This window comes from Cicer arietinum, chromosome 3 (genome assembly GCF_000331145.2).
Source record: "Cicer arietinum cultivar CDC Frontier isolate Library 1 chromosome 3, Cicar.CDCFrontier_v2.0, whole genome shotgun sequence".
Taxonomy (NCBI): domain Eukaryota; kingdom Viridiplantae; phylum Streptophyta; class Magnoliopsida; order Fabales; family Fabaceae; genus Cicer; species Cicer arietinum.
The window spans coordinates 61,045,957-61,107,422 of NC_021162.2; the positions used below are offsets into that span (position 1 = coordinate 61,045,957).

Sequence of the window (61,466 nt, forward strand, 5' to 3'; positions counted from 1 at the left end):
TTTTGTTTTTGAGAGCTTTTAAAACCAATTCCAGCCTTGTCAAATATTCCAGATTGGGACCCCATTATCTTTTGAAATGTTTCTGTAGATTTGACAAAGTTGGAAATATCATTTTTTAGTTCCATAACCTCAGTTTTCAAAATTTCCTTTTCTGTATCCTCGTCAGGAGGATGCGTTTCAAGAATTTTTTGTTTCTCAGAATTTTGAAAGTGAGATTGCTGCAACTCTTGAATGATTTTAACATATTCATCATTCTTTTTCTGTAGCTCTTCATTTTGTTTCTTTATCTCAACAAGTTGGGTTTTTTGAAACATGCATTTTTGAGATAAAGTGTATGAGTCATTTAAAAGGCTATCAAATTCAACTTCTAATTTTTCACAATTTGGACATAGATCAGAAATACTTACCTTGTCATTTTCTGATTTTGCCATGAGACATAGGTTGGCCTCTTCTTCCTTTTCTTGCTCTGAGGATTACTCATCACTATCATCCCAAGTGATCATCATGGATTTGTTTTTGTATGGGAATTTTCTAGAGTTCCTTTTGTTGAGAGGACACTCAGTTTTATAGTGTCCCATCTTGTTGCATCCATAACAAGTTATTTGACTCTTGTCAATTTTTTCTTTTTGAGGAGGTCCTCTATTCTGTCCTCTTCTGTTTAGCATCCTCTGGATTTTTCTGGAAATCAGAACGAGGTCATCCTCATCCTCAGACAGAGGATACTCTGCGCTTTCCTTTGTTATGACATCTTCATTCTTCTTGGAGCTTTCTGTTTGGCTGGTTTTTAGAGCAATCATTCTTCCCTTTTTGTTTGGTTTATCAGCCAATAACAATGGTTCATGAGCTCTTAGAGTTCCAACCAAATCTTCTAATTTCATGTTGGTCAAATCTCTTGCTTCTGTAATGGCAGTTACCCTTGGTCTCCATTCTTTTGGTAGACTCCTTAGAATTTTTCTTATCCTTTCTTGAACGGAGTATACCTTTCCAAGAGATCTCAAGTTATTCAATATGATGGTTAACCTTGAGAACATTTCATCAATGGTTTCATCCTCCTTCATTTCGAATAGTTCGAAATCCCTTACTCCCATATCTATCCTTGCTTCTTTTACATGACTTGATCCTTCATGATGAATTCTTAGAGTATCCCATAGCTCTTTAGCGTTTTTGCATTCTTCAACTCTGTCATACTCTTCCCTGCACAAAGCACACGTTAGAAATAAATGAGCTTTAGAGTTTAGGAGTACCTTTGCATTTTCATCAGCCGTCCATTGTGCTTGAGGTTTCTCATCGGAGGTTGCATCTGCGTTGTTGGTCCTGATGACATGATCTCCATTTTCCACCACAGAGCACATGTTGTTGTCTTGTGATATGAGAAATAGCCTCATCTTGCCTTTCCAATGATAGTAATCTGTACCATCCAAGTAGGGAGGTCGGCTGGATGATCCTCCTTCAGGAATGTACTTAGCTTTTGACATATTTCTTTTTGGATCTTTTTCTCTTACACTGTTAGGTGTATTTTTTAGAGAACCTTGCTCTGATGCCAATTGTTGTATCTAAATATCACTAGAAGGGGGGGTTGAATAGGGATTTTGCTGTTAAAAACAATTTTTAAGTGTTTTAAAAACTATCCTCTTGTAGAGGATGGCTAGCTCGAGGATGGGGTTTTTAAATCGTTAGATCTAAGCTGAGCAAAAAAGATAGGAGCAGAATATGAGGGACAGACACACAATTTTATACTGGTTCACCCAAAGATGGCTACGTCCAGTCCTCACACCCTTGTGAGATTTCACTAACTTTCAAAACAGATCAATCCTCAACCCGAGGATGATTACAACTGTGTATTATCAAGCTTCACCAAGCTTACAATCAATTTCCAAATATTTCCAAGCTTCACTCACTAGGAAATTACAAAGTAGAATGAGAGTGATTGATACTTAATACTTTCTCAAAAGATATACAAAGATATAGTGTAGGATCAAAGAAAGTAATAAGGGAGGATGTGATTTGCTTCTTGAAAGCTTTAAGATGCTTGATCTTTTTATGCAAGTGTGTTGTGTGTCTTCCAATGGAGAGCTTGTATGCATTTTATAGAGATCCAAGCCTTTGATGACCGTTGGAGCTCATTTTCAAAGGATCCAAGGTTTTCATCAAAATTACAGAACTGCCACTCAGCTTGTTAGGCTTAGGCAGAACCCATCCTCTTGCAGCATAGCTTTGATCTTGACATGTCCTTGCTTTTTCTCTTTAATCAAAGTGCAAGGCTGTTTCTGAGCTGCATTTTTCGAAGTCTTTAAGGTCTAGGTTGGCTTCATCTTTTGAGGTGATGTGGACAAGAGAGAAAAAGCCACTTTATGACATAGGACTGTCATACTCAGTCCGAGGATCAGATCTGGCAGCAACATGTGATCTTCCATTTTTGGCTTGTTTCAAGTTGCCTTTTGCTAACTTGACTTCCTTATGAATTAAAACGTGCAAGCCCATTAAATGGTCAGATTTTGACCTTTGCACATGCTTGATAGGTTGCTTTCACTTTTGCTAGCCTTTCCTTTACATACTAGATCTAGCCATATTCACCTTTTTCTTTTGACCTTTTGACTCTTACTTTTGAATGCTTTGTTTATTCATGTTTGACATTGTTATACATTTGAATAAACACAATTATTCTGGTGAGAAATCAGATTGTCCAGATCTGGAGTTTTTCAACTTGCAGCAATTTCCATCCTCTCGCTTGCAGCAATTTCCATCCTCGCGAGGGTTTTCCATCCTCAGGCCAAAACCACTTTTTCCTTCTTTTTGCCTTAATGATTAATAACCTATTATCTTAAATGAATACACTCAAGAGCACATGTTAGTTATTAACCACAATCATAATCTCTTAAGTAATTTTGTTATCATTAAAATCATTTGAGAGATTTTGTCTCAACAATTATATTCATATCTTCAAAACTATAGGAATAAAAAATAATAGTCTGAATTTGATTGTTGTCAGCAATAAATTTTATTTAGACTTTACTTAACTCTTAATCGAACTCTAAATTATTATGATTCATTATCCTCAAAAATCATAAAGTCAAAACAAAATAAAAATTATTTAAAAAAAAAATATAGTAATCTTTAAAATATATTAAATATATGATTTTTGACATTATTTTTTTATTGCATCTAAATTATATTTTATTAACTTTTCAAAAGAAAAGTTTTATATTTCAAATAAAATAAAAATACTTTGTGCAATAAAAAGTTAACAGTTTTCATATGATAGTTTAGATAAAAATCCATTTATAAAATAAAGTATATAAACTCTTTAAATGCAAAAGACAAATAAAAAATAAAAAATGAGGTGTAGTAGATAGGTTCAAATAGCATGGATATTTTTTTTACTATTTTTAAAAAAATGGCATTTAATAATGTCAAATATATTAATAAATGTATACATTTTTTATATTTATATATTATTTCGTAAAAACTATATATAAGATTCTCTTCCCACAATAATTTTAATCTTCATATAACAAAGATTATCTCTTTCAAAACAAAGATTAATTAAAGATATAATGTCTATATTTACTCAAAAAATTATTTTGTTATATGTGTTAACATTACTATTGTTACACAATGTCCTTGGAGTGCATGTAGATGTTGCAAACAATTTGGATAGCAACAAGGACTTAACCCTTCATTGCAAATCAGGAGATAATGATCTTGGAGCTCAACTTCTCCATCATGGTGCTAGTTTTGGTTGGAATTTTGGAATTAGTGTTATTGGCCACACACAATTCTATTGTTCCTTTCAATGGGATGGTGGATTTCATTGGTTTGATATATACATAGCAAGTAGAGATTATAATGTGTGTAATCCCTGTCATTGGTTTGTAAAGGAAACAGGACCATGTAGGATTCTATCTCCAAGTGCTTCTCTTTGCTATCCTTGGAATAAGTAACTAATAATAATAATCTTCACATGTATTTCTTTTATCTTAATAAATGTTGTATGGTTTTGAGAACCTAATGTATTAAGAACCTAAATGTTTATTTTGTTAACTATTGAAACTTGTGTTTTTCTTTTCTTGCTCTTTTGGTTTGCTTCTAACTCCTAAAACACATTTCTTTGATAAATGTCTGAGTTTTGATGTATGTTGGCTTAAAATGCAATTGCTAAAACATTAATCCTGAATTATTGATACATAGCTACATTGATATCTAGGGATGATAACATAATCCGCACATGTGGATACCGACTCGAAACTGTCTTGATTTAGACGGAAAAACCCGTTTTAATTAGGTGCGAGTGCGAATTTTTCCCAGAATTAAAATTCGGGTGCGGGGAGAGATATGGATGTGTTGATATCCACCCTACACTCGAATCCGTTCCGCTAGTAATAATATTGTAATTTTTAAATTTTATATACATGTGCATATTGAATATATAATATTTTTTAAATATTAAAAGTTAAAATCTCATTTGTATAAAAATATTTTATAATCTTATTATTGTCTAATAATAATTATTTTATTATATTAATTATAATAGACATGATTTTTAAATTTATAATTTTATATATATGAATGAGTGTAGGTGTGAGCGGGTAAACTCAAAACCCGTTGCGGACGGAGATAGGGGATCTAAATTTCACACCCGCTAAAAACGGAGACAAGTGCGAATTTCTCTGGTTAGTCAGATGCGGGAGTGGGGAAGGAAAAATCCGCCCCCACTCTGTCACGTTTCCATTGATATGGTAATTTGTATTGAAAACATGGGCAACCCACCGAGATAATTTCATGGGAATAATCTATGTTACGATTTATAATTTGACGTGTTCGGTTACATAGGTTTGCGATTTACTTGTGTTGTAGCAACAATAGGATTTAATAGTAAATCACATTAAGTGTATTAATCTAGTGTATCAAAGTACTATTCTTAAATGAAATATAAACAAAAAAGTAGTAATAGAAAAATTGGTGTATTTAATGTTGGATCTTTTGTTGGGAGTATGTTGCAAATCTTGATCAAGAAGATGATAAAATTGTTGATGATGAATGTTGCACAAATAAATTTCAAAACGTGTATATCATACTAAGTTTTAGATTCGATTCGCGCCCACCAATCTATATATTTATATTTTTGACAGAATTTTGATTCATGTAACATTAATTTTGTCTTGTTTTTTCTACCTCTGAAGTATCTCTAATATCAATTGGTAAAACAAAACAACTATTGAGAAATATTATAACATTTAGTAAATTAACAGATGCATTGATTTGAATTAAATCCAAACAACTATTTGATCAAATGATTAAGTTATTTAGTTTTACTACATTAATATAGCTATTAAATAATTTCAAATATATTTTGGAAATTCCTCTCGTATTTAATAGTTGATACACATTGAAATTTTCATGATCCATATAAATTATTAGTTTTTCATGACAATGTATGAAATTGTATTGTATCCTTTTATGCTTGCTAAATGAATAATAATAACTTTGGATTCATCACTTGTTTGTCTGTTTTATCCATGTGTACATACAGGCTATTCTGATCTGATTGTCATAGTGGAGCACTGCTGCTTACCAAGCATCTAAGATGAAGCTGGAACTTAGAAGCTTATCCATGTTTTGCATGTTGCTTTCCAAGTGTTTATTCTCACACTTAGTCTAATTTATACAGTTTAGGCATTTGATATGTCCTCTGTAATCTGTAGATAGTAGATACTGTTGAGCTTCAATGACATGCTGCGTTTAGATATTGATTTATATGATCCCTATTCTACTTGGATTGAAAAATGGTAAAACATTTGATTTCTAAGTTAAAAAAAAGACCTAAATCTTGATTATCTTAATTATGAAATATATAAAGCTGACAATAAAGTTTCAAAATAGACTTGTGTTGCTCATAAACAATGATACTTACTAACCCTCAAAGCATTTTCTTTACTGATCTAGGAATTGAGGATAGGATATTTTCTTATTTTCTTTACTTACATTTAGATAGTTGTTATGCATATTGTAAAAAATGTGATTTTTGTTGTGTTTCTTGTGTCTCTAATGAGATCACACACCTTCATATTTATAATGATGCTGCAATAATTACATTAAATGCCTAAGAAATTGTATTGACTAGGACTACTATCAATTAGCCTAGGATGTTGCACAATCAAGGAATAATTAAAACATACACTGAATTTTAACACCCCTCTTCAAGCTAAAGCTTACTATGCTTTAAGCTTGTTACATCAAAACATTTTATCACAAAAAAAAAAAAAAATGAAACTAAGTTTGACTATTGTTGGACTAGTTGAAAAGAGAAGACACCATTAATGATTCATGTGTGAAAGATTCACCATTGAATTGATCATCGGTGGGAATAAAATGTGCCACTAATATGATTCATATGTGGGATTACAGTCACCACCGGGTTGATCGTTGGTGGAAATAAAATGATTGTCTGAGCAAATGGTATCAGAGCAGCTTATGATTCTGTGACCCGTCTTTGTGCTTCACTACCACTGCCGGCAGCTGCAAATGCCGCCGGCAGCACCACCTTTTTCAGTCTTTCAATTTTTTGGCTTCATACCGTCATTTGTCACCATCAACTCCGGCTGCCTTTCTAGCAACCAGCCATGACGCTACAACTGGCGGACTACTATCAATTAGCCTAGGATGTTGAACAATCAAAGAATAATTAAAACATACACTGAATTTTAACACATATAAAATCAAAGCTTATGATTATTAAAATATGTTTAGCACTTCAACTAATTTTTTTGGGCTTAGGCCCTGTTGAGGTTCAAAAAATATAAGCTTTGAAAATCAAGGTTTAAGATGGTATAAGATTGTCCATAATATGGATTAAATCCCAAATTGTCCAATATTTGGGGATCCAAGTTGAATTTAGGAAATTGAATTGCTACACACTTAGCACAAATATGTCAATACACCCATTTTAGAAAATGCTGAGAAAAGTGTGCACTTTTTAGTGACATAATTTTCAACCCTTGTTGATGCTTCCCTTCTATTAATAGCCTTTTCAAAATGGTAGGCACATGATGGTTGTCAAGGTCATAGACTCATGATTCCCAATAATCATTTAGGTTTACACTTTACACCAATGACTAATTAATTTCCCCATTCATTTGGTCATATCCAAATGATACTACTACACAAAGCACTAACTTTTTAGTTTTACTTTTATATTTTTGCATTATATCTTTGGTAGCACAATCTTTCATTCATTGACAAAAATGGTATACCAAACTTTTTCTATACATTCTGTCTTATGTCTATTTGTTTGATCCATTATGCATATATTAAGTAAACCAAATTTTTTGTGACAATAAATTACATCTTTTGTTCAAATCATAGACATGATGTCTAACTCCAAATCTCATGTTAACATTCCCATTTTAGACATTTCTCAAACTTTAGAGCCATCTTGTTTATCTTCTCTTTCTAAAGCAAGCAAAGTTTGGGGATTTTTCCACATAATCAACCATGGAATCTCCAAAGATCTTTGTAGCCAGCTTCATTCAATATCAAAACATCTCTTCAGCCTCCCTTCTGACACTAAACTTAGACTTGGTCCTTTTTCATCTTTGAAATCTTACACACCTCATTTCATTGCATCTCCATTCTTTGAGAGCCTAAGAGTTAATGGACCAAACTTTTATGTTTCTGCTAAAAGTTCTGCAGATATCCTCTTTGACAAACAGGATTCAAAATTCAGGTAAAAACATAATAAGCACATTGTTATCTCTTTAACCTTTCACTTTTACCTATTTGATATCTTTTCCTATGTCTGATAATCAAAACTAATCGTATTTGTGACTTTAGAAACAGTTATGATGAAAGTAAATTATTTTCAAAATATTTACACGGCCGGTATATATCAATTAAATCCTTTATTTAATGGAACACAAGTTTATTTATTTTATACTTTTTATGTTTTGAATTTGATTAGTGAGATACTACAAGAATATGGCAATAAGATGGAGGATTTATCTAAGAAAATTCTAAAGCTTGTGTTGATGAGTTTAGGATATGGTATTGAGAAGAAGTTTTATGATTCTGAGTTCAACAAGTGTCATGGTTACTTAAGGATAAACAATTACTCTTCACATGAAACAATGGAAGATCAAGTTGAAGGGCTTGGAATGCACACTGACATGAGTTGTATAACAATTTTGTATCAAGATGAAATTGGAGGGCTTCAAGTGAGAACAAATGAAGGAGATTGGATAAATATTTTTCCATCTGAGGGAACACTAGTTGTGAACATAGGTGATATGCTTCAAGCTTGGAGCAATGACAAGTTAAGATCCTCAGAACATAGAGTTGTTTTGAAGCAACCTGTCAATAGGTTTTCACTGGCCTTCTTTTGGTGCTTTGAGGATGAAAAAGTGATTTTGGCACCTGATGAAGTTGTTGAAGAAGGAAATAAGAGGAAGTATAAGCCATTTGTGTGTTTGGACTATTTGAAATTTAGAGAGAATAATGAAAGAGGAAGATTTGAAAAAGTTGGTTTCACAGTTAGAGATTTTGCTGGGATTAATGATTATTTCAATTAAGATTTGAGTTCAGATTCTTTAGAATGTTTCGTCTTTAATCAAAATTCGTTAATCATTTGAGTTCAATAAACAAATTGCATAACATTTATTTATATAATAATTTCAAATATTAAAAGCATAGCTAGAGCTGCAACAGGTATTGTATGGTTGGTAAGATAGTTAAATAGCAATAGCAAACCTTATTTAATAGTTTGATTAATTTATAATTCTTTCCACTTTCATCCAACAAACCTAAGTGCTATTTATTATTGCATTTTGGACTAATGCACACCTATGTGGTCTTGCTAATTTTTGTTTGTGCCAAATAAAAAACAAACCATTGCTTTTCAGACAGAGACAAATTTATAAAAGGATAGATAAGGAAAGACACACAAAAGTTTTTTTATTCTACTACATATTAATAGGAAATACAATGATTCAATGAACTCATTGTTCCTACCTTCTAAGAACAAAAAATAAAAAATTAAGTGTTTTCCATGGATGTTTCATTTTATCTCATTCTCCCTTTTCTTCAAAAATATTTAAAGCATTGAGCTATAAATGATGTAAAAAGAAAATTGCATTATCAAATTGACATGTTATTGTGTTTATACATGCAACATTATTGAATCAGTATCCTTTTATAAATCAAAATATCTCTTCTCTACAATTGATTAATATTCCGAAATACTGATATCAATCTAAAGTGTGACATTTCACACTACTCAAATCTAAAATATAAGGAAAAATAAGTTAAAAAATATTGATATATTTATTGTGTTTTTTCCAATGTTAGATTAAATACATCAATATTCTTTGACCAGTTTTGGTTTATATATTAGAGAGTTTAGAATATGTTTTTTCATACGCATTCTCTAGGAACCAAACTTCGACAAAATGGTTAAAGATTTAAATATCTACCACTTGTATTCCATTAAGTTGGTTGTATTTTTATCATTATTTTTTTTTCTAATGTGGGTTGTATTGTATTTGTTTTAATTTGTCAACAACTCATTAACTTTCTATTTTTTGCCTTTTGTTTTTAATCGTTCGGATTCCGGGAAAATGAGACTAGTAATTTGAAGTTCGGTTAAGAGATACATAAAATCTGATCAAAAATTGTATCAGTCAATATTCGAACTCAATGGTATAAAAAAAGTTACGCTCGAAATGTATGTATAGTATATATAGGTATCAATTTCACAAGTCCACTAATTATTATCCTTATCCTATATGTTGGAGGAACCAGAAAATTTCATAGTTAAAAAGGTCTTACTAAAGAAAGCCCCAAAGTTAAAAAATCCCTAAAATTATGTAGGCTAAGTGGATCCATACACTTATTTTTTCAAATTCATCTTTCGATTATGATTTTTTTTTTTAAATTGATTTTTTTCAAAAAAAAAATTCAAAAACTTTTCTAGAAAAACGATTCAAATGATTTAAAAAAATTCTCTAAATTTTTTGAAAAAAAATATTGATATTTTTTATGAAAAAAATAAAAAGAAAAATATTTTTCAAAACTAATAGATCACTTAGGACCAAAAAAAAAATAATTCATCGAATCTTAAAAAATTATCTCAATAACAGACCTAATGCCAAGGGGTTTAATATAAGGCTTTTTAAGATGGATTTTAGACTTTAGTACATAGTTGAGAGCTCTAGTAGTGTACCATTAAATGGTACTTGGCAAGTTACTCCACATGGCTAGTGGTTTCCTCACAATTTTGTCATTATGCACTTGTATTGAATAATGCTCATTTGACCTTTGATTTTGTCTCTTCACCTCTAAATATACCATCAGAAATTAAAATTTGATAGAGTATTTTACGTTACCGAAAGTTAAAATACGATAAATAAAATAAAATAAAATAAAAACATAAAAAAATGGGGTTGAATGAGTATTTATCTTTTATCTATAAAGCACATGAAAAGATAATTTTATTTATTTGTATCATATACTACTTCATAGTCAAAATTTTAGAAAACTTTAAAAGAATTTTGTAACTTTGGATTAATTTAAAACATTCAAAATGCAACTTTTTTAATAATTTAAAAAAAATTAAAAATATGAATGAATGTGAAACTTCTTAAATGTAATTTTTCTAAAAGTTTTAAAAAAATTCAAAACTTTAGATGAATGTAAAACTTCCGAAATGCAGTTTTTCTAAAAGTTTTATAAAAATTTAAAACTTTGGATGAATGTAGAACTTTTAAAATATAATTTTTTAAAAAGTTTTAAAAAATTCAAAACTTTAGTTGAATGTGAAGCTTTCGAAATGCAATTTTTCAAAAAATTTAAAAAAAATACCGAAACTTTGAATAAATATAAAACTTCCAAAATGCAATTTTTCCAAATTTTTTTTTTGTGAATTTGGATGACCCCAACTCTTAAAATGTAAACTTTTCTAGAATTCTTTTTAAAAAATTGAAAATTTGAATTTATCAAAATGTTAATAATTTCAGAAAAATTTGAATATCAAATAACTGGAAATAAAAAAAGATAAAATGATATTTTCATGTACGTTTAAGGTGAGACATAATGGTGAAGGGGTGTGTAATTTCTAACTTCCAAACTTTATACAAATCAAGCCCACATTTTTTTGGACTTACACTATAATGCTAACATTGGGTTTCACTTGGATCAATTGTATAGGGTAGAATGAAGTGGAATGAAATGAAATATGGTAGTTAATTTTTCTTCTTCTATAAAATATTTTATTAGAAGTAATTTTATTCGAGACACATCAGACGTTAAATACAAATATTTTTTTTAGCAGAGATTTGAATCTTAATTCAGCATATTGAAAGAGTCTAACCTCTTTTGCTAGACTCAACTTCATAGATGATATTGTATATTATGATGTCATTTAACTTTATTCTATCTAATATGACCCATCCAAACATTTCAATTACTTGCACAAGAAAACAGAAACCATATAGTCTTAATTGTGATGGTCATCAATAATCAAACCATTTAACTTTATTCTATCTAATATGACCCATCCAAACATTTCAATTACTTGCACAAGAAAACAGAAACCATATAGTCTTAATTGTGATGGTCATCAATAATCAAACAACCAAGAAATAAATCAAATACTAGTGTGACATACTATATTGTGAGAAATGAGTTGGACCTTGCACGTTTTCGCACCTTCAAGGGAATTTTCATTTTCAGAATAAAGAATAGCATATCATATGCTGCACAAACACTAAATTATTACAGATAATTCAGCTCACTAAATAAAGAAGAAGAAACTAAACTCTAACAGAGATTAATTATCCACAAATTAATTAATATTTTCCCCATCAATTTTAATATTTTTAGCATGTGTGCCTTTCAATGTCAAGTAGGATCCTGAAACTTAGTTTTAAGCTTATTTAGTTTTTTTTTTAATCTTAAAATAAAATATTACATGACAGCTAAAATCGTTTGTGAAATAATTTGCTTCACATGCATGTGCAAAACAACATTTTTTTAATAATATATCGTTAATAGAAAGACAAAGAGAATTTTTACCACAAAAAACCAAAGAGAATTATGGAAATTAAATGTCATTAAAATTTAAAATAAACAAATAACACCATTAAAAACTAACAATTTGACTAAAGTAAAATTTATTATTTTTTTATAAATAAATATTAGTAATTAATTATATTAGTATTTTTTTTTTTGCTTAATTGCAATTTTAGTCCCCTATTTTAACTGAATCACGAAAGTATTTCCTCATTTTATTTCTCCCCAATTTTGATCTCTAAACAAAATTTTGGTCCAAAATTTGACAAAATGTCATTTTTTTAAGTCATACTACACTATTTATGATCATAGATTTTAACTACAATGCACTGCGAGATCTTAAAGTATGGTGTGCCTTAAATAAACGTAAAAGAAATAAAAAATTTCATCAAATTTTTTATCAAAATTATGTTTGTAAATTAAAACAAGAGAAGAAATAAAATGAGAGTATTACTTTCGCGATTCAATTAAAATTAAAATAGAACTACCAAAACTATAATTAATTTTTTTGTCCCTTCTTTTCATTGGTTGCCTCTTCGTGATAAAATATAGTGCAAATTAACTTTTCACTTTCTACCATTTCAAATTCAAAACTTCTTTTTTTTAAGGCAATAGACTATGGAAAGACATTATAGAAGGAAGAAAAAACGTATTTAATTGCAGAACTTCAAATTCAAAACTAAGTTCAAAAGACATGTATAAACATATTAACTATATACACCTACTTCTGTAATGTATACACCTACTAGATCTGTTTTTGCTGCTGCTTTATTTTTGGGGGGCCCTTATTACGCAGAATTTTATATTCCGTCCCAAAATAATTATAGTATGTAATCATTTTATTCAGATTAAAAAAACATAATTAAAAAAAAAAAACAATAATTTTATTAAACTATATTTATATGTTTATAATATTAAATAGATGTAGAATTAGTAAAAAGAAATTAAAATTAAAAGCGATAATTTTTTTTTTTGTAAATTACGACAAGTGGAGTATTATTTACTCATAACTTGATCTAAATTAAAGTACTTTAAAATGCGTGATTATTTTAATTTTTAAGTTTTTAATTTTGCACTGTAATTATAATAATTTTCCTAAGTTTTTTTAAGTGCAATTCAGATGATTAAAACTAGTGGACATTTAATTTGTTCGGACACGCTGTTTGGAGGTACACTAGTGTTTGTAAGTTTATTTCAAACAAAAATAATAAAATTCCCTGAATCAAAATTCTATTATTTACACAACATTCATTAAACAAATATGAGTAGTATCTCTACGTACACAAAGTCTAAACATTCTCACATGACTATTTTCAACCAATGCACACCTTGCATGCCTTGTTCTACACTTTTTTCCAATCCCCTTCCCTTTTGTCCTTTAAATCTACTTATAAACCAATCACTAATATTTGACACTGACACGTCAACACCAATAATAATTTAAGATAATAAATTAGTTAAACGTAATTAAAGTGTCGTTGTCGTGTCAGTGTCTCTCACAGGCAAGTGCCTTGGTGTCGGTGCTTAAGATAAATCTAGATAATAATTTGTCCATTTCTACAACTTGGTCACCGATATATATTAAATTGTTTGGTTTTGTTCAAACAACTTTCTTTCTTTTGCATGGAAATTCTTCAGTGAAGAAGGTAAAGTTGGGAGGGAACTGTTTCAAACGTTGTTATAACTGGTTAATGTTTAAACTTCAAATTCAAATAAAAAAAGGTAACATTAGAAAAAGAATGTTTGGGACCGTTGCTGCTTTTTTTTTTCTCCAACCGTTTGTTTTGAAGTTTTAAATTTCAGTTTGGTTTCAATTTCAACATCAGAAAGTTGTCCAAAATTGCTTTTTTCTTTTTAGTTCACAACCCTTTACTGCATTTTTCATTGAATTATTGGACTCTCAATAGAAGCAGCATTGTTTTCAAGAGCTTTTGCTTTTTTATTTCCTACAGAACAAGAACATTCAAATTTTTTTTGCTTTTTCTTTTTAATCTCCTTTTTTTTTTTTACCCTTTTGTTTTCTATATCTATAGTTTGATTTCGATGAAAATTACTATAGTTTAAGCTGAGTTTTTAATTTCATGTCATGCTTTATATCATATAGTATGTGCCAAAGTGATTACAGTTTATACAAACTACTGAAATTAATTTAGAGTTCACAAACAAACACAATCTGTGACTCAACCCTTCATTTTTATATATATTTGCAGGTTTTAAAGAAGTTCATTGATCACATATTATTGAACTAAGATGAATAAATCATCCAACTTTGGTGAAAATTCTGATATGGATCATTCAGTGAGTGATACTCCTGCTTTTTCTCCATTGAGTGGTGATTCTTTTGGATACTGCAGAGTTTGGACAAGCTCAGATGCATCAAATTCAAATTTCTCAGACACTTTAGATGATAGCAGCTATGCTAGTGAACCTTCGCCTTCACCGTCTCAGTGGAGGGATGTTAAACCTGGTCTTTCCAAGCTAGGAATGAAGCTGCGCAAGAACTCGGTCCATACTAAACTTGATGATAATGATCTCTTGGATACAGGTTTGTTTGTTTAGTTACTTGAGATTTGAGAACATTTTCTCCTCTTAGAATATAGGTTGGTTTGGATAGTTAATTGTGTAATCTTCCTCTTAGAATGTGTACAATTCCTAAGAAGCCTGGATACATAGTACAATAAGATACTATACAAAAATGAGACAAAGATTTTGATACATGTATCAGTGTCAGATACATGTCGAACACTGATACGTCTCCAATTTTAATGTATCTGACCTCATAGGCTATCTAGACAATAGGGCAACCTAATGCACGAGGCTTCCACCAAATGACAGTCTTATCCGTGCTAGCGGAAAGACTAATTCCAATATTTGAACATGTGACTCCATATCAAAATTCTATGTAGACAATAACTTAATTATGTTGACATCAGGTGAACTTGAAATGATGAAGGAAAGATTTGCAAAGCTTCTGCTAGGAGAAGACATGTCTGGTGGAGGGAAAGGTGTTTCCACAGCAGTTACAATCTCAAATGCCATTACCAATCTCTATGGTAATAATTCTTTTATGATTTAACATTATCAATAGCATAGTCTGATAAAAAAAAAAAAACAAGAAGGCTATTTGATTGCCAAATTATTTGTACTTGAACATATTTGGATTGGGAATTTCTGCAGCAACAGTATTTGGACAAAGCTTAAAATTGGAACCATTGAAGCTTGAGAAGAAAACCATGTGGAAAAGGGAAATGAAGGTTCTTTTATCGGTGTGTGATTACATACAAGAATTTGCACCAACTGCACAATATTTAGAAGACGGCACAATTGTTGAGGCGAGTTTTGTTTCCCAAATGATAACTATTACTTAAAGGATTTTACTGATATGCATTATAAAGATTTTTTACAATATCAATCACTCATAAGCATTGGATTACCAAAAAGATTTTACTTTGATCATATCAACCTTAAAAGCCATACAAATAGCTATTTATGATTGATTGATAGTGAAAAATATTTTACACAAATAGTTCGTCATTGTCATCTCTAATATATGATGTACTCTTTCAGATGATGAAAAGCAGGCCAAGGTCAGATATCTATGTCAACCTCCCTGCACTGCAGAAGCTTGACACAATGCTTATAGTAAGACAAACCTCAACTGCTTCTTGCATGTAAGAACTCAGTTTTTCATCAAATTCTTGTAACTGACAAACGTGAACTTTTTTTCTGCAGGAAATATTAGATTCTTTTGAGGATACTGAATTCTGGTATGCAGAGAACATATCAGCAAGTTCACCTCGCTTACGCGCAGCCTCGTTTCGAAAGATTGTTCCAAGGAAAGATGAGAAATGGTGGTTGCCTGTTCCTTGTGTTCTCCCTGGTGGCCTCTCTGAGAAGTCAAGGAAACACCTTATAGAGAAAAGGGATTGTGCTAATCAAATTCATAAAGCAGCAATGGCCATTAATAGCAATATTCTTGATGAAATAGATATTCCAGAAACATACATAGAAGATCTTCCAAAGGTTAGTCCTCATTGTTGATTGATACCTATTGTTGAAGATCATTTCTTTTTTTCAGAAATTCTTGGTCTGAAAGTTTCTTTTGAAATCTCAGAATAAGTCTGCATTTTTTTTCCAGCTGAAATTCTATTGCCAAGTGATTGAGGATTCCTATAAATGTGACCCTATAAGGCAAATGTCTTGGAATTTATCATCAAATTTCATAAGCCTTTTATGGAAGCCAATAATAGCAGCTGAGTCTTGTAGAAAACGCGATGATATAATTTCTTATAAGGTACTAGTAGCATGAAACTTAAATGAAATGCATTAATCTTATGTTTATTTCCTTGAAATTAGTTATAAAAATTCAAGACTGTTAAGTTAATGCAGAAGAACTGTTTTCATGCTACTAGTATATAATGCTTTCATTCACATTTGTTTATCAAAATGCATGAAATTTAATCTTACTCTGCTTTTTTCAAACATTAATTTCTTCAGAGTGGAAGAGGAAGTCTAGGGGACACAATTTACCACTACATGTATACTGCAGACAAGTTCTCACCTGATCAACTTCTTGACTGTCTCAAAATAAGCTCTGAACATGAAGCACTTGATCTAGCAGACAGGGTTGAATCATCAATGTACACATGGAGACGTAAAGCTTGTCTTAGCCACTCAAAGTCATCATGGAAAGAAGTAAAAGATCTCATGGATGACACTGATTGGAAGGACAAAAACTACATCTTAGCTGATAGAGCTGAGGCTTTGTTGTTTTGCCTCAAGCAAAGATATCCTGAACTTTCGCAAACTTCTTTGGATACATGCAAGATCCAATACAACCGGGTAAGTTAAGCCTTGAACTCATATCTTATGGGAAGCTTTGAGAAATAATAGCACAAGACTAAGTTTATTTATCCAGATAGATATCGAGTCTTGATTGTGAGCGGATATTTTGAGATTCACATCAAATAAAGATATGGTCAAAATAATCCTTATAAGGCTTGAGCAATTCTCAACTCTTAGCTAGCTTTTAGGATTGAGTTAGCATAGTTTAAGGCTGGTATCCATTCATTGTAAAGAAAATAAGATGGAATTAAACTAAGATATTTATATTTAGCACATGAACTAAGAATGACAACGATCTTTTTTGCAGGATGTGGGGAAAGCAGTACTAGAAAGCTATTCGAGAGTTTTAGAAGGCCTAGCCTTCAACATTGTTGCTTGGATTGAAGATGTTCTTTATGTAGATAATTCAATGAGAAATCGAGAAGTCTAGAAACCACAACTGGATTTCACTACTCCATTATAACAATGTTTCTCATCCATTCAACAATCATTTGTAAACCATAGATTTGAGAGGATGCAGACAGTTAGTAGATGATGTGTGATAAGATATTCACTTGCATCTGTTGAAGTTTATTTGTCAACATTATATAGAAGACAGTTTCAACATTCAGTTGAAGTTTATATATCTTTTTCCACTAGATGTCCAAAAACTGTATTTTGATAAGTTCACATTCACTTTTTGAAATATCTCATACAAAAACAGCTAAGTTTATTAGGTTTAACATTCCTTTGATTTGACATATTACGATAAATTTAATTCAGGTTTCATTTGGATGAACAAGCAAAGATACTAAACCTAATCACATCACGAAAAGCGATATATAATTGAATGATTGTATAAGCTAACATGACTCTTTGTGAAGTTTTGTATGGACTTGCTAGTAAATAATTTTGTTGCTTTTCATGCAGATTCTCCGTATGAAAGCCTACATAATTTTGATAATGTGAATATACAAAAAATTTGAAAAAATTGGTTAAGTGCCTTCTTGTGTGCATGTGGCCTCCTAAATAGAGCTCACACAGAAAGACATGAATGAGAAGAAAAAAACAGCTACAAATCACTTGAGATACTTCACTCAAAATAAAATTGGAAAAGTGTAACAAATCATCCTATATATATACAACAAACCCCTTAACCTGTGCAAGAAAGTGCACAAGTCTAGATTGAGAGGGGGTGGTGATCAACAGGTTAGAAGTTAACAAGGCCGAGACCAACACAGGATGAACTAGTGAAATCATCTTCACTTTTCTTCACCAAAGAATCCATCCCTTGCACTTTTTTCTCAAAATGATGTACCTTCAAGTTCAACACAAGAAAGGCAAGCACAAAATGGCAACTTTTCGCCAATCATGCATCAAAAATAGATAATGAAACAACAAATACACCTGCTGAAGGTTTTGCTTTGAATACTCCAAAACCAATCAAAAATCTTGTTATCAACTATCTTCATCCACAGCACCAACGTAAGTAAGGTCTGTCCTTCTCACCCTTACAGCCCCTTTAAGCCAACTGGCTGCTCGAATATTAACACGGTCGCCATTTCCAACATTACTTGCAGAAGGGCAAGATCCGGCACCGTCCTCTAAAAGCGTCCAGGGGTCAACTTCAAAATCATCATCCTGTTGTTTTGACTTCCCTGATGCTGCAGTTCTTGATAGTGGAACTGGGCTCCTCTGAGGAATAGCTACACTACTGTAGTTAAACCCAGAATTCGTAATGTTGGGTTGAAGAGATACAAGAGAAGAATTTGGAACAAATGGTGGCTGGCAAGAGAAAGAGCACCGTGTAGAGGGAGGGAGTAGAGGCATTGCAGCTTGGATACGCCACCGGATAGAGTCTGGCAGTTGCATGTTGTCCAAGTGATTCTGCATTAGAGAATAAACAATCAGAAAATAGAAAAAAGCCAAATAGCCTGCATGCTTCCATCTAATCATCGTCCCTAGAGATAATATACCAAGATCGAAATTCCCAGATCGCCAAATATGTTAAACAGAAATGATGGGAAAAAAAAAAAGAACTTAGCAGTTGCAAAGTTTTGGTAATAGTGTCAGATCAAAAAGAAGAAAAAAAAAAGCCATACACCACATTTAACGCTTTAAGTTTTGAAGAAACTCTTCTCGTACTTCCAACTTATCTATTAGAAAAGAGAGTTAGATTTCACATATACTAAAACAAAGTTAGATTTCACTTACTGAAACAACGTTCTGGTTGAATTATAGTAACGGAACTTTTAAGCTGTCAACGACTACCCAAAAATGTAAATGGAAAATAAAAAGAACTGCACATTTTATAAGTGAAACCCAAAATTCTACCAATACTTAAAAAAATTATCTTTTCATTGAATCTTTGCTCCAACCAGTTTTCTGTGGTAACTACAATTAGTGTTAAATCAAATGTCAAAAGGATAAAATGTTGGATGAAAGATCAACCCTAGTAGCTAAGTAGGATCAATCCCAGAAACTAGAAGCTATGCATTCATAGGCTGGAAGATCAAACCTGCAAAGTCTCCAACAACTCGCGATCAACTCCAGACAAATCTCTTGTCGGTTCATTAGTTGTTGTCTTTGAAACAGGTTTCAACCTAAGCCAGCTTGGAGGACTACTACTCAACAAACCATGCAACATCAACAACAATCGTTCAAAAAGTCCCTCAACAGAAGAATCTACAAAAGCAGCATAAGCAACTTTAGAAGGTGACTCCGCATCCTTTTTTGACAGAGAAGAGTGTGTGGCATTAACCAAAATGTTTGCATCCTCAAGCACAATTCTACTGCCAAGTAATCGAAGAGTTACAGAGGCAAGTGTGCGTCTCATGTTCCGCACCGAGGGCTCCCTGAAAAAGTTAGTAGATTTTTAGCACCAAAGTTTACTCATAAAATAGTTCATATTAAAAAAATAATGAATTATTATCATCAACGCATGCTTCAAGAAAATCACATACTATTTATCCAAATAAAAAATACTACCTCTGGTTCCATGTATAAGAGAAAGTTGAATCAAAAAAATTCTTGTATTATCTAGTTAAAATTTTACACCAAATACATCTATTTTTGTTGATCTAACTTTCTCTTATATATAGAACGGGAGGTAGTATAACTTTTTAGAAGTGAATAAAACTAGAAAAATATGATTTTCTGATTACAATGAAAAGAGCAGTGATTCAGACTTTATAGTAGTCTTATCCTGTACCCTGTGAAGTAGTTATGCTGACGTGGCAGCATGTAAAGGCTAGACTAAAGCTAATAAAGCACGTGCTGTAAACACTCCACTCAGCACTGCTTGTGCAATGTAGAAAGGTAGAAAATTAAACAAACTAATTTGAAAACTACATATGTCTCTCACTAACTTTAATGCAACCACAATCCAGGAATAAAATATTACTGACATGGCCGAGCAAGACCAATTGAAGAATAGAAAAATTGTCTTAATTACCCATCTGTGCAAAGAATGGGAAGGAATCTCATGAGTAACTGGATACGCAATGACATTGAGGCTCGTAAAGCTGCAGGAGAAGGCGGAGAAGAATCTGTTGAAGATGTAGGTCGCCTGGCTAATCCAAGGCTGCCACCTTTTATAGTTTTGCGGCTATTTCCTTTATTTGTCTGACCTTCGGTCACAGGCATACTTGCTGCTGGGTTACCTGGACCGCAAGTAACTACAGCTATTTGTTGCTCAATATAACTTAATTGTTTGATCAAACCACTTGCAAATGAATAGCGAGATTCATTGGAGCTTTGATCTATGCATGGAAGAATTAATTCAAGAAAAGCCCTCTCCGTCCCATGCTGCTGCTTAATGGTTGAGCCTTCAGAGTCAAACACTTGAGAGAACCCTTTTATGGACCTTTTCACATTCACTCCCTCTTCAACAACTTCTCCTTCTTCAAGAGACAGAGAATCAACTTTCCTTTTACCTCCTTTTATAGTTAACGGATCAGTAGATGGGCTGCACCAACCCCAGGGCTCCAAAGAATGGGGCTTAACAGAAAATCCTTTGGTCTCCGCAATGTTAATTAGTCGTTGCCTAATGGTCTTACGACCAAAGAGGACATCTTCACCTCCAAGGAACCATTTAGCCTGCAACAACATAGAATCCTCAAGCGACTTCCCAAAAAGATGAACCAACTCCGAGAAAAGGGGTGCAGCATCTGGTCTAACAAGTAACCTTGTGAACAGTATTTGAATAAAATTGTTCTCATTCTCAGAAGCAGCAGCCTTCTCAGAACTCGGTAAAGACAACTGTATAGCATCAGCTAAGGACACGTTGTGTGTCTGCAGTTTTTCAATGAGGGCCAGCTCGTTTAAAAGCAGCCTGAGTTCAACCCATTGCCAGTGGAATTTGGCAGGTTGCAGAGCCTCTAAAACATCTACAAGCTGATCCTGAAGCTTAGACTCACTGTCAGTAAAATGAATTTTAGATTCACCGTGCCCAGAAATGCAGCTTCCACCGTCCTTTGTATAAATAGACTGTGGCATCTTACAATCAACCATGGCATTTAAAAAAAGCCTAGCACAAAGCGGAACAAACGCCGTGGAATTTAAACGCATATCAGAGCCATTCAACTCTAGCAAGTTTGCGAACTCTAAATCACTTGTATCTGCAGCTATAAGATCATAAAGACCCTGCGAATCTCTTAAACATACATCACGAAAAGGCAAATGCTTCATTGCATCATTTATGGCCATTGTTAGAGTCTGATAAAGCTGATTTGTGTCTTCACGATTTGCTACATTGGCGCTCGTAATGAAGGGCCGCCAAATAACAAAGGAAAATATTGAATAGGCAGGCGGGAATACCAATCTTTGAGGAAGTGTACGCTGCATTCTTGAAAAGGCTACAATTGATGGTTCACTCAAGAGATCCACCACTAAGCCTTCACATATGGTTCTGCAGTTTCCAACAAGCAATCTAAACCAATGGAGATGCACTTCAACTGAACTGTCCACCTTAATAGCCCCAGTTGATCGTGCATTTCCATTTGAATTGGATCTTGAGTTTCTTACAAACTGAACTACATCCAGACCCTCCTTTAACCTGAGAATGGTTACCATTCTCTCCAGGCTAGTAACACCATATATAATTGCACCAACAATAAGTGCAGAAACGGAAGAAGCAATTTTCGTTGTTCTGGCGAGCACGATTTTACTAGAACTATTTACAACATCATTTGACATAGTTGCACTAGTATCATCGGTTTCAGGTGACATTTGAAACTGACTTCGAGATGCTTTACTTGGAGCAAAAACCCCAGCAAGAGCATTTGAAGCTTCTATTGCAAGAGCAATATCAAATACACAGCTCTGGCGCTCTCCCAAGGCTTCCTTAAGCAGACACAAACATGTTATATGCATTCGAAGAATGCATTTAGCATAGTTCAATGAACTTGTTGCCAGTGAGATATTTGGATGATTATTGCCAGCGGAAAAATCAGGCAATTTTGCTAAAGATGGACCAACACTGCCAACAATGGCAGAAACAGCAGAAGTGACCAAAGAGGGATCTCCTTCTTGAGCAGCACCACCGGTCTGCCTAATGCAATCTATCAGACCTATAACTATATGTTGAGCAATTTGATATCCATTATCCCATTTTTCTAAAGAGAAACCTTTTGGTGAACCAGCAGCAAAGAGCTTTCTGTCCTTTCCAAAAAGATAGTGAAACGCGTCTTCCACATTACGTTGTACAACATCTCTCATGCCTGAAGCTACCCTGGATGGTAACCGGCCACCGCTTATCTTTTGACGGAAATAATCATCCGGGTCTTCAATTCCTGCAGGAACGCCAAGGGGAAGCCCAAACTCTCCATCAACTAATCGTCCTCCAGACTCAAATTCAGAAGCAAGTCTCTTATCACATGTAGTTTTGAAATTTTTCTCCCACTCAATGACACTGACCACATTGCTATATTTTTTCAACAAATAACGGGCAAAAGCTAGGGCTCCTGAACCTGAAACTCGTCCATTAGAGGCAATAATAGCTGCAGCCCGATCCATTACAGACGACAGAGCTTCAGGAATAAGATCTGCTGAAGCAAGAATGTTCTCATACCTGCATCAAATCAAATTACAATGTTAAACAGATTAAACAATCAATATCTCATCCCAAAAAAATCCATTAAAAAATACTGTTAAACTTAAGCAAAAAATGGAAAGTAAAGAATACGCAAAGACTTGTTCGGTGATGAAAGATTATAAAAAGAAATAAGAAAGGGATAACTTGGGAGCTCATTCAAACTCATGGCAAACTTAATGTCAAACCTGCACTTCATTATGAAACTACAAACTAGCAACCAGCCCTTATAACATGATAGAATGATTTATGCTATCAACCATTTAGACAAAGAAATTCTAATTGTGCAAGCCTGAATTGTTTTAAAATAAATAAATTTGAACGATGGTGCTTTCATTTAGTTACGATAAAAAACAAAAGGAGCATATGAAGCACTGAGATACAACATTTTCCAAGTACTTTTTTTGAAACAAAATAATAATAATTGAAGTGTAACTGTATTTCACATATTCAAATGGCGCAAATTTATTAAAAAAGCAGCAAATACTGATGGATTGGAAAGGAAAGTCGGAGGAAGAGCACATAAACTGATCAAATAAACAACATGGAGAATTTTGTCTGCAACTACCAATAAAACTACATAACCAAAGTTGAGTACAAACCTTCTCAGCGATGATAGCAGAAAGGCCTCTCCAACATTACAAACTTGGTTATCCACATTCCTTGCTAGCATTAAAACGTTTCTTCCACTATGAATTGTAGAATTTGAGCTACTGCAAACCTTTGGTAGCAACCACAGGAGAAATTTGATGGCTGGTACTAAATCGTCTGAGACATCCATCAGATAAAGTATAGCAGAAAGTTCATCCTCCTCAAGTTTCCACCGTATTGAACTTCTATCATCCATAGTGGTTACAGGCCTGCCAAACTGGCCAACTTTACCGATACTTTTTTCAGAGTCGCCAATAAACTGCCTAATTACAGTCATCAGCCAAACTGTTATTTCCTTTTTCTCAACAAAGCGAAGGCGTTTCAGTGCTCTTCCTAGTGAAACAATATCCTGATATTGACTAGTTCGGATTCCATCAACCGACTTCGCCGTATCCCCATCCATAGCAGTTCTATGGTGAGGGCAGCTTACCTTAATATCACACACGTGACTTGTTGATGCCCCTTGGCTACCCTCAATTCTAGAAGCAGCCAGTTGAGCAAGACTTTGGGTTTTCCGTACAGTCTTATGCCGACTCTTGGTAACTTGCTTAGTTGTCTTAAGTGGTTGATCAACTTTGAGAGGCTCCAAGGATTTTAGCCCCTTCTTCACCCACCATGTATCTTCGACGTCCAATGAACTTCTTTCCTCACTCAATTTTTGTTTCTTTGCTCTTCTACATTCTTCACACCCAGGTGTAGCCTCCATGAGATCAATTTTGCTGTAACACCTAACAAGTCTTTTGACACTACCTTGAGATTCCCCCAGTTCGGTAGTATTTGGATTAGGTAAACTTTTTGGTAGTTGTAACAATACTGAAATGGCTGTCTTCAGGTTTTCAACACAAGTGTTATCCTTCTCAACTTTATCAGATATTTTATTTGAAGGAACAGTTTTCTGTTGATCAATTGATACCGTAGAAAATCCATCTTTTGCTGAAGATGTACAATGTTTTTTATTGACAGTGGAATTATTGGCCCTACTACTACCATTGATGTGGTTCTCGCTAAAGGAACCACGAAGTATGAGGCGTCGCTCATTCAAGTAAACATGTAAGGCTTCAATAAGTAGTGGTCCTTCAATAATCTCTGATTCTTCCAAAGCATGACGAACGAAGTTCCCACTAAGCTGCTTCAATATTTGACAATGTCTCTTTTGTCTCTCTAGCTCAACCATATTTACACTTGTATCCATGATCCCACTCACTATCAGCTGGCGTACATAAGCCAAAGGGTAAAAGATGCCAGCCAGAATTAGTTCCACTATAAAGAGATGCAAGCATTTGAAGCCTACTCCTTTATGCACTACATGCTGATCAATCCAACAAACTATGATATCGTGTAGAGGACCCGGGCTTTCAAATATAACTGAAGAACAGATACTCTGGTTCATACTTTTTGAGCTAGATTTTATTTTGGATGCATTATTCCAATTAATGTGCTGACTTGAACATTTTGCTGAATAGTCAACTCCATGATGAGTGTTTTCATTCCTTTGCCTTGATGAAATATGCATATTCCTCAGCTTCATCTTTAAAAGTCTAACTGCTATATGCACTTGGGAAAGATCTTTCTTACCCGTGAACTTTATATCACAAGGAGGAGCAGTCCGAAAATCCCTAAAATCGGATGTTGCCCATTCACAAAGGAAAAATACTGAATAAACAAGTGATGAATTTACATTCACAAACCACTTCAGTGATAACCTTAAGCAAGGGCTAATTTTTGCAACCCAACCTTCGGATGAACGTCCATCATATAGGTCTTCAAAGAGAAAGGTGTATGCTCCACGTATATCACCAAGTACAAGAGATTTATCCAAGGCTTGTGCAGCTTTAGCCAGGCAGTGACCTGGATAGCCTGGGCTTACAGCCTTTGTGAGATTTTCTGCATGTTTTTGAATGCACGAAATAACACGACCAAATGCAAGTGATTCGTATTTTGCATCAAGGCCTTTACTTCTAAATGTACACACAACATCTTCTGAACTATTTTTTATCTTTTCTGCAGCTTCAATTGCTTTTGGTACAAAATTACCATCATTAATTGTATGTGAAACTACAGAGAACGGCAAAGGAAAGCAATCCAAAGTAACAAAAGTTTCTGGAACTGCAAATATTAAATACTGGAGCATCTCAATCAGAGCAGCAGCCGTATATGCCCTCCTGGAATTATCTACTAGATCCGATCCACCTGGAGCAGGATCACGAATGATACTAAGTGCTACTCCAGCAAGAGTACGTACATATGTTTGAGATAGAACAACAATTTCTAAGAAGCCATATACAATAGGCAAAAACAGCTGCCAAATTTCAAGCAATTGCTTTTCCTGAAAGAAGCAGAAGAGTGAAAAATCAAAACCTGAAGTCTGAATGATCGGATTAAACAAAATACATTAAATGATCAGTTTAATTTTTATGAGCACATAAAACTTGTTTTATGCAATTACCTGTAGTTGATGAAAAATCCAGTCAATGACAAGAGAAGGAAGAAGCAGTCCTTCAGTGTGATGCCACTGCAGAAGCCGAACAACATACCACCATCTAAAATGTAAAGATGGTTCTTCACCATCAGAAACAGGTAATAATTGGCTACTTCTGTGCTTAAGTGACGTAGCATAAGACATTTGAGGTGATTGATCTCGATTATGAGGAGTAGATTGAGAAGTATTTTTTGAGAAAAAATCATCCAGAAGAGTTTGCATGTATTCAATAATATCTTTGGTCCAAAGCTCGGAACAAGAAAGTTGTGTTTTGTCATTAGTCCCAGAAGGAACACTGGCAGAACCAGGACGAACCTGCAAGTTCGATAATAATTTACCTCCAAATATTGATAAGGAATGCCTTTAGGTAAATTATGCAACACTTTGAATCCTTACCAAATTGAGGTAAGTAACCTTTACAAACCAGGTTGCCCTCAGCAAAGGAACATTATTCCTAATAAGAACATCTAAAACTGATTTCCTTCTACATTGAGGAACAAGATCATCCAAAGAACATAATCGCCTGTGCTGTTGAGATAAGCCCTATACAAACAACTTAAGGTTAGAAAAATAATAGTGGCAGAAATAAAAAGGCATTGTTGAGTAAGTAAGATTTTAGAAAGTATTTAAGAGTTTAACATGAATACCAACCTAAACGACAAAATGTCTATGCAGTTTGTTATAGGAACTTATAAAACAATGCCTTCTATATATGGCTATAGCCTATAAAGGATCATTAAGCATATAAACACTATGCTGTATACATCCAAATTTGCTGTATAAACATCAGGACTCTAATTCCATGTACACTGGCACTCCCTCGAGATCCGGCAGTTTGGACCAATTGTTAGGAACCCAAGAATTGGATTCCTAAGAAAGAACACTTTTATTAATGTCAAAATATGTTTATGTTTAATATCCCTCAAGTATAGAGATTCAGTTGAATAGGAATGCTAGTAGGGATTTAGTTATATATGAGTCTTAATAGGGATTTAGTTATATATGAGCACTAATAGAATGTGGTTGTTTAGTAATCTAGTATATATATATATATATCAAATGTATTGTCAACATATTTTCATATTTTCAATTCAATAAAATATATTTTTGCTCTAATTCTTGAGATAGTATCAGAGCTCTCGGTCTTTGGGAGTCTCACTTCCGCATAAACCTACCACCTTCGTTGCGGTTTCTTTTTTCTTGAAACCTTAACCACTTTCATTGTGGCTCTTTTTGCTGCCTTCATTGCAGTAACTTGATATTTCTTTGTGGCATGTTCGCTGCCATAGTTCAATATTCATGTCATTATTGTTCACGTCCATTTGACCACATTCTACACCTCCTTTCAGCATCGTTTTCAACCAGATTGTAGATCGGTTGTTTCTCGTTTCGTTTTGAGGGTTCACTTTCTGATCATAGCACTTTTGTTTGTGGGTCATTTGAAGCTTACACAGTTTTTGCTCAGACTTTTCTATTGCGGCATTATAGCACATTTAAAGTTTGTGGATATATTTTGGACGTTTGAAGTTTGTTTTGTTTGATAGATCAATCTTTCGTCTATAATATCGTTTGTTTGTTGATTTTACGGATATGGCAATTAAAGAAAGCAAAAGTAAATTGGCCCGACTCAATGAAGATGAAGTAGAGAAGATTATATCACTTCTTAGTAAGTTGGAGAAATCGACGGGTATTAGTTATCTGGTATATACAAGTACATTTCCTCTTGGTAAGTTTCAATTTTCTTTTGGACTTAATGCTTCAGATACAACCTATAATCAATATTGGTAATGGATTCTGGATCCACTAACCACATGACACCCTTACCTACACACTTCCACTTATTCACTTTGCCCTAGCAACAATAAAATATTCCTAGTATATGGTACCCTTCTAACTGCAACAGGTCAAGGAGATGTCCAAATAAACTCATCTATAACTCTAATAAATGTCCTTCATATTCCTAAATTGTCGACTAGTTTAATTTCCATACAAAAACTAACACAAGACCTATCATGTAATGTTTTTTATAAATAATCTTTTGTCTTTCATGACAAGAATTCAGAGAGGACAAATGGTAATGATAGAGAATGGAATGGTCAATATTACTTGGGTAATCAAAATATTTCTCCAAAATCTACTTAGCAATACCAACTCTTTATTTTCTAAATCAATAAAGACCAACAGGGACAAGGTCATTTTGTACCACTGTCTCCTGGCATTTAGAGTCATAAAACAGTTGTTTCCTCCCCTCTTCAAAAATTTAGAGGTAGAAAGTCTTCACTGTGAGGTGTGTAAGCTTGCGAAATCAAGCGTGTACCTTTTTCAGTTAGTAACTAAATGAGTACTTTTTCATTCTGTTTAGTTCATACTGATGTATGCGGTCCCTCTAATGTTCCAAATATATTAGGAGTCTATTGGTTTGTAACCTTTATTGATGACTATACTTGGGTTTACTTGCTAAAACAAAAATCTAAAGCCAGTCATGTGTTTGTACAATTCTTCTCCATGATAAAAAACCAATTCGGAGTGAGTATTAAGAGGATTAGGTCTAATAATGCTAAGAATTACTTTAATGATGGACTTAATTATTTATGTCTAAAGGAGGGCATTATTCATGAGTCCTCATGTGTTAAAACACCCCAACAAAATGGGATTGCTGAGAGGAAAAATGGACACTTATTAGATCAAACTCGAGCAATGTTATTTCAAAATAAAGTTCCCAAGAAATTTTGGGGAAAGACAGTTTTAATTGCATCGTATCTCATAAACCAATTATCTTATAGTGTCCTTGCCTTCAAAACTCACATGGAGGCCATGTCCTCGTTCTACCCTAATGTGATCACCACTAGTAATCTTACTCTCAAAATATTTGGATGTGCATTGTTTGTGCATATCCATAGTGATAGTAGAGGGAAACTTGATACTATAGCCTTAAAATGTGTACTTTTCCACCCAAAAGGGCTACAAATGTTATCATCCACCATCACAAAAAGTTTGTCTCCCGAGATGTCACCTTCCATGAACAAGAAAGTTTCTTTGGTCAAACTCATCTTTAAAGGGAGAATACAAGTAAGAAAGATGAGTCTCTTCTATTTCTTGAGTTGACTCTTGAACCATAAATTGAGACTAAAATTGATTTTGAAAAGGATGGAAATGAAGGAAATGACAACGTTGAGACTGAAATTGATTCTGAGGAAGATGGAAATGATGACACTAATGTAAGATATGGGAAGAATCTAGTATATACAAGAAGAACAAAGGTCAGTCGTGAATCTATTCACATTCATGACTCCAATCTGACCTTACATGAGGTAACTTCCCTTGACGCTTCAAACTCTAGTGATCCAATTTATGAATCTTCCTATGCACAGGAATTAGAATCCAACACACCACCAACTTATGATGACCTTCATATCCCAATTGCCCTTGGAAACCATATTCTGGCAGACAATGCTTTAGATAGAGAGGTAGGTATAGTGGTAGTGTTCAGGTTTGTGAGAAAGGCTTTATGGGTAGGTGAACAATTTTCACCACCCATAAAGCCTTTCTCACAAACCTGAACACTACCACTATACCTACCTCTCTATCTAAAGCATTGTCTGACAGAATATGGAAACAAGACATGGCCTTGGAAATGGAAGCACTAGACAAGAATGGTACTTGGGATGTGGTCCCTCTACCAAATGGAAAGAAACCTAGAGGATGCAAGTGGGTATACATTGTAAAGTACAAAGTTGATGGGTCTATCAAGAGGTACAAGGCAAGGTAGGTAGCTAAAGGATTTACTTAAACGTATGGAGTGGATTACTTGGAAACATTTGCTCCAATCGCAAAAATGAATACCACTAGGGTGATATTATCTCTAGCAGCTAATTATAGTTGGAACTTGCACCAATTTGATGTAAAAAATATCTTCCTCCATGGAGATCTAGAAGAAGATACTTATATGGACTTATCCCCAAGATGCGATGAGCATATTGCTGCCAACATTGATTGTAAGCTAAAAAATGTTCTATATGGGTTTAAACAATCGCCACGAGCGTGGTTTCAGAGGTTTGCCAGAGTCATGGTGAGTCTAGGCTTCAAATAAAAGCCAAGGAGATCATACCCTCTTTATGAAACACTCTGAGTCAGGGGGAGTAACAGTGTTATAAGTATATGTGGACGACATTATAGTGACCAGCGATGATGAAAAGGAGCAACAATTGTTAGGACAACACCTAGCCAAGGAATTTGAGAAATTGAAGTATTTCTTGGGAATTGAAGTGGCTCACTCTAAGAAAGAGATTTTCATATCCCAACAAAAATACATCACAGATCTTCTACAAGAAACGGGCAAGATAGCATGCAAGCCAGCGAGTACACCAATCGATCCAAATTTAAAGTTGGAAAATGCATAAGACATTGTAGTTGACAAGGAAAGGTACCAAAGGTTAGTTGGAAGACTCATATATTTGTCACATACTAAACATGATGTTGCCTTCGTTGTAAGTCTAGTTAGTGAATTCATGCACCAACCAAAAGAGGTATGCTTGCAAGCTGCACTCAGAATCGTGCAATATTTGAAAGGAACTCCAGGAAGAGGAATTTTGTTCAGATGAAATGGAAATGTAGGTCTTGAAGCATATATTGATGATGACTATGCAGGGTCAATTGTAGATAAAGATCAACCACAGGATATTGCACTTTCCTATGTGGAAATTTTGTAACTTGGAAGAGTAAGAATCAAAATGTGGTATTCAGATCCAACGCTAAAGCATAATTAAGGGCAACAGCATAATGGATACGTGAGTTACTATGGTTGAAAATCATTTTGGAGGACCTGAAGATAAAGTGGGATGAAACAATGAAACTCTATTGTGATAGTAATTTGCTACTAGCATAGCACATAATCCAGTGTAGCATGACAGAACCAAGCATATTGAAGTCAACAGAAATTACATCAAAGAAAAACTCATGGTAGCAACCTTGCACAACTTCTAACTAAAGAATTAAACCGCAGCAACTTTGAAAGAATTGTATCCTAGCTAGGAATGGAGAACACCTATTCACTAGCTTAAGGAGGAGTGTCAAAATCTATTTCTGTTTTATTGTTAAAAATATATCTCAAGTATAGGGATTCAGTTGTATAGGAGTAATAGTAGGGATTAATTTATATATGAGTACTAATAGGGATTTGGTTGTATAGTAATTTAGTGTAAATATATATATCTGATGTACTGTCAACATATTTTCAATTCAATAAAATATATTTTTACCCTAATTCTTGAGAGTTAACAAGAGTAAACTGAATATTGTAGTGTTATACTATTCATTTATACTAATAATTAGATCTAATTTCAGTACCACTGGTACAAGCCAAGCTAACTAACAATGAACCGATCATCCTTATATTCTAACATCCTAATATTCTAACAGAAACGAATAATAAGGAAGTTGCAAAAAGAAAAAAGCAGAATTAATACCTCAATCCATTTCTTCCGGAAGTCTTCAGGACACGGCCTTTGTTCAGGGAAAACACCGGGCTTAGAAAGTTGTGATCCTGATAGGGCCACTCCATACACTTGACCAGCCTGTCAAAGTAAATAATGGAAATAAAACATATAAATTTTGACATATCTTAGAGGCAGGAATAATGGTCAACAAGCATAATAAGAATAACCCGTCATCACCTTCCGCTTCTGAACGCGTGATTCATTGATGGCCCTAAGTCGTTTTCTAATGGCCTGGAGAGAAGATGAAAGACAGAGTTAACCTACAAAGACATGCCTTCAATACAAAAACAAATGTGGAGAATTTGCAGTGAATTCATTGCATAGTTATGGAAACAACAGAGCAGAAATCTCTCACAAAGACAAGTGAGTCACCTCTTTGCAATTAAGGACAATTGTCTTGTTAAAATGAGGAATCTGGGTCAGCAATATTTCCCTGGCTTCCTGAAGATAGATAATTAAGTAAAGCCATGTTATAAACAGCAAACAATCAGCTCTTAAGAAGTCATCAAGGAAAACCAATCAAGAATATACAAATGCCTAGACCACAATTTTTCAACCATCATGAATCAAGGTTGTCAAACACAAGAACAGACCAGACCACCTAGCATCACAATTCAAAATTTATGGACAAATTCACAAATTTTAATATGCCCTGAACATATTGGGACCAATAAAAAATTACAAAGAATGGGGAGCTGAATATCAAAACTTCAAATCTTAAAGACCAAAAATCAATAATTGGATAACTGTTGTATTGCTACTTTACATCATCTATAGTGATATACACACAACTAAAATTTAATGATGTACCTCAAGCCCCTCAACTGTGTCCCTATATCCAGATTGCAAATATTCTCTGGTGAGAGTCTCCTCAGGGCAATTTGGTGTTTGAGGGTTAAAGTCTGGGGGCCCAAGCCTGAGATTAGATAGAGTTATCTATAAAAATTTATATAACTACATAATAAGGAAACATGACAAAATTAAATACTGCCAAGTTCAAATTTTTACTACCTTGATAATGTAGAATAACAGGAAGTAAAAGAAAATGCCAGCAAAAAATGGCATCCAACCAGTGTATCAGCCAATCTTTATTATATTAACAGTATACAACTATACACGCAAATTTACCCCAGAAAAAATTAGGATGGTTGTTGTTCGTGAACTAGCAAAAGTTTACATGAACTACCTAGAGTTCAGGGGCTCTTTATCACACTTCAACTTGTATGAGTTTAATGATGGTTGTCGCCTGAAATCACAAAACCATTGTGTTGAAAGTGATTAACAGCATCAGATAACTGATTAAGCATAACACCGAGTGCCGAATTAAACAAACCCTTCAAAATTGAAATAGATATTGCAAATTCTCTATGTTACATTAAAGCACTGTTTCAGATGCTAAGTAGACATAAAATGAGACCACAACTTTTACTAATTGATGGTTGACTCGAAATATAACCTCCCTGTTCGTGATATAAAAACTTCACAAACCTATCTTAAAGCATCGGGGTTTGGGCCTTAAATAATTTAGGAGTGTAACTAGCAATTAAAAAATATTTATATCTTCCATAATTAAAAAATTGTTTTTTTAATAAAAAAAAGCAAACACCCCACCCCCAATAACGGCCTTCATCCTTCATGTTGACAGACTTCCCAAACTATGATACTTTGGTTTAACTTCATCCTTCATGTTTGACACACAATTCCCAAACAATGATACTTTGGTTTTAACATATCATTACCAAAAGTGTGTAATTATTAGAAATAAAAGGTTTTGCTTATTTAAATGATAGAAAAAATAGAAATTGGACAACACACATACATACATACACACACACACACACACACACAAACTCTTGCAAATTTGCTAATTGCTACTATTCTCTGATTTTATTTTATACAGATTATTGCTCCTAAATTTTAAGTTCAAACACTATTTAAGTACACTTGAGTACACTTGAACCAATATTTATATACATGTGAGATATAAAATAAATAGGAATGTAATCCTATCATTAATCCTAATTGATACTAACAGATCTTAGTATAATATATCAATATCTCGGCACTTTCGATTTTAAAACGAACTATAGATGCTTCAGTTATGAGCTCAGATAGCAAGCATCTTTTTCTGATAAAACAGTGAGCAGTTATTTAACTTATGTATGACAGTAACTTCATGTTCCAACCTCGATACTTTTTAAAGCCAAGTTCATAGATTCAGATAGATCCCTATGATATAAGATACTCAACTCATCAAGAAATATTTGCAAAATTCTGTATAATGAAATAATTGGATTTCAGGTAGGAAAATCCCACATGTGCTACCATTTTCTTCAAGTATCAATCAGCATATCTGGGAGGATAAATATTTGAACTATTCCTACAAATTGTATTTGAACAATCTCGAGTAAAAAATTATAGTACAGAAGATCAAAATAGGATCTATACTTAACCATTACTATAGAATGAACATAATTAAAGGAATATACAATGTTCCATTCTGTAATAGATAAAACTAAAACTATAATATTCTGACTACTCGAGATAAATGCACCAGCTCTGAAGTAGTTTTCAAGTTTCGGAATGACATCAAGAAAAGAAAATCAAACGCTGTTGCAACAGACACGTGAGAAGCTGTTTCACAGTCACGACAATTCAGAATAGGCAGTACATTAGTCACACATGGAACAGTCACAATCAAAATTGTAATAAGATTATAACAGGATAATGTCGGTACTAGAGAAAATCTTACCTTGAACTTACAGGAAAGTTAGTTGGCAAGGAAGATGAATCAATTCTCCCACTGTCCCTAGCCGATGGCCCACTTATTGTACTGTTATTCACTGCACTAGTGCAGCTGCCAGCATGATACCTTCGCATTTCCTCCGACTATAACCAGCATACTGCCCTCAGCATCAAGCCACTACAAGTAGCTGCTATAGCTGAACTGCTTCATTGAAAATATCCTCTGCCATTTTCAACCAAAGCAATTAAGACAAAAGTCAAACGAAAAACTGTAGCAAAGGGATTAAAAACGGCACATAAATTAAGTAATAATTACAGCAAATGACCTTACACATTAAATCTATGCCTCATTGAACCTCTTTCAGCTTCTAAAGGATATCACTGAAATCCCAATGCCCCAAAAACTAAATACCTTGATCTTTAGACCCAATTTTTTGACCCAAATGTGTAACTCGGAGAAGTGCTATTCCGATCTGTACCACAAAAATGAATAACAAACTTAAAGGAGAATAATAAAAATATCCATGAAACACACCCTAAGAAGAACCGTTGACAACCGCCAAATTTGCCTCAGAAGAGTGCGACTCAGATGTAATGCCCGTTTTCAAAAAATAAAATAGAAATTTACTCTAGTCTGAATATTGTACTTGAAATACAACTATACAAGGAATACAAAATATTCTGAAATCTACAAACTCTTGCCCAGGCTGAATCCACTTTCCAACATAATAATTACCGGAACAATGGAAATATTCATGCCAAACCATGTAATAGTCTTTTTAAAAAAGACAGTTCAAACATACCACTGAAGTTATAGAAACTTTAAATACAAAGACATCTATCTCCCCCTGTCAACTAACACAAACATGGGAGCTCATTTTAAAATTGGAAACATTCCAATTGAAATTTTAAAATTGGAACCAACTATAACAGAGTTTAACCATTGCAATTGGAAGCATTCCAATCAAATTAAAATTAAAATGTAACTACACATGACATGAAGTTCAACAGCAACCCAAAAAAAAAAAAAAAGGCAGCTCCACCTATATGAAGTGCCAATTAAAAGATTTGTGGCAATCGTTTTACAGTTACTAGAATCATAACTTCAATTCTTCAATCCATATCCTATCCTGTCCTATAATAATAACAATACTAATACATTATAATAGAAATGCCCTTATATTTTTTCCTTAACTTATTTTCCCTACTTAAGCTAAACATGGCAGCAAAATGAAAGGGGCGAAAATTGAATAAACAACCCACCGGCTGAATCGTTCAAAGATCTCAACTTTATCATCAAATCCAAGCAATTTCATAAACCTACAAAATCAAATCTAATGCAAAAAAAAAAAAAAAAAAAGCTTCAGAATTCGAAGCTCTAGGGGCAATACAAATCTAGGGTTTTTTCGTGTATAAAATTAAGATCACTGTGATGTTGTTCCCCCAGCTTCGGAAATTCACGCGTGAGATAATTGCATAGTTGATAATTGGGGGCATTCAAGCGCAAACAAAGTTAGGGTTTTTGATTTACAATTCCGCAGAATAGAACAAAAGGAGTTTCGTTAAAATAAATAAATAAATAATGGGAAATTTAGCGGATAATGAAGATTTAGAAAGGAAAGTTTGAAGGGTATGCGTAGAAATAAAAATTGGCAACTTTGCCGGAAAGAGAGGGAAAGTGTGGCAAAAGCCCTATTTTTATAATTTTTATTATGTGTTAGGGGATTTTTATTTATTGATTTTTATATTTTTATAATTTTTATTAATAAATAAATAATTGATGGTCTTTAATGTTATTCTTTTAATTATCTATATTTATTTTATAAATAAGATTTATCTTATTTTGTAAAAATGTATATGACAAGAAAATAATAATAAAGTTTTAATTTTTATTTTGTTTTTTTTATTTCTAATATATTATTAACATGAACCTTTCAACGATTTGAGTTAGTATTGATTTTTTGCATGAAAATTAGTACTAGTTTTGATTTTTATTACTTTGATTATTTGATCATATAAGAGTTAAATGGCTTATTTTCAACAAATGAGTTCTTAATCACGAATAGCACATATTGTGCTTTTGTTAACCACATGCTACCTAGAATGATCACAAGTTACAATTCCTGCGCTTTTTAATTTTATAAAATAGAAATTACATCAAGCATCATAAGCTCTTTATTTTTCAGTAGTTTTCTTATATATCTCTAGAACTCTAAGAATCATCTATACTAGTTTTAAACTATTATTATGTAAATGATTTTTTTTTTATAATCTCATGATAGTGTGACATTATTTTTTGAGTTTAATTTGATTACTTTTGTTTAACCTGTTGGAAAAATATGACTTCTTTTGATTAAAAATAAGAGAATTAATATCAAATCCAACGTGTTCAATTTTAATTCCTATATTAACTATGCAAGATTCATACACAAAGTACACAGCGGAAATATTAGATCGCATACAAGATGAACATGAAAAGTAAAGAGATAAGGGATAGAGAGATGGCACCAAGATTTTATACTGGTTCAGTCGTCTATCAGACGACCTACGTCCAGTCTCGAAATAAAACGATTTCGGCATTTTTTCAATAGAATCTTAGAGTGTTTTACAGATGTTCCAGCGCTCCCAGCCTATCAATCTTAAAATTCTCTCTCTATTCTATTCGACGACCACTGTATCCCAGAGTTCCTCTACAAACTAGATCACAGTAAAACTTCTTCTTGATGAGTCCTCTCAACAACGAAGATAGCTACCAGTTTTCAAACTGGATTTTCCAAACTTTCAGTTACAAAGAATTGTATTTTACAAAGAACTAAATAAGTATCATGAATTTGACTCAATCACTATATTGGTTCTCACGCAAAAGGTATTTGGGCAATGAATGTTTGTGTGATTGTAAAACTTTTCTCTCAAGGTTGTTCAAAGGATGTGAAAAGTTTTCCAAAGTTGTGTCAAAGATTTTCAAAAGTTGTGAAAGTTCTTTTTCAAAAGTGATTGAATCAGCTTATATATATTTCAAAGAAAACACCAGGACAATCGATTTCCTAATCGATTTTATAAAGCTTTAATCGATTGCCTAATCGATTTTCGCAAGTCTTGTTTTTCTTGAATCTTGAACATATAAGCATGAATCGATTTGCCAATCGATTCTTTTAATACATCAATCAGAACTGAAACTATGATTTTCTCCAAATCGATTGAGTAATCGATTATAGATGTTTTGTTCCAACAACGAGATCAAAACAATCGATTTCTCAGTCGATTTCACAATCACAATCATAATCGATTTGGCAATGAGCTGAAACCTTTCTGTAACTTAAAAATGAGCTTCAATCGATTCGTCAATCGATTGTGCTGATCACAGTGAATCAGACTTTTGCATCAATCGATTTTCCAATCGGTTGTGTCTGATCAAAGTGTCTCAGGCATAAACATCAATCGATTTGCCAATCGATTGTGCTTGTTACAGAACCTCGGCTATTTTGACAAAATCTATTTGCCAATCGATTTAATCAAAGTTGTTCTGATGAATGATTAATTTGCAATCGATTGCCTAATCGATTACTTCAAACTTGGAGTTTAAGAAAACTAAATCAATTGATGTCCCAATCGATTTGTCACATCACATAACTTATTTCTGATTTTTAAAACTTGGTCACAATCGATTTGTCAATCGATTGTTTCCATAACTGGTTGTTTATGTGATTTGTTAAATTGATTGCTTAATGGATTGCTCAATCGATTGTCCAATCGATTAGAGTTATCCCATAACTCAGGTTTCAACAAAAACATTTAACCAATCGATTGCCCAATCGATTTGTTTAGTGAATACACTTGTTATGAGTCAGACAATCGACTTATCAATCGATTCATCAATTGCTTTATTTGTTGATTGATTTATATTCATTGGCAAAGGCTTAAGTGTGAGACCATAATGATTAGTCTACTAAACTTATTACTATGACACCTAATAACACTATACATTTTTGCGTCTTTCTCAAGTGCATCCTCCAACTTTGGTTGATTCCTTGAGTTGCAAGCTATTGTTCCAAGTGTGTGGTGTCTTCTTGTTTGCCTGAAATATTTCTCAATTCAAAATATTAGATCAATCAAATATTTCGTATGTACTGTGTGTTTGGGAATTAAATAAAAAACATGATCAGGGAGGCTCATGACTTACATAACCAATTTATTTTTCTTTGACAATATCATATTTTATCTAAATTGCTCAATTTTACAATATCTCAAATCTTATAAAATTTGAGTTTGTTGCTCTTGACATTTCGTGAAAGAATTATTTATTTTAGACCCTAGACATTGAAATTAATTTAGATGCAAATAGTCTTAGTGATACTATTATAGAGAGAAATAAAATATCTTAATCAATAAAAGGCAAAAGCTCGTTAGAAATATTTCATGGTAAAATATCTATATATTATTTCGAGCAATTTAAAAGATAGAAATGACTATCAGAAAATTATTATTCTCTCAAAAACTCATTTACAAGATTTTAAAACTTTAAAAGAATATATCTCTATAGTCTTTAGAATTATTTTGCAATTGAAATTGTGTGGAGAAAAAGTAACTGATGAAGATATGTTAGAGAAAATAGGCTTAACTGCAGTTTTAGTCCATCTATTTTAGCTGAATCGCAAAAGTAGTCCCTTCATTTTGTTTCTCCCCAGTTTTGGTCCCTCAAACAGAATTTTAGTCCAAAATTTGATGAAATTTCATTTTTTTAAAGCTATACTACACCATTTATGATCATATATTTTAGGTACAATTGTTGCAAATGATATCTTGAGGCATGGTGTGACTTAAATAAATGCAAAAAAAATGAAATTTCATCAAGTTTTGAACTAAAATTTTGTTTGAGGGACCAAAACTGGGGAGAAACAAAATAGGGAGACTACTTTTGCGATTCAGCTAAAATATGGAGACTAAAACTGCAATTAAGCCATAAATTATCCACCTTTCATGCATCTGCTCTTGCAATAACAATATCAGGAGAGAGATTTAAAAAGTATTCTAACTTATTTCTTGTCTTCTTATGGCAAAGCAAAATAATGAAATTTTAATGAAAAACCATGAAGCTTGTCTGATTGGTACAGCTCCATTTCCAAAAGTGAATGTAGCAGTATACAATTATAATGGGCAAAGTTGTGGTCGTGGTGGCGGTGGAGTTTGCAAAAAGAGTAGAAAACATATTGAAAATAATGAAAAGGCAAAGAGTGGGCAGAGTAACAAAACTAATAAATAAATAAACAAAAAAACTTGCCATCGTTGTGGAGGTAGAGGTTAGGGTCTGCACTTGTCGTGCACCATAATATCTTGTTGTCCTTTATCAACGATTACTTAAAAATAAATAAAAAAAATTATCAATATTTATTTGGTTTGCAATGATGGTGATTTTGATTATGGTAATATGGATGATATTGACTTAGATGTTGCTAATTTTTTTCTCGTCTAGAATGAGAAATTGATCACCTTATTCTGATAGAAGTATCAATAAATGAATTTCTTATATTGTCATAATAATAATAATAATTGAATTTTATCTTCTAAGTGTATGTTGAATTTAGTTTAATTTTATTAATATTGTTATTATTATTATATAAATCCACACAATCGTCTCATAAAAGTCACAATTTTAATCTTCTAATAAAAATAACTACAACAACAACTTTCAACATATTTATTATTTATACAAAAATTATTATTTTATCAATAATAAGGTTTCTAAAAATTTCTTCAACAATCAAACCATCACAACATTAAATTTTACCCAAATAAAAATTGAGTTTGTAGCCGATTTTTATCGATTAAAACACGATTTAGCCTTTATAATGACTTTTACTTGATGAAAATTAATTTTTGACATTGATAAACATTTTCTTTAATCAAAATAAGTTTCTATATCAATATCATAAGAAAATCAATAACACTTTTAAGAAAATAAATTGCACGTCACAATTTTGCTTTTAAAACTAAAAAATATTTCTTAGATAATAATAATAATAATAATAATAATAATAATAATAATAATAATAATAATAATAATAATAATAATAATAATAATAATAATAATAATAATAATAATAACAACAACAACAACAATAATATCAAACATTTTTTTCAAAATTATCCATCACCGTTAAGACATTTACTAAAAACCAGTTTTTGATTAGTAACAACAGTAACAATTTTACCATAAAAATCAATATTTTAATTTACAGACATAAATTTTGCATTAAAATGTCATCATTTCAAATTCAAAGTTTTATCAAATTGAGTCAAAGAGAAAATTAAAATATGAATAGATTATATTAATAAATCAAATTCAAAGATAAAAATGACATACTAAAATTTGAACGAAATCGAAACAAGTTCATTGCACAATCATAGATCACCAGAACTAATTTTCCTTCTCTCATCGTGCGTGCACCGATGTTTCTTTCCCCTCTCTCGCACACTATTTAGGATTCGATATTCCTTTTTTTTTTTTTCTAACCTAAGCTAGCTATTAACTATGGAATTTCCTCATTGACTTTCGTCATAGTAATAATGTAAAATATATTTATTATTTTTGTTTTTTAAAAATAGTTAATTCGTGTCATTATTACAAGTATTCTTTCAAATACTTCACAAGAAAATATTCTTTTTAGAAAAATAATTTTCACACAATTTAATAAAATATTCAGTCAAATTAAATAAATTATGACACACACATATATATTTTTCAAAAATAATAATTGAATAAAGAATAAAATAGTAATAACTGCATTATAAATTATTGAAAAAATAAATAAAAATGTATTTTATACACCACTAATAATAGAGAAAAACGCGGGTTTTACAATTTTCATTTATTGGTTTTCCATATTCCCATAATTCTCACTGATGAATAAAATAATTGGTGGTCTTTAATATTGCTTTTTTACTTACCTATGTTTGTCCTATAAATATGACTTACTCTATTTTGTAAAGACACACTTGAGAATAAACTAATATTAAAATTTCAATTTCCTCAACTCTTAATCTTTCTCTCTTTATTTTATTTCTAATAATTTTTTTAATTTTCTATTAAATCCATACAAATTTAAGTGAGTTGATATTAGAACTTGGTACAGTAGATCGCCCACGTGGAAGTTTAGTAGTGGAAGTTGAATTCACACTCTCTAATAGTATATGATATACAAGTAATTTTTATCAAATAAATCGACCTTCATTGATGTTTTTAGATTACTTTGTAGATGAGTTTTCCTCTTACTCACATGATAACATAAAACAAAAAGTGAAAAATCTATCTTTGCTACTTTTATTAAGGGAAACCCTTAATATGGTCCCTAAAATAAAGAGATTATTATTGGACCTCATATTTTTACCCATTACAATAGGTTACCATTTTTTCTGATATTTTTTACATTTTATCTTTTTATACTTAGTGTATGTAAAACTACATTTATATACCCTTATAACCATTGAGTTTCAGTTTTTGATATCAGTGTCATGCTTCTAAAAAAATATTCAAACCCTAAATCAGTTGTCCTGTCAAAAGTTGTCTCAAGAATCAAATGCAACAAGTGTTCATAACATTTTGAACCAAAGAATAAGGAGAGTGATCAAAATGATCATTTGATACCTTGAGAAATATGTCTAATGAATATATTGTAGATTCAAACATATACGAAGATAAATAAAGAAGTCAAATAATATATTTATGAAATAATCTCAAAATGAATATATCATATACTATATCAATCATTCAAGAGAATGATTGTTGAATCTTCAAGATAGCACTTTCACGAAGAAAATGTAAAATACATTCATATTTATACTAAAGTATCTCAGTGATACTTGATGGACAAGAACAACATGAGCAACATCAAGAGAAATTGTATGAAGTATTGCTTCAATAAAATATTTCTCCTCTCATGTAGAAGATAACATTCTCAATAGTTATGAAATATTCTCATGATGAACAAGTTAATTGCACTCATAAATATCCCTAGCAGTTTAACAAAATAACAAGAATCAAAATTGAAGAATAAAATATTTCAAGTTTGAGTTGTTTTATTAAGTCATTTGTTAAAAGAATGATAGAAGAACATTCACCAGAATGTTCTTGTTGTTCTATTAAAGAACAATTGACAAAAATGATCTTTTTTTGAAGGGCAACATGCAGTAAATCAATTGACATTTTGCACATAAGGTTACCAACATTTAATAAGTAGTTAAAAGTCAAGATTTTAAGGTCCACTTGCAAAAACAAACATGCAGATTGATCTGCAAAATGATATCCATATTGATCTTCAAATTGATGAGCTGTGAGCAAGTACAAAAGGACACAAGTATATTGTACTAACACTATTTTGCATAAAGTTAGGCAGACTTCTGATCATACACAGTGCCAAATGACAGTTGATAGCTCACTCTCACATTTATTCACATTTTCCATCATACTAAAAAACAATAGCATTATGGGTTTGTCAATAATGTTATGGACAACACCATAAATATGTGTTTAATTATTTTAAAATAGATCTGAAACTTGACTGATGTGTCCTATGGTTATATTCAGTTTCAAATGAATATTCAAAACATTTCATCATCTATAAATCGAAGATCAATTGGAAGATGAAGACAAGAGTTCAATTTGCAATATACCAACACTTGTTCGAGTAAGAACAAGTCAAAAACTCTTCAAGCAAACTCCAACTTTCTTCATTATATTTGTAGATCATCGCTTATTGAACATGTCGTTATTTATCTCAAACAAAACGTTGAGAATCATTAGATCCCAAATATTTTTTATCATATACATTGAAATTAACTCAAGTCTATCTTTTATGTTAGATTGAATGTATTTGTAAAAATTATTTATAGATTGTAAGTTGACTGTGAAAATCCTTTAAAAGTTGAAAGACGACTATAAAAATAACTTGTATGTTGAAAGGTGAAGATTGTAATTGATCAAAATGTGATCAAGATAAAATGTGTGAAGGATAACGTTCTAGTTCTGAAACACATTGTGAAAATCTCACAATTGTGATGATCGGACTAGCCCGAGTTGGGTGAAGCAATATACTTGTTATGTGTGATCTTTATATTCATTATCTTTAATTATTTGCACACACAAATTACACTTCACTATTATTATTTACAACTTCTTAACTTCATATAAATTGTTGATAATGCTATAGTCAGTTAAGAGATTACTAATCAACTTTTGATTATCAAGTTTAATCTGGAGTAAAACATCGATTAAAGTATATAAACTAAATTTTAAAAGAGTGACAATTCAAACTCATATTTCTTGTGACCATTCATTTCACTTCAAACTGATGTCATCTACCTTAAAACAACTAGGAAGTCAATCCAACATCTATATTTCTATGCGGGCGGTACCTATGGCTACCAAGAATTTGACTCTTAATTTTGTATTTTATTTTATTTTTGGCGGTGATAAATATTAATTTTTAATTTATTTATGAAATATGTTAAAGTTTAGGTGGGTTGAGTCTAAAAACTCATCAGGGTTCGAACATCCTCTAAGCTAAAAAATCAATAATATATATTTATAAATCAACCACCAACGAAGTTTAGTAGTGGGAGTTCAATCCGCACTCATATAAGATATGATATAAGTAAACTCTTTGCAAAATAGATTGACCTTCATTGATGCGAAGTAGATTATTTTGTATATGGATTTTCCTCTAAGTCACATGTTACCATGATAACATGGAACAAAAAGTAAATGAGTTATCTTTGTTACTTGTATTAAGGGAATCCCCTAATGTGGTCTTCAAATTAAAGGGTTCACCGATGGACCTCATATTTTTACCCAATACAGTAGTAGGTAACCCTTTTTTCAATTTTTGTTTTAACGTGTTGTCTATCTTTATAATCATTGAGTTTCAATTTTTGAGATCAGGGTCATACCTCCCAAAAAATATTTGAACCCTATCTCAGTCGTCCCTTCTAAAATAAACTGAACCCTAAATATAGATTTCAACTGGAAAAAAACAAATTGATGTCGTTGTTCGATTCAAACCCAACCCAAAAGAAACCCATGTCATCTACCTTTGAACAATTAGGAAGTTGATCCAACATCTAGATTTCTTGATTCCTGTCACTAAATCCTATGAATTGTGAGTATAAAATCAAAAATTAAAACACAAATGTAAAACCAATTACTTTTTATACGAACCATGACCTTGTTTAGCTTCCAACTCAATAGAAGGAAAACAATTCACAACATTCTAATAGAAATAATATAACGTTTCATTGAGATGACATACAATATAATCAACATCACACAAAGACAAGAAAAACATATTTCATATTTCATCTTTCTCTCAATGACTATCACTTTAGTAATAATTTTTTGTTTAAAAATGAATGACATTATCAATTTTCAATGTAATTTTAATTGTTTTTTTTTTCAATTGTACCATTAATTATTACTATGTACACTAGTTTCAAAATATTAATTCTACTTTGTATTTATGACGGTGGAAAACACACTTCAATAGTTATGAAAGATAATTTAGTAAGATAAAGGTTATGGAAGCATTTATTTGATTAATTGAAATAAAATTTATCTGCCCAAGACTTTAAATGATTCAAGTGTGTAAAGTGTAGTGAACAGAAATAAAATTTCAACCAATTAAGTGATATTGTTAAATAAACATTTCAACTTCGAATTGATAACTCACAATTATGATTAAAAAAACTCAGACATTATTTGTTATTTAAAAAAGAGAACAAAATATTTAGAGTTTATAATCTAAAGAGATTAAGGTAGAATTAGTGAAATATAAAAATAATAATGTGAAAAGTGTAATTTAACTTTTTAAAAAAATCATTATCTGCTGCCTGGCTCGCTCGCTCGCTCGTATCTTCATCCGTGCCACCGTTGTGCGACTCAGGGGCGGAGCTGCGGCCACCCCAAAAACAATCTACGGCCATCCCAAAAAAAAATTACAGGTAAAATGACTAAAACACCCTTATTAAAACTAAAAAATAACAATAATACCTAAATTTAATTCAGTTTTCTCTTTCTTCCTCTCTCTTATCCCTTTTGCTTACAAGTTACAGCCTTCCTCTCCCCCTCCTTCAGAATCAGATTCACAGATCACAACAAGCGGCCGCCTCTGCCTGACTGTCTCCGTGGCCGTTCGTCGCTCTCGCCTCTCTGTTCGCCGCAACTTCATCTGTCGCGTTGCTGCTTTGTTCAAAAGGTTCGGATTTCTATTTTGTTAGTGCTGATTTTTTATAGTTAGTTTTGATTTGGAATTCTGTTAGTTCAAATCGTCGCTCCTCTGTTAGTTAGTTCGTTTTGATTTTAATTTTTCTTAGTTCGTCGTGTTGGTTTTGAGTTCTCCATTTTGTTGAGTTTTACATATCCTAAGAAGTTAACTTATATGGCAGTATCCAATATTTTTGTGGAATTCTACTCTTTGCTTATGTTGTTTTAGCATGAAATTTAAAGTTTATTTTGTTAGCATTGAGTTTGGAGCTTTGATTTGGAGTTTGGAATTTTGATTTGGAGTTTCAATTAGAAGTTAGTGCTGATTTTTGTTTAGAGTTTTTGTGTTGCACATAACTGTTATGTTCATATAAAGTCTTTCAGTTTTTTTGTTGCACATAAGGTGTTTGATTTTAAGTTCATATAAAGTGTTTGAGATTTTTTGTTGAATATAAGGTGTTTGAGTTTTGTTGCATTTTATGTCCATTACTTTAAGATATTCTTAAGTCATGTAGTTAAATTATTTGATACTTCACTTTGTGTTTATTACAACTTAATTTTGTGCTATATAATATTATTTATATATTTAATTTATATATTATATTTTTATATCGATCACCTCAAACTTTTTAGTCAAGCTCCGCCATTGGTCCGACTGTCCTTCGCTTCCGGCGTCAGCTCATCTCATCCCACTGCAGTGAACCACCACCACCAAAGGTACCTACCTCATTTCATGCTTTATAAATTTCCCTTTTCCCGATCAATTTCTGTTTTTATTTCACACATATTTGAAAAAGTCAACATTGTTAGGCCGGCATTAAACCTTGTAACCAGACCATTAACCCATGTCCTGATTAGGGAGGTCAAACGCCACGGCCACGACCTATAGTATAGGCTGTTTGGTTGGATTTTTTTTTCTCTAAATTCCAAAACACTCTAGAATCACGACAATAGAATTGATTATGATAGAATCTTGATGCCAGGGTTTTATGATGTACTATTTTAGTATTTTTATTAGGGTTTAATTTGATGGTAGTGTTTTGTTAGGGTTTAGTTTGATGGTAAGGTTCTGCATTGTGTCAAATGATAAAGTGAATATATCGTTTGAGATTATTTGAAATATTAGCTGAATTTGAATCTATTTCAAAGAACATATTACACTCACATTATCTTAGATATACTTTTGCTTATTTTTGCAATTAAAACTGAAATCGTTAGAAAAATCAAACAAAGAAAATATATTTATGTTACATAATTCTATAGTATAATTGTAGTTTGATATATGCTAATCGGTTGTGATGAATTCTGACTAGATCCGACACGACAAAGATGTTAATATATATGTTAATTAACATAGATATTGTGGTGTATGTGGTTGTAATTTTGAATTCTATAATCAATGTGTATTATGAGTAGAATTGTTGTTGTTGTATTATCGTTGCCGAAATGTATATTTGACTCTAATACGTGAAGGTGACATGCTATTTGGACATTTTTCTTGTTACATGAATTAACCTAAACCAATGACATGTATCATGTAGATTGATATATGTAGAGTGCATTGTGTAGATGTGTAGAGTGCATTGTGTAGATTGATATGTGTAGAGTGCATCACGTAGATTGATATGTGTATAGGGACTGAAATTTATTTTATCAATTTTTTTAATTATTAAAATTGCACTTTTTTTTATTAGGGACTCAAATTTTAAAATTAGAACAGTGCCTTCAAAATCTTTAAGATGACCTTGATTATATATAGATTCAGTCATTGAAGTCAATGATGATGATTTATTGTTATAGCAAGTGGCGTTTGAAAGCATCTGATGCACACTTTTTGCACTAATACATATTTAGTACTTTAAGTTTAGCTCAATTATTGTCTAGGTTCTTTAGGTTTATTTTTTCTCGATTATGTCTTTATGTTACATTTGTTTGCACCGTTAACCTTAAAGAATTATTAAATTACACCTGCAGTCCTTTAAGTTTGAAATTTTTTTGAAATTATTGTCATAAAATGTTAACATCTAATTGAAACATCACAACAAGTTGACTATTCAAGCGAATTTGCATGTGAAGGAAGTTAATGACATTGATTATGTAGATAAACATTTACTACCTTGTTTTTAAGGCTACACGTGTATTTAAATTGTTGTAGAGAAAATAAAGAAATATATACCATTTATAATATTTGATAAATTTTCTTTGAAGGATTAAAATGATGAAACATATTATTGCATTATTTGATAGAATTTCAAATGATCAAAAAATTTCAATTGAACTAATTGTTGTCGAGATTGAGACAAAAGATTAACGGTACAAACATAACGTAACTTAAACTACCAAATCAAGAAAAATAAACTTATAGGACTTAAGTGAAAATTGAGTTAAATTTAAAGGCTGGTGATGTATTTTTACCTTCATTTTGTTTTTTCCTTTTTTTTCTAACCAAGGCTTTTACCTTTGTTCAATCTCTTCAAAATGCTTATTTGCTTTCAATCAGGTAGATCAATTTGAATTGAATACTAGACAAATGTATGGATGAAAATTTTACTAAGTTACCCTTATTAGTAGTATATTCATCATTACCATAAATGCAAATCAAAGATATTGACTCCAGAGTGATGCAAATAGTATTAACTAGAGGTACAATTGGAAAATTTTGTTAATATTGCATTCAAGTAGACATGGCAACGGATTTTGGTGGGTACCCGCGAATGCGGGTTGTGTTGTCATCCCTAAATTCAAAGATGAGAATGAGATCGTACTATAAATTAAAACATGTTTGCTTGAATTTATATCTTTCATCCAACTGCTCTGCTTGCAGCTCTAGAGAATTTGTGAATATGCAATTATTATATTTGTTAAAGTTGGGCAATAAAGGTCAAATAAATTTTTTTCTTTTTCTTTGTTCTAATTATTATGTTATTATCAGTTAATTAAAATTTTAGAATACATAGGCGGCTGTATATATTAATTGTTTCTCTTCAATTTGTGAAGGCGCAGAAAGCTTGAAATGAGTATTACGGAAAATCCAAAGAAAACTAGTGCTCCCCCAATTGTTAAGTTGAACAAGGCCTTGAAATTGGTAAATATTCTTTTTGCTCTTCTTGCTATGCATAGAGAATAAGGTTTATGTACTTTATGTCCATGTCTATGAGGTGGTTGGTGAATTATTTGATATAGTATTGATCTGTATTCATTCAAATTTCAGAGTATTAACTTACAGTGATGAATGTTTTGTTAGATCTGTTTGCTAAGTTTTGCAGCTAGTATTAACTTATTTTATGAAATTGATAGTTTCGAAATTTACCTTGTAAAGATTGAAAAAATTATTTATTCGATATTATGAAAGATTCAGGCATTGCCCCTATCCTCTAATTGTCACATAGACTCCTTTGTTGTGACTCTTTATCTTTTGATAAATTTTCTGGAAGAAATATGTGAAATTTCCATTGATTATATTGGATCTCAGTATGAACCAATTTATAGTTTATTTGGGTTCACAATTTCATGCTTTATCTGTACTCTCACTCTCATCCTCAAAGGATAAGTAAAAAGTATTTTTACATTCAAATCATGGCGCAAAATGGGCTGAGTGGAAGACAAATGTATTTCTTCTTCATACTCCTTTTGTGTTCAAAAGTTTAATATGTAGTTTTTTGGGGATAAGCTAAGAGGGATTTTATCAAATATTGTAAATTTTAGGGCTGCTTGACTTACTTGTTGATTGCTCTGATTGGCAGGCTGAGGCATGGGTAAATAATATGAGCAAATCTGCAGATGATGAAACAACAAATGTGGATATGGAGGGTCGACCTCAAAGGTCAGTATAATCACCATTAAATTGTTGATTCTTTGGCTTTTGCAAATCTGTTTGATATATACCTACCATTGCACATCTTTGTAGGCTTGGTCTAGGTGCAAAAGTTTCACGACAATCCAAAGTAGGGCCTTCAAATGACCCTGTTGAAAGGAAATTGTATGCCAAATTGGATGCTGAAAAAAGAAAAGCAGCCAATATTGCTAAAGAGTCTTCAATTGCAAGCGACAATTTAGATGACGATGAAGACGATGAAGATGAAAGCAGAACTAATGCTTTTGGCAAGAGGAAAGTGAAAGCTCCTTTGACCCCAAATATACTGGGAAATAAGAAGCAGAAGTAACACTAATATGAGCCATTTTTTATATGTAAGGCTTTGTTGGCATGTTGGCTTCAACAATGTATACATTTTATTTTAATTTATTGAAGTCATTAGGCATTTCATTTTATTTTGTTATACTTCTGCTTGTTCTCCACTTTGAAACTAAACCAAACTGATATCTTATTTCATTATTTCCACACACTGAATTACAATAGGTTAACCAAAAAGCAAATATACAAAGTAAGGATTGTGTCAAACAAAATTATAACACACCAGGTAATATGATCAGCAAATCAAACTTTACAAAATCTACACAACCTTTAGCCCTCACAAGGTGAAGTATGTCACACCAAATAAAACTGCTACTTTGTCTGTTATCATTGAAAACAAGCCTACTTTAGAACTTTTGCAAGAACCAATTGCAAATGGCTGGCTTCCTGCATTTTTCTTTTAACTTTTGGTTCCTTATTGAGTGTCCTCATTCACATTATATTTTCCATCATGTATGATTAAAGAAGCTTATGACACCCCATTATTGCTCCTGGCCAATTTATGTTCCCATGCGCAATGTATATATAATTTTAATTCTCTTCACACATAAGGAATTTACTTAACAGCTTGCTTGAGAGAAAAGTACTGAGTTGTCTTCTACAACAAGTTAATGCTGCTCTCATGGTTCTTCAAATACAAATTGAAGGAGAGAGCATTAACTTTCATTACTTTGATTCACAAGGTTCAATATTGTATCTTCCATCAGTTCTGCAAGAATAGCGTCGCCCATTTCAAAACCAACTGTTTCAGCATCGAATCGAAGGTCCATCCATGTTCCATTTTTTGCCAAGTCTTTCTTAACAATTTGTTCCAAAGTATGCGGTGGAGGCAAAGGAAGGACATGCCAGTGCACTCCTTCCCAGACCTTGAGAATAACCGTTTTCATATTTGGAGTTGGCCTTATACTAGGATTTACAAATGATACCCAAGGTGAGAGCCCAAAGTAATGCCAGCAAACTTCCATGAGAACCTCGTTGATGCAGTCGAACAGGAGCTTCTGTTCGCGACAAAGCATGTTTGAGAAGAACTCTACCTGATCAAACAAAGAAGGATCTAGTATTCTGTCTGAGGAAAGGCATTTCATCATTAGTTGATCTTGTGTCAAGTCAGCAGCTTGGAAGACAGCATTTATGTAGTCATATATCAATTCATTTTCTTCGAGAGAACACCTTCCTCTATTGAATCGATCCACTGGCGAAGAGTCACGTTCCTCAAATTGAATTTGTAGCGGCTGTACTCGTAATTTAGCTGAAAATCATGAATGAATGTGTTACCAGATTAAAATTAACATGTTAAATAAAAAGGGGTAGTCGGTCCTTCAATCACACTTCCAATTCTTCTTTTCTCTATATGCAGGGAATGAAGGAACAAGAATCCGAACCAGCCAAATTATCTAAAAACATTTCTCCATTATAAAGTATGAATTAAATAACTCCACCAACCAATATACTGTTTCTATTTCTTTTATTAGTTTCAAGTTTAGAGACAGCTCTACTGGAAAAAAAAAAGTTTCAAAATATTGTGTTTAAAATACTATTTGAACTTTTAAGAACATAGCCATAGGGTCCTTAAGGTTCTAGTGCAGGAATTTTACCAGGCTGACATGTGGAGTAGCCAGGATCATCATCGGAGAATGGTATATCGAGCACAGATACAGGACTTGGCCGCCCAGATACATCAGTACTACTTTCTAGCTCTTCAATTTTCTTAGCGTTGAAAGAGTGAGAGGGGGATGACAGTGGAGATGATGGTTGGTTTTCTTCTGTCAAATCCTGCAAAAGAGTCAAATGATAGTTCACTTCAAAATAAAATCTCACAGTAAAGAGGATTTGAAAGAAAAATCTTAAAGGGTCTATTGTAACTGATTGAAACTTCTAGCATTATAGCCAGTTTATCTCAAAATCAATTATTACATAAAATATTCAATGTAGTAAGTGAAAGTACCTCATTCAAACATTCAGAACATCTAGCACCATCAAGAATTTCTGAGAAATCATGATTTTGGTCCTTCCCTGCAATGCAGCCACTTGTATCCGAGGAAGACACCAAAACATCTATATCTTTTGTGAATTCTACATTACCTGCACAAACATTAAGAAAGGGTGAATGAAAGAATAAATGTAAACGCAAGCAAGCACACACAGACCATAGTATCTATAATAATTGTTTTGTCAATAATATCTATAGTAATTTAAATCATGTACTTTGCACTAGTACCTTCCACAACTATCTCATCTCTAACAAGATAACTGGCTTCAGCAGTATCAACAAGACCAAGATCATGTGAGAAAGTTGACTTAATTTCTGGTTCTTCGTTAGATCTTTCATCACAAACGCTTGACCGGTTTTCTGACCTGTTTGTTCCGTCATCTGGTTGATCAATAGAAGTTGCTTGCTCGGGAGACAAGTTATCCTTGTTAACCTCCCAATTTTTATCTGATGCGGATAATCTCGCAGGCACAGTCACAAAATGATGCTCCGAATTCCCTCCAGGACTTCCAAGAGGAGAAAAGTTGTACTCAGGAAGGGACAGTATTCTCCCAAGGGTTTTCGGAATCTGCCTGGTAGAAATGTTTGTGTTCTCCTCTCCATTATCTAGCATCTCAGACAAATGTTTCTTAGCTTCGATGTATATGTTAGAAACCTTTTCCTTCGTGGAACCACTTTCATATTCCACATTAACTTTGGAGTCATTCAATGTACTAGTCTTGTTTCCTTGCACAACATCAAACATAGGTCTTGCAATTTTTTCAATGAAGAAATGGTCTTTATTAGGAGATTTCATTCCAATTTTATCTTTACCAATGGCTTTGCCTTTTGAGCCAATGTTTTGACTTTCGGTAGGGAGTTTGTGGTTTCCATGCTTCTCCTTTCCGATAGCATTTTTTAGTTTTCTTTTTATCTCTGTAAGAGAAAAGTGCGAACCAACTCTCACAGAAGGACCTTTGTAACAGACAATATCACGAGAGTCAAGTGACGGAGCAATGTTGTTTTCACTTTCTGAATTTCGCATGCCTGTTGGTGCAGGTTTCAGAATGACAATTCTATTTGGAAACTCAGCTTTCCCATTTTTATTTGTTGAAACTTTTGATTGAGACTTAACCTTTTTCCAGAAAAAGTTATGACGCTTGCAGTTGACAAGTTCACTAGTTTGTTTTAGACTGCTGAGGTCTTGTTCAGAGAAGTTGGAATCAGCAACAGAATTGCATTCTTTTTCACTTCTCCCTTGAGCATTCTCCAACTCCTGAATATATTTCAGTAAGTGTGAATTTGGATCTTGTAGAAGTTTGAGAAACAATTCCTTATCCGAGCTTATAACCTGAAGTGTTTCCATGAGTTCATGCGAGCAAAGGAATTTTTTATCTTCTACCAGATCTTTCTCATTCAATATCATCTGTCTCATAAAATCATGAACTGCATCTTTTGCAAGTTCTTCAGAACTAATATTCTTTTTGTTTGATTGAGTATGAATTTTGCTATCATCGTCATCATTCATCATAGAACAAACACGTTCAATTTGACAAAAATCTTCCATTATCTTGTCTAAATCTACATTATCTCTTGATTGTTGCTTTGAGAGCTGATTAAGTGAGATTTCAGATTTCAAAGTTGCACTCAGATCATTGGTGTCCATCTCTCGGCTTTTCTTGCGAGATTTTCTTTTTCTTTTGGAATCTGTCTTCAGGGAATCTTCAGATCCTAATTCGGATTGCTTTGATTCCACAACTTCACCTTGATCCCTTATTTCATCCTGATCAATGAACATCTCTTCTTCTATGAGTTTCTTCACACTAAGCTTGTCAGCATCCGTTGTCACGGTTAGTCTCTTACTCTCTCTTCTGTCCTGAAACATAGATGCTATAGTTATATCAAAATTTGACTATGCATGATGTAAGAAAATCATAATCTAATGTAACTTGTGCTCTTTTCATGTATTTAAACTTCAAATTTTTGGCTGAATGAAAAAAAGAAAATTAAGATTTGGATGGACAAACTTACAAAATTGCCTTGATATTCTTCATCCAAATTGCTCAATGCCTCAAATTTGTTATTGGTAAGTACAGCACCTGCAGAAACAAAAATATGAAAATTCAATGATTGTTATGATGCTTTGTGATGAACGCAGCATGGCTGAACCACAGGATATTTCAGAGTTGTTATTATACACAAAGAAAACATATGATGAAAGATATCAACTCAAACATTGATTGATATGCAAAATAACACAAAAGTATATTCAAGATTTTCCAGTCCAAATTATTTAGTACAACCAACCAAATTTTATTATATATTTAGCTTACATTACAAACATTCCTTGTATAGATATATAGACACATGACACGAGCAAAGTTGAAGAATTATTTGGAAGTAGAAAATTCAGACATTGAAACATTACCAAAAGCATGTTTGCTGCTGTGCCTCTTATCTACAATCAACTTCCGAGTAAAGCGGCCACGACGAAAATCAAACATACTAATAAAACCCGACATACAACCTGACTGATCTTTCTCATACTGTATAGGGAATCTTTGGGATCTCTTTGCCATAATGATGATTGAATTTGGCACAATTGATTTTCTTCTTTTCTCTTTCCCCTTTCCTTGGGATGCTAATAAGGTAATCTTAGCCTTTGGTTGATTATGTTAATACAAAACTCCTCAGTGGAATAACCTTTTGCATAGCCTGATATATGGAAAAACACATTCAATGAACAAATGCTGCTAATAGTCATAAAAAAGCTCCAAAATCATAGTTTGTGAATAATTCCCTAACAAAAAGGGAGAAATAATGCAATAATTATATGCAGACCAAACTAATCTCTTCATGCTAACAAGTTTCACTTACAAAGCATAAACATGCTGAAAGAGTAAAAGCCAAAGATGCAGCTTGATGAGTCCACTTACAAAGCATCTAGGAATTCCAATTTCAGTCCCTAAGTTTCACAACTGAGTGAAGCTATCTAGGACAATATAAACTTGCTTTGGAGGGAAAAGTATCAATGTCGTTTTTTCTTCATGCACATGCCTTAATTAACTCAAGTTTTAAAGAAAAATCTGAAAATTTCAGTTATCCATAAAAGAAAAGTGCAATTGAGACAACTAGCCACAGATTGACAGCTCACTAGTATAGAGATTCCAACTTCACTTTCTTCCAATATGAAAAAAGGTGAATGATTAAACTTGATGGAAAAGTTTGATAATCACAAAAACAAAAGCTTCTGATACACAAAAGCTTGGTACCAAACACTATCTAATCCTAAACACTGTCTAATCCAAAATCACCAACTTAGACAGAACTCGATGATTAGTGCATAACAGAACTAATAAATGCAATCAATGATGCATTCAACCACTGAACCATCAAAATCCAAGTTAGCAAAAAAAATAATATAACTTTATGAATGAATTTCCCTCTTCCTAACCAACTTGAACATTTCCAACTCATGAACACCCTTCTCAATGAAATTCCACATAACACAAAAAAGCAAATTGCATCAGTAAAATCTTAGCTCAGTTTCAACAAAACCCAGATGAGAAAAAGAAAAGCTTTGAAAAACAAAATGGACTTTCAGCAAATTTTAACAGAAAAAAGACAAAAAAATATGAATTTTTTTTTCCCTTCAAGTGGGTATCTTTAAGAACAGCCAAAAAGAGAAGAAAAATGGTAACTTGCACCGACCCAATATGGTTTAACGCGGTATTTTGACATGGGCAGCCATTAAAGACTTGAAAAAAGTGGAAAGAAAAAGGTGAGAGAGAGAGAGAGAGAGGTTGAAGACAAGGTTTGGTATTGTAGGAAAGTGAAATGGAAGAGGTTACTTTTGACAATGTTGTTGAGTGACAGAAGAAGAAAAAGAAGAAGGGGCACTAACACTAAGGTATGCTACGTACTATGTGGGCTCCACAAATACCCTTTTTGTATCTGATGTGATTGTAATTGTAATTGCATTCTACTCATTCAACATCTATATACAAATTTTCAAGATTATCACTACTTTTTTAAATACCTCTCTATTTAATTAAGATTATGTAACATTTTTTGACTTTTATATATATATATATATATATATAATCCACATTTTTTTTTACGGTAAAATTATAAAATCATTATATTTATATTTAAAGACAATTCTTTTTCTTTTAAAACATATTTATAATTAAGATATAAATAGTATAATATAATTAAAAATATAGTTAAAATATTAAAAAAATCCATAGAATTTTTTTTTTCTGTTTATCAATTTTGTCTCCAAACACCGTCATAAATGTCAATTTGAATTGCCTTCATTTTATTACATATACATATCTATATGATTATATGATGTGTGATTCTATCTATATAATTTTTTTTACGTATTTTATTTTTTATATTCAATGTGTTTTGAAATTTATTAATATAATATAATTTTTATTATATTTAATGTATTATTTATTGTAATTTTAATTATTTTTAAAAAAATTCACTACATAAATTTTCATGATGCAACATTTTAAAAGACACCATAAAACAATTAATACATGATCGCATTCTAAAAATACGACATTAAAAAAATGTATTTTAGTATATAAATTTATATTTTATTTTATTTTTTAATAAAAAAAAGATATTATAAATAAAAAATCCAACATAATGATATCAAATTAAGAAAATAATTAGTTAAAATAACACCATTATAAATACAAATTTTAATTTTCTTTATTTTAAAGTGAGCAATACACTAAATTAGTCACTAACTTTGAAGAGTGTTCTCAAACAAGTGCGTGAAATTATAAATATTTTAAAATATCTTTTAACTCTATTAATATATTAAGCTGATTCGTATATTTAACTATTTATTATCAATTATGTCTTTCATATAAACAATTTACTATCAATTTAATCTTTATATTTAACTACTCACTATCAATTTAGTTATTATATTTAACCATATCAATTTAGTTCTTATATTCAAGCACCTATTATTAATTTAGTCTCTAAAATGATTTTACATATAGATATGAGTAAACTTTAACAGTCACATATCTTTTTAAAATATTTATAATCTTATAAATTTATTCGAAAGTCTATAATTTTGTAAAATCAAACTTGCCCTGAGGAAAATTAAACAATTCAACATTAATTTAACACTCGTAAAATATGTAGAATTATATATTTTTTCTTCTCATTTTCATGAGAGAAAAAATAGAACTACAACAATTGAAAATTTTCATACTTGAACGGAAGAAAAAAATTTGTATGATCATAAATTAAAATTTAGGCATAAAAACAAAAATCAAAATAAAACGTAGAAGAAGAAATAACTAAATGGTATATATTTTTAAATACATTAAATTAAATATTTTTTTATGTATTTAAATAATTTTTATTTGAGATCATAACTATATAAATATTTTTCCTTTAACTTAAGTTATTTGTACCTACCATAATCAATGAGTTAGTCTTATACACTCACAAGATCAAAAATATACTGTTTAAGTATTTAAAAAAGACATTTTTTTTAAACATCAACAAAAATTAAAATTAATTTTTTATTAAAAAAGTATCTCTTCTTTTTATAACATAAAAAATATATTTTTTATATGTCTTTAAATACAATACATTTTTTCTTGTGATAATGCATGACTTTCTCACAATTGATTTAGATTTTTTTTACTGAGAGAAAGTGAACGCCACTTTTGTGAATTCATACCATTATTAGAAGGAACCACTGTGATTGAACAGCTTATACTATACACTACAGACATCCACCATATATACTATACAAAAAGATAACGAAACAAAACTCAAAAGTAAGAGTAAAAAAAAAAAGAACGTAAAATCAATTTTTTTAAGCTTTAATGATTCTAATTAAAATTGAAAACAAAATAATTTCTACACCAGAAACAAACATATGTAATTATCGTCAAAAAAGGTTAAAAACGGTTGCACTGGCATTTTTGTAAATGTTATTTCTATAAATTTTCTTCAAAAGCCATTCATCTGAATATTTTATATTAGTTTACTACAAAGTATATCAATTTATTTTTATGATAGTCAGATTGAATTATTTTTATATCATTTAATTGTTAATTAATATCTTCACCAACTTAATAACTAGTCACTAATCAGGCGTTAGATATGTTTATGTTTATTATTTAACAATTATACAATAAATATTGGGAACCGGCCAAGATTAAACGACTCTATTTTTTTTATTCAGATTCAACACTATTTTTTTTTCCTAACTAGATATCTATGGTATGATATCCTATGTATTTTTTAGGAAAGATGCTTTGCTATGTATAAATATACGAGTTAATATGTAGATTAATATTTGAAATTGTAAATATCAGTTTAAATTAGTTTTTGAATTTTATAAATTATAAATATATCTTTTAAATTATAAAATATTAATTAAAATAGTTTTTATGTAAATTTTGTTGTTATATATTTTGATGTGATATTGTAATTAAATATGTGTTTATCCATGTTGATCCTACATTAATGTCATATTTTCAGAAATAAATTTGTCAATGAAATTCTATAATATGAAAGATAAATTTGTGAGTAATTGTAATTGTGTATGAATTAATTATAGACAAAATTAATCCATAAAAAATTTAAATTTCATCATAAAATTAGTACACATTGTGATCACATTAATATGAGATAATCGTTGAAAGATTAAATATTTAATTAACATGTCATATTATAATTTCCAACGATAAAAGTTTAAATATGAACTATTTTTATTACTATTAAATTTATAATTTCAAGAACGTATTTGCTAATTTGTAAAATTTAAATATTATTTTAATTGACATTTATAATTGAGTGATCAATTTATCTATTCACTCTATGACACGAATTAAAAAATGTCTATATATAAAATAATGTAAAATTATTTAATATCTATAACACGGATTAAAATATGTCTATACATAAAATTAAAAAGAAATTTATATAATTGTTTGATATATTGGTTAATTAATGTGATTGATTATTAATATAAAATAATTTTATATTAATCAAAGATAATTTTTATATATAATTTGACTTTAATTTATGTGAACTTTTGTATTAATATATTTTATACGATCAACAAATGATATATTATACTTTGTTTTACCTAAATGAATTAAAAAGATATAATATGTCATATTAAATATAAAAAGTGATAATTTGTCGTCAAAGTATGTATAAATTTTTTTCAAATTGACAATGCGTACAAAAATTGATTTCTTATAATTTTGTAACTTATCAAGCATACATTTATATTATTGTAAAAAAGAAAAAGCATACATTTATTAGATATACTTTCCGTTATTTAATTTGTGGTATTTTAAAATTTTATAATCCATGAGGAACTTTTATTCCTCCACTTAACTACCATTTTATTTTATTTTATTCAAGATTTGTAAAATTCGTAAAAAAAGGATCAATGATCAATCGATAGTAATTTTATCTGTTAACTACATGGGTTAGTATTTCTAAAAAATTTCATCAATTTTTATCTTAATTTTTATTTTATTTGTATTCTCCTGATTTTATTCTAACTATAATTTATTATTTAAATTTTTGAATATTATTTAAATTTTTGAATGATTTTATGGATGACAGATTTTATCCGTAAATATTGATAAGCACACATTTTTCCATCCTTAATTACATGTTAACAAAATCCATTGTATGTAACATAACATTTTAAAAGATAGTATAACACATCACATAAAAAATGTATTTATGTCAAAAAAAATATGTTTATGCAAGTCATATACCAACTTCTATCTAGACAAAAAAAAAAAAAAGTATATATATGGTGCTTCTGTTGCAGAAGCATATCTTAATACGAAGTGGGGACATGTTGTTATAGGTGTGAGGCATGCTGCAGATTAATTTTGGGTCTATGCAACATGTGAGGAGCAGTTGGGCCTAGAAATATTTAACTTGGGTCCACAATTTCTTTTTTCCATTTCCCAAACTTCAAGGGTAATTAATTATTTTTTTGACAAAAAAAAAAGGTAATTAATTGTTCAATCTATGACTCTATGAGACAAAAGGTAGTAGTAATAATATTGTATAATTGTACATTAACCCTCTCTGCTCTATGTCATATATTGCTGGCTGGGACACTTCAATCAATAATATGCATGGTTTCATAATGATATAATAAAAATCATACTAAATAAAAGGGTCCAATTCTTGTTCATTTATAATTTGTACTTTAGTGATGCATACTCATGGTGGTTAATTAATTATCAATAAATTAATTTTTAAATGGATTGAATATAAATAGTATTTAACAAGCAACCAATTTTGTGTCATATATTTTGTTGTCACATATATCACCGGTATCATAGTTCTGGAATCTATTGGAGCCATTAATAAAGCTTTTGTTTTGAGAAATTGGAAAAGGTCTCAATGGATACATCTTTGGGACCACAAGACATGGAATCTAACCTATTTCTAATTCATTAATTACATATATTGGATGTACAACTTATATATTGTGAAATCATGACTTCGTTAAAAGCAACATAAGATACCATATGTGGGTTTGTTATTAGATTATCCTTTTTTTTTTTTTTAATACCAATCTACCCCACTTTGAAATAAATATACCAATCTGCCCTATTTTTTTGCCCCAGATGCAAGTCGCATCCTGGGGCTGCGACCTCTTGAAAGGCAAAAATTTCAACTGTATGTCATTAATTAAATTAAAAATATGAAAAATCTCTAAAGTTGAAATCTAAATTTTTTACGACGTTTTGTTCTAATTTCATAAATATTAATCATTCTACATCATCCTATCATATGTCACTTTATTTAAAATATTCTAAGTCATCGTTTTTTAGTTAAAAAATCATAGAAAATAGACAAAAACTGTTGACTTTTGAAATAGGATGACCAATTTCGTAAATCAATAAAAATGTAAGAACTAAAATTACAGTTAAACTAAATAAAAATTAGTATCAACATATGCAACAACAAGTACTTTAGTAATATAATTATTTATTAATTATCCGTAACCATTATAATTACTATTCGAAACGAATTGGATTATAAAAAGAAGAGTATGTAAAACAGCATGCAATTTGCATGCCTCGTAAGGGATACATTTAGTGCTTGTAAATAAAAAAGTTTTAAATTTAGTGATGGTGTATTAATTTATTTTTATTTTTAAATATATTACTAAGGTCTTCAGAGATGTGGCAAAAGTTGTCGTTTGAGATGGATCAATTATTTGAGGCCTGATTTAAAGAGAGGCAATTTTACAGCAGAGGAAGAGGAAACCATAATAAGGCTACATAAGGCCATCGGAAACAAGTAAGTCTTAATTTATAAAATAATTTTGGTAATGTTATTTTGATTTTATTATTATTATTATTATTATTATTATTATTATTATTATTATTATTATTATTATTATTATTATTATTATTATATATTTTGTTTGCTCATTCCTTCAATCATATATCACCATATCCATATTTGTTGAAATATATTACTATTTTTATAAAATAGTATTTTAATAATATAAACATATTTCGTAAACTTTGTGAGAAAAAAATTATGCGTGCTGTTAAAAAGTTCTATATTAGATTATGTAATATATGTTTATAAGTGAGAGTGGTTTTTAGTTGGGTTTACGAAAAAAAATTACGCGTACTGTTAAAAAGTTCTATATTAGATTATG

At 31.6% G+C, this 61,466-nt stretch overlaps 5 protein-coding genes across 16 annotated transcripts; 3 read left to right on the forward strand and 2 right to left on the reverse strand.

Annotated features, from left to right (window-relative positions):
• Positions 1-7,198: 7,198 nt before the first annotated feature.
• LOC101503367 (gibberellin 20-oxidase-like protein) lies at positions 7,199-8,581 on the forward strand. Its single transcript, XM_004492671.4, has 2 exons — positions 7,199-7,723; positions 7,958-8,581. Exons 1-2 carry the CDS (start codon positions 7,365-7,367, stop codon positions 8,562-8,564), a joined length of 966 nt encoding a protein of 321 aa, XP_004492728.1. The 5' UTR covers positions 7,199-7,364; the 3' UTR covers positions 8,565-8,581.
• Positions 8,582-13,569: 4,988 nt separating this feature from the next.
• LOC101503705 (rop guanine nucleotide exchange factor 2-like) lies at positions 13,570-17,543 on the forward strand. 6 transcript variants are annotated; one of them, XM_012713683.3, is made up of 9 exons: positions 13,570-13,706; positions 14,271-14,605; positions 14,994-15,113; positions 15,238-15,392; positions 15,628-15,702; positions 15,793-16,083; positions 16,199-16,354; positions 16,558-16,902; positions 17,213-17,543. In XM_012713683.3, exons 2-9 carry the CDS (start codon positions 14,311-14,313, stop codon positions 17,333-17,335), a joined length of 1,560 nt encoding a protein of 519 aa, XP_012569137.1. In that variant the 5' UTR covers positions 13,570-13,706; positions 14,271-14,310; the 3' UTR covers positions 17,336-17,543. The 6 variants fall into 6 exon arrangements, with proteins under 6 accessions (XP_012569137.1, XP_027188536.1, XP_027188537.1 ...); XM_027332735.2 differs by having other exon boundaries at positions 13,658-13,782; XM_012713684.3 differs by lacking the exon at positions 13,570-13,706 and adding an exon at positions 13,883-14,163.
• Positions 17,544-17,787: 244 nt separating this feature from the next.
• On the reverse strand, positions 17,788-36,021 carry LOC101504236 (mediator of RNA polymerase II transcription subunit 12-like). 2 transcript variants are annotated; one of them, XM_004492674.4, is made up of 14 exons: positions 35,609-36,021; positions 34,677-34,818; positions 34,353-34,568; positions 32,787-32,846; positions 32,411-32,516; positions 31,973-32,041; positions 31,778-31,831; positions 31,571-31,678; positions 26,502-26,648; positions 26,073-26,420; positions 23,578-25,952; positions 20,339-22,954; positions 19,403-19,739; positions 17,788-18,771 (listed from the first exon to the last, which is right to left on the reverse strand). In XM_004492674.4, the coding sequence occupies exons 3-14, from the start codon at positions 34,478-34,480 to the stop codon at positions 18,343-18,345; spliced, it is 6,777 nt and encodes a 2,258-aa protein (XP_004492731.1). In that variant the 5' UTR covers positions 34,481-34,568; positions 34,677-34,818; positions 35,609-36,021; the 3' UTR covers positions 17,788-18,342. The 2 variants fall into 2 exon arrangements, with proteins under 2 accessions (XP_004492731.1, XP_012569136.1); XM_012713682.3 differs by having other exon boundaries at positions 34,672-34,818.
• A 9,201-nt stretch (positions 36,022-45,222) lies between these two features.
• Positions 45,223-49,865, forward strand: LOC101506165 (uncharacterized). 3 transcript variants are annotated; one of them, XM_004492682.4, is made up of 6 exons: positions 45,223-45,334; positions 45,446-45,588; positions 46,230-46,313; positions 48,594-48,681; positions 49,340-49,419; positions 49,504-49,865. In XM_004492682.4, exons 4-6 carry the CDS (start codon positions 48,610-48,612, stop codon positions 49,757-49,759), a joined length of 408 nt encoding a protein of 135 aa, XP_004492739.1. In that variant the 5' UTR covers positions 45,223-45,334; positions 45,446-45,588; positions 46,230-46,313; positions 48,594-48,609; the 3' UTR covers positions 49,760-49,865. The 3 variants fall into 3 exon arrangements, with proteins under 3 accessions (XP_004492739.1, XP_027188550.1, XP_027188551.1); XM_027332749.2 differs by having other exon boundaries at positions 45,225-45,334; positions 45,468-45,588; XM_027332750.2 differs by lacking the exons at positions 45,223-45,334; positions 46,230-46,313 and having other exon boundaries at positions 45,408-45,588.
• Positions 49,866-49,901: 36 nt separating this feature from the next.
• Positions 49,902-55,631, reverse strand: LOC101504997 (uncharacterized). Of its 4 annotated transcripts, none has more exons than XM_004492679.4 (7): positions 54,694-55,631; positions 54,186-54,472; positions 53,789-53,856; positions 52,007-53,633; positions 51,734-51,870; positions 51,384-51,561; positions 49,902-51,037 (listed from the first exon to the last, which is right to left on the reverse strand). In XM_004492679.4, exons 2-7 carry the CDS (start codon positions 54,334-54,336, stop codon positions 50,445-50,447), a joined length of 2,754 nt encoding a protein of 917 aa, XP_004492736.1. In that variant the 5' UTR covers positions 54,337-54,472; positions 54,694-55,631; the 3' UTR covers positions 49,902-50,444. The 4 variants fall into 4 exon arrangements, with proteins under 4 accessions (XP_004492736.1, XP_004492735.1, XP_004492737.1 ...); XM_004492678.4 differs by having other exon boundaries at positions 54,635-55,631; XM_004492680.4 differs by having other exon boundaries at positions 55,469-55,628.
• Positions 55,632-61,466: the final 5,835 nt, after the last annotated feature.

Bases quoted from the DNA above. Each gene is read 5' to 3' on its own strand.
- LOC101503367 (XM_004492671.4), top strand. From the start codon at position 7,365: ATGATGTCTAACTCCAAATCTCATGTTAACATTCCCATTTTAGACATT. The intron at 7,724-7,957 runs GTAAAAACATAA...GAATTTGATTAG, and splicing joins AAACAGGATTCAAAATTCAG to TGAGATACTACAAGAATATG.
- LOC101503705 (XM_012713683.3), top strand. From the start codon at position 14,311: ATGAATAAATCATCCAACTTTGGTGAAAATTCTGATATGGATCATTCA. The intron at 16,355-16,557 runs GTACTAGTAGCA...TAATTTCTTCAG, and splicing joins ATGATATAATTTCTTATAAG to AGTGGAAGAGGAAGTCTAGG. The intron at 16,903-17,212 runs GTAAGTTAAGCC...TCTTTTTTGCAG, and splicing joins GCAAGATCCAATACAACCGG to GATGTGGGGAAAGCAGTACT.
- LOC101504236 (XM_004492674.4), bottom strand. From the start codon at position 34,480: ATGCGAAGGTATCATGCTGGCAGCTGCACTAGTGCAGTGAATAACAGT. The intron at 32,847-34,352 runs GTAAGATTTTCT...TTGTGATTTCAG, and splicing joins AACTTTCCTGTAAGTTCAAG to GCGACAACCATCATTAAACT. The intron at 32,042-32,410 runs GTACATCATTAA...ATCTATCTTCAG, and splicing joins ACACAGTTGAGGGGCTTGAG to GAAGCCAGGGAAATATTGCT.
- LOC101506165 (XM_004492682.4), top strand. From the start codon at position 48,610: ATGAGTATTACGGAAAATCCAAAGAAAACTAGTGCTCCCCCAATTGTT. The intron at 48,682-49,339 runs GTAAATATTCTT...TCTGATTGGCAG, and splicing joins TGAACAAGGCCTTGAAATTG to GCTGAGGCATGGGTAAATAA. The intron at 49,420-49,503 runs GTCAGTATAATC...ACATCTTTGTAG, and splicing joins ATGGAGGGTCGACCTCAAAG to GCTTGGTCTAGGTGCAAAAG.
- LOC101504997 (XM_004492679.4), bottom strand. From the start codon at position 54,336: ATGGCAAAGAGATCCCAAAGATTCCCTATACAGTATGAGAAAGATCAG. The intron at 53,634-53,788 runs GTAAGTTTGTCC...TCTATGTTTCAG, and splicing joins AAGAATATCAAGGCAATTTT to GACAGAAGAGAGAGTAAGAG. The intron at 51,871-52,006 runs GTACTAGTGCAA...ATGTTTGTGCAG, and splicing joins AGATGAGATAGTTGTGGAAG to GTAATGTAGAATTCACAAAA.